General features: G+C 36.9%; 1 protein-coding gene and 2 long non-coding RNA genes across 4 annotated transcripts; all 3 read right to left on the bottom strand.

Moving 5' to 3' along the window:
- Window positions 1-33,503: 33,503 nt before the first annotated feature.
- Window positions 33,504-40,350, bottom strand: LOC142549151 (uncharacterized). 2 transcript variants are annotated; one of them, XR_012821105.1, is made up of 4 exons: window positions 40,280-40,350; window positions 34,542-34,605; window positions 34,348-34,446; window positions 33,504-33,788 (listed from the first exon to the last, which is right to left on the bottom strand). It is a non-coding gene; the product is annotated as an uncharacterized LOC142549151 (long non-coding RNA). The 2 variants fall into 2 exon arrangements; XR_012821104.1 differs by lacking the exons at window positions 34,542-34,605; window positions 40,280-40,350 and having other exon boundaries at window positions 34,348-34,535.
- LOC142548313 (uncharacterized) lies at window positions 34,729-36,823 on the bottom strand. Its single transcript, XM_075656622.1, has 6 exons — window positions 36,571-36,823; window positions 36,404-36,496; window positions 35,727-36,326; window positions 35,387-35,642; window positions 35,020-35,285; window positions 34,729-34,912 (listed from the first exon to the last, which is right to left on the bottom strand). Exons 4-6 carry the CDS (start codon window positions 35,558-35,560, stop codon window positions 34,729-34,731), a joined length of 624 nt encoding a protein of 207 aa, XP_075512737.1. The 5' UTR covers window positions 35,561-35,642; window positions 35,727-36,326; window positions 36,404-36,496; window positions 36,571-36,823.
- On the bottom strand, window positions 37,220-37,774 carry LOC142549152 (uncharacterized). The gene is made up of 3 exons (XR_012821106.1): window positions 37,734-37,774; window positions 37,538-37,643; window positions 37,220-37,443 (listed from the first exon to the last, which is right to left on the bottom strand). It is a non-coding gene; the product is annotated as an uncharacterized LOC142549152 (long non-coding RNA).
- Window positions 40,351-72,089: the final 31,739 nt, after the last annotated feature.

Genomic DNA, 72,089 nt, shown 5'->3' on the forward strand with positions numbered 1-72,089 from the left:
CTTTGGGCAGTCAGCAATGAAGTGCCCGACTTTTCCACAATTAAAACATGCCATGTCACCAGATGGTGAACCCTTCTTGAAGTTTCGATTGGGACCTTGGTATGCTCGATGATTCTTTTTCATGAATCTGGAGAATTTCTTCACAAACAAAGACATTGCATCACTGCTGATCTGTTCAGCAGTCTTTTCAGAAGTACTTTCAATGAAGGTAGCAGGTACTGCTTGTGGGATGACTACAGCAGGAGCTGCAGTAGATGTAGTAGCAGCAGTAGCAGCAAGAGCCTTGGATGACAGATTTTTTGAGGGCTTTTCTCCTCTTCTCAGTTCTAACTCGAACTCATAGGCTTTTAAATCGGCGAACAAGTCATGTAGCTCCAACTTGTTTAGATCTTTAGATACTCTCATAGCCATGTTTTTCACGTCCCATTCTCTGGGTAAGGCTTTCATTACTTTGAGCGCTATTTCTCGGTTGCCGTGCTCTTTACCCAGAGCTGCTAGCTCATTAACTAAGCTGCTGAATCGTTCATCAAACTCATTTAGAGTTTCACTAGCCTTCATATTTAGATTTTCAAACTTCTGCATAGCTACATACAGTTTATTTTCTTTTGTCTGCTCATTTCTTTCACATATCTGAATGAGCTTTTCCCAGATTTCTTTCGCAGAAGAACACATCTTGATTTTGCTGAAGGTGTTCTTATCAAGGGTTTTATAAAGAATGTCCTTTAGCGACATTATCAAGATTTGCTTTCTTCTTATCTTCGCCAGTCCATTCATTTCTTGGTTTTTCAACCATTTGTGGTGCACCCTCAGTAACAACAATAGCTGTATTTGGCTTTAAGATCTTTAATGGGCCGTCTGTGATGACATACCACATGTCATCATCTTGGGCTACAAGATGAGCTTGCATCGGATCTTCCAGTCATCAAAATTTTTTTTCGAGAACATGGGAACCTTGCTAAAATGTGCCATAACTGTTGCAAATTTTCAGAACAAGAGAAATATGCTCTAATACCACTTGTTGGGGATCGATGTGGAGTTTAGAGGGGGGGTGAATAAACTCTACTCCTTTGACGATAGTTTTTGCAAATGGTGCTAGAATCCTGTTAGAGATTGTAGCTGTTCTTATTCGAGTGTAAGTCCAGCAGATCACAATAATAAGTGCGGAAACGATCCGATGGAGTAAGGTGAAAACAGTAATAACAGTAGGCAATAAAACAGTAATTGTTTCTGGAAGTTCGAAGATAAAATCTTCTACGTCTCCCTTTCTCCTGTTTCCACAAGGTATCACTAAAAGACTTTGGATTTTACAGTACACCCTTGTACACATCCACTTCAGCAGGGCTTATCTTTTTTCCTACTGAAACTCTTAGTAACTCAACACAAAAGTTAAATACAACAAGGTTCTGGAAAAGACTCTTTTCCAGTTTACAAACTCTTGTTCGAAATATAGTAAAATGTTTTGCTTGAAGAGATGAAGAAATAGCAGTACAAAATGATCTCCAAATATCAGATGTATAATATGAAGTGTGTACTGTTTTTCTGTAAGTTTGAGCTTAGAAGATGATGATTGGTTCGCGGTTGCTCAATGTAGCGTTGGATAGATAAAATGATCAGCGTTGTTCTCTAAATGGTTTTGATCCATATATATAGATAACTTGATTCCAACGTCTATAATAAAAAATGGATTCTTTGATTTATGATAGAAACAGCTTTATTTCCTAAAGAGGATCCTGCAAAAAACTTTCAACATAGTCAGTCTTGTTTTATACCAAAACTGATAAAGCGAATTAAATGACTTCGTACAACATTAATGGTGCAATTAATGCTAGTACTCGATAAAGTAACAGTAACATTTAAGACTTAAACAATAGAGTGGAATGCTGTTAAGTACTGATCCAGTAGGACTAAGTGCTGCTTCTGTTATACTAAGACTACAGTACTGCTTCTGGTAAAGCGAGTCAAAAGCTACTGCTTTGCATTATCTTCTGGCTGGTGTTATTCCTACTGGTTTTGATTCTCATCACCACAATAAAATAGGTCTAACAATATGCTTGCCGCATTACTAAAAGCTATTGTAGAACCCGTAAATCAGTAGACGTATAAGCCATGCATAATTCTAGATTTTTAAATTTAATTGACTTCATTGCATAATTATTTTAAATGCATTTATTTGAAGTTAATTATTCATTATTTCAGTTCAGTAGTTTGATTTTTAGCATTTCAGTTATTTCAGTGAGGCCGGACTGGAGTTGGAGTTTTGAGATAGAATTTAAGATTTGAGAAATATTTCCAGAAGTTAATTTAGCTAGCAAGTAAGTTCATTTAAGTTAAAAAAGAAGTTTAAGGAATTATTTAAGTTAGTTGAGGATTTTAATTTAAATTATTGGAGGTGATTAAGAAATGAGCTCATTTAAGTTACTTAATTAAGGGGTTAGTTCACTAAATTAATTAAAGGATTAGTAAGGCTTTTAAGGGTTATTAAATTACTAGATAATCAATTTTCCCCCTACCATTTATCATGCATTTTCGGCCACACCCCTAGAAGAACAAACTAGGACTTGCCAACTCACCTTTGACCCATTCTTGGTTGATTAGCATGCTAATTCTTTTAGCTATTTTTCCACCTTAATTAATTAATACTAGACCACTATCCTAACCCTTGTTTGGCATGATAAAATCGGCCACTATAGTCTAGAACCACCCAAGAGATCATTTGATAGCAATTCAAAATTCAAAATTCAAATGCATGAAGACTTGGTCTTGATATGATCCTATTTTTGTGCACCCTTCTCCTCACCTTCATAACCATCACTCCCCCTCCACCTCCACCGAAAATAAGACCCCTTTTCAGTAGAAAAAACGTGAATAACAGCTAGGGAGAAAGGGAGAAAAATCGAGAGCCAAGATAGGTAGAGAAGCAAGCCACTCCGTCTCCTCCGCGCCGTCTCGTCTCTTCTTTTCGTTTTCTTTCGAAACGAAACCAGGCATGTCTAGATTTCTTTCAAACCTCAATCAAGTCATATTATCATTTATTTTTTTAGTACATGATCATGTTTTAGCAAGCAAAAACCGAGATACATGTCAAAATAATTTGGAACACACATGCAGAATTTCGGCTCTTCATGGCAAGCTTCACGATTTCTTTTGGTTTGTGAGTTTCAGGTATTGGATCGACTCCAAGCTCCCAAGGCGGCTTGTATACATGTAGTAGGATGCATTAGGACCATGTTGGTCCATCCAAACCAGCCCCATGCTTGCTGGAAAACCGAAATGACAGCAAGTTCCCCATAAGTGCAGAAATGTGATTCGAAAATTCAGTTTGGATGTCAAGGAGGAAGGATCTGATCTTGGCTGCCCCAAGGGCCTTTAGCCATGGTTGGATCACTTCCCTAGCATGTCTAAGACGTGACTAAGTCGCCCTTTTGGTGGCTTGGTCCATGGCTCATCGGTTTTTAAATAATCAACAAGAACAGCCCCTTTCCCCATTCGGCCCTTCCATTTTTCAGCATATGGTTCGTTTCTTTTGTTGCTTGGTGTGGATCTTGGTTGGCCTATGGCCCTTAGCCACGGTTCATATCATGCCCCTAGTTGTCTAGATCGTGCCATGGTCAATCAAATGGCCACTGGAACGACGCAAGACATCGATCATAGCATAAACACTACACACGCACGCATGAGGGCCCTCGGTGAGAACTTTCGGGTGGTTGCTGGAATGAGGCGAATTGTGGCTGGCCTAGGGCCCTTAGCCATGGTTCAAATCATTCCTTGGGACGTTGTGGAGAGGCTTTGGTCGGTGGTTCAAGCCCCAATGGCCAAAAGTCTCGCAAACGACGCGATGCAAGCTAGGTCGCAGCTGCTGGAAATTACAGCAAGTTGCTGTGTCGGTTCAGAGGCTTGTTCGAGTTCTTGGTTGGCTTTTAGCCCATGGCCTTGGACTGGACAGTGCCTCATTGAGTTAGGAAGGTCATGTTTTTGACCGTTTGTCATTTGGATCATTTTTGAAGTCGTACGAGAATTTACGGTGCAATGTGCCAAATTGACTCTCGAAAGAGCGTTTCGTGTTTTGGCCTCCATTCCACCTAGATTTCAACCCTATCATTTTAGGAACATTATTTTATGATTTTTCAGCGTATTTTAATCATGACTATACGTCGGTTCAGTGTCGGTTCAGGTTGGCTCGGAGTCATGATTAAATGCGAAGTCATTAGGCGTCATAGTCGCATCTTTTGAACGTAAATTGCATAGTTGGTCATGTTTAAGCTATTGCATATTTTTCATGGCACAGTTAGGTTGCAGCGAGCCTGGGAACGATCCAATCCAATCCAGTTGGTAAAATTACAGGAATTTTCATTACGCCAGTTAATTATTTTACGTGCATTAAACAGAAAATGATTATTTTTGAGATTTATGCGATATGACTTGTGGTTCATTCACTATGTGGGAGTGTTATTTTATACGGTCGCCAGTGACCGATCAGTTCAGTATGGTACCACCCGGTCGCCAGTGACCGGCCAGCTCAGTTCAGTTTCAGCCTCCCCGGTAGCCAGTTACCGATCAGTTCAGCTTAGTGCAGTGGCCACAGGCGTAAAACATAATCTCAACAGAAAATTTTACCAGATATTTCAGTACAGGCTCCAAGGAGCAAATATTTTTATAGTGATTTCCAGTTCAGTTATGCACGTATTATAATTGCTCAGTACAGATTATTTTCAGTATGCCTCAGGACAGGATATGTTAACTCATGCATATTTTAATTCAGATTTTTACTCGTTACCTGCGATATATGCATGCTGAGTCTTTAGGCTCACTAGACTTGATTGTTGTAGGTACTGATGAGGCTAGGGCCGAGGGCGGGGACCAGTGAGCCAGCTTGGGTCGGCAGTAGTGGCACCCGAGGACCTCAGAGCAGCAGTTGTTATTTTCTTCGCAAACAATTTTATCAGTCGTTGGATATTTTTTTTAAATCGTTGTTGTTGGCAAAACTTTAATTTTCTTCCGCTGCAATATTTTGAAATATTGAACTTGATTCACCAGTGATTTTATGAATGAGGCCATTTAAGTTCTTTTAAAAAGAAAATTTTTAATTTTCCGCAAATTTTCAAGAAAGGAGTTTTAGGCCCTTCACAGCTATAGCTGGTGGTAATGGTGCAACTCAAATCTTTTAAACCGCACAGCAGCTAAAGCACCACGGTTCGATTGCTCTACCAAGCAAGGACAATTATTGCACCCAACAATCTCCCTCCCAATAATTGCACTCCTTGCAATCAATTGGAATCAAATCCGTGACCTTGGCTCTGATACCAATTGTAGGACCGATCGCTTGCCGCTTTACCAAAAGCTAGATTTTGGTAAAGGGGTAAGCGCTCGGTCCTACACTTCGGCCCTCTCATTATTTTCAAGAAAACGCCTTTCACGCCTCTCCGGTTTGTGAAGAGCCAAAATTTTGCAAAGAGACAAAGTACCAAGTTGATTTTAGTTTTGCATTGAAGATGAATTTTATCATGGAGGAGAATAAAATTACATTCAACATTTGGTATGAAGAGGGAAGGCCAAGAGTCACATTGGTGACATTTAAGCCCATAAACCATGCAACCTTTGGTATGAAGGGGGAAGGCCAATAGTCACATTGGGGACATTTAAGTCCATAAACCATGCAATCTTTGGTATGGAAGGAGAATCCCAAGAGTCACACTGGTGATTAATGCCATAAGCCATGCAACCTTTGGTATGGAGGAGGAAGGCATAAAGTCACATTGGTGCCTATAAATAGTGGTAAAGGAATGAGTGAAATCACACCAAAAAAACACCAAAAATTCTCTCCAAAAGTTGTAATTTTCGAGTACAAAAATTCTTCCCAATTTGAGAAAGTTTTGCACATTGTCTTACCCATCCAAATCTGATCTCCACCGTTTATAATATACTTAAACGTGTTTGGAGCAACATAGCCAAAATTCAGACCGATCCAACGATTTAACTAGGCATAAACATTTTTCCAAGTTGATTGGTTTTTCAGTGTCAAACGCCAACTTGTTCATTCCAAGATTTTTGGAACAATCTTTCATGTAAGTGGGTTTTCGTTACGTATTTGTTTGTAATTTTAAACTTGAATATATATATCATGACATGCAAGTGTGTGTGTCCTTATTTTCAAAAATTTCAGTCTTTATAAAAAATTTCGATCGATAATACATTCTTTCTGGTTTGTTCGTTCTGTTTTTCGACGTTCTTTGATTCCGCTGTATTCGTTCAAAATCTGATAAGCTCTGATTGATAAATATGAATTCTGTGATACACTGTTACAAATAGATTTGAAATGGAACGATAATTGTAATTCTGTTCTTGCCCCCATCGGTGGGTATAAAACCGTGTTCTGGCCTCATCCTTTAGTGGACTAACATATTGAGGACAATTTGACCATAGAAATGAGATGAGTAACAGTGTTGTGTTTGTTCTGAATTGTCCTGATTTGCTTCTGAAATGATCTGATTCGTCTGATAACCTTTTTCTCATATTTGATTCGGTTCAATTATGATAAGTTAAAAGTAATGAGTTTTATAAGTTTGTTAAAAATATGTTTTAAGAAAATTAAGTTCTATATGTATCTTTGGAAATCGATCGATCCCCACTTGCTGAGTGTTTCCCAAAACACTCACCCCTTACAACTTTCAGATAAGGATGAAGAGCAACTGAATGAGGAGGAACAAGAAGCTTTCTGGGGATGGTAATCGATGAACAATATCAAGAATCAAGATTTTTATCTTTTCTTTTGTTTAGTTTCCACAAACCTCCGATGTAATTGTTGTTCTATTGTCATTGTAAAGACAATGTTATATTTATGAAAAATACTGGTTTATTTGGCTTTTCGATACGAGGCTTATTGTTTTCAAGTAATTCTTAAACAATGTCGGATGTCGCTGATGCTTCGGTCTCGGGGGGTAACATTTTAGTGGTATCAGAGCCGTCAAGTTCATAATCCGGCTGAGAGTTCGATAGAAAAAAATTTGGCGAAGTCAAATTTTGGCAAATGCACATGCCTTTCTATCCAAATCATTCTGATACATCATACTCATCTCCGTTTGTTTAAATCTTCAAATTTAAGCTGTCACCATAATTGGATGGCTTATACTTTCGCATAGATTCTTGAAACTCAATCTTGTCAACTGCTTTCAATTTGTGCAAAATTACCCCTTCTTTCCACTTTTGGAAAATCCCATTCTGTTTGATCCAAATACCTTGCTTATTTGATAATGAAACTTTGATCCCTTTTTCATTCAATATGTATTGAAAATGGCCACCCCTTGTACTCGTGCTCAAGCCGCCCTTCGCATGCGTCAACTTACCATTGAAAACCAAGCATGAGAAATTGAAACCCTAAAGGCTCAACTCGCTAGAGGATAACAAGATAAACAAGAACTCTTGGAGATTAGGAACCTGCTTCAAATTAATGCACAATGTCTCACCATCATCTTAATCGAGCAGAGAGCCAGCTCGCTCTAACCCTACGTAACCTATCTCACGTGGTACGACTAGTTTCCCCTAACTGAAAGTTGATAGTAAGGATTGAAACTGAGAAGGATCTTGCAAACCGCTTTCGTCGTCAACAAGAAGACCTTGCTAGCAAGCAAGAACATTATATCCCCAAGATTAATGGCACTATGGATAGACTACAAGAACAAAATAACCATATGCACCTTGTCCTGGAAAACGTGAAAGAAGAAGAAGAAGTACCTATGGATGTAGTGAAAAAAGCAGTGATGATGGAGAGATGATAAGATAAGCTAGACTGGTATTATGGTTATATGATACGAAAAGAAAGAAGTGTAACATTTCTTTGGGAATGTACAAAGATAAGTTGAATTATACTTGGAATGTACCTACCAGATATAAATTGACTCATATTTTTGGGAATACACCTATCTGATATAAGTTGACTTACATTTTTGGGAATTGACCTATCGAAGATAAGCTTCTGGCTTAAGATGAAATGTTTGACTCGGTGATAATAATTTATTTATGAAAATATGATATAAGAATTATATAAGCTTTGATATTCAGATGTAAAAGTTATTTTTTGTGTCAATAATTAACGGTATGTACATTAAATTTGGGATGCCTAGTGCTAAATTTAAATATGTAGGATTTTGTAATATCTTATGAAGGTAAGAAATAATATCTATTAAGAAATTTATATTATTTTTAGGTCATTTCTTTATGAAAATAAAGTAAGATACTGATGGACATCGAGGAAGTATAGCATACATAATAAGTTCTGACTCTTCTTATAGTACAAAACAAAAGACATCCAATGAAACTTGTTTGTGTTAAAGCATGCTAGGCTCATAGTCTTTATTAAAGGAAGATTTAGTGAAAGAAGAATTGTTTGAGGAATTAGTTTCTTCCGTGTAAGGTTGAAAGAAATTTTAACTAGGTTATAATTATTGGGACATAAGTCAATAGGCTGATGAGGAGTTATGTTCTGAGATTCTATATTGGTTTAAGTTTTGAGATAGTAATCGTGATAATTTTAAGATAGAATAAAATAAGTATGGATATACATATATTCAATGCCGATTGTATTCATTGTACTATGGGAATTGATTGATTTAAAAAGAATCATGCAATGGTAGATTGTTGGGGTAAGAATGCCAAACTCCAATCCAAGTTTAAATCGTATTTCATGTCAAGGATGAGGAACAAAAATCCTTCTTTTCTACTTCTCAGACCTAGAAAGCCATGGAGTATGGCGAAGAAGTCTAACTAGCAATGATCAGCGAGGTAAATGACGAAGTTACTCTGAAGGTAGAGGATATTCCAGTTATTCAGGAATTTCCGGACGTCTTCCCTGAAGAATTGCCTAGAACGATTCCTGACCGTGAAGTGAAGTTTGAGATCAACTTGATCCCTGGGGCTACACCAATCTCAAAAGCACCATACAAAATGGCCCCAGCATAGTTAAAGGAACTAAAGGATCAACTCCAAGAGTTGTTGGAAAAAAAACAGATCCAACCCAGTGCATCTCCGTGGGGATCCCCTGTACTATTTGTGAAAAAGAAAGACGGGAGTATGAGATTATGTATCGATTATAGAGAGTTGAACAAGATTACAAATAAGAATAAATACCTTCTCCCGAGGATAGATGAACTTTTCGACCAATTAAAAGGAGCCAAGGTCTTTTCAAAACTCAATCTGAGGTCAGGACACCATCAACTGAAGGTCAAAGCAGAAGATATTCCTAAAACAGCTTTCAGGACGAGATACGACCATTACGAGTTTACGCTAATGCCGTTTGGACTGACCAATGCTCCAGTAGCATTCATAGACTTTATGAATAGAGTCTTCAAACCATACCTCGATAGGTTCGTGGTCATATTCATAGACGACATCCTTGTGTACTAACGAAGTAAGAAAGATCACGAGTAACATCTTCGTCTTACTCTACAGACACTCAGAGAAAAAGAATTGTATGCCAAATTTAAGAAATGTGTATTTTGGCTAACAAGTGTCGCCTTCTTGGGACACATAATCTCTGAACTAGGTATCTCAGTGGACCCAAAGAAAGTAGAGGCAATTGTGGACTGGCCTCGACCAAACTCTAGATTCATTTGGAGCGAAGAATGCGAGAAGAGTTTTCAGATTCTTAAAAGATAACTTGCATCTACACCAGTGCTAGTACTTCCCGAAGATGGCAATGACTTCACCATATATAGTGATGCATCAAAGGGAGGATTAGGGTGTGTACTTATGAAGGAAGGTCAGGTAATTGCCTACGCATCAAGGCAATTAAAATTTTATGAGCAAAATTACCCAACTCATGATCTTGAGTTAGCAGTCATTGTATTTGCACTAAAAATATGGAGACATTATCTATACGGTGCTAAATGCGAGATATTCACCGATCATCAAAGCATCAAATACTTATTCACTCAAAAGGAATTAAACATGAGGCAGAGACGGTTGATTGAATTCTTGAAGGATTATGATCTAACAATCAACTACCATCCGGGTAAAGCCAATAAGGTAGCAGATGCCTTGAGCCGAAGAGACGTAGGAAAATTAAATTTATCAGCTCTTTCAGCTCAACCATGCGTTCAAGAAACCATCAAGTTGAAGCAAATTCACGATCCTTCCATAGAAAAAATTAAGGAGCAACTTCAAGAAGGAAAATCTCAAGAATTCCAAATTGATGAGAAAGGCGTCCTGTGGATGAAAATATGTTTGTGTGTACCAGACCTCGATGAGATAAGACGAGAAGTAATGTATGAGGCACACAAGTCAAAGTTCTCAATTCACCCTGGGAGCACCAAAATATATCGAGACTCAAAACAGAATTACTGGTGGAATGGAATGAAGAAGGACGAGCTAAATTTGTCGCTAAATGCCAAATTTGTCAACAGGTCAAAGCCGAACATCAACGACCCATAGGACTCCTACAACCGCTAGAGATCCCAACATGGAAGTGGGAGCACATTTCCATTGACTTTGTGATAGGATTACCAAAGTCAAGACAAAACGATGATGGGATCTGGGTTATCATCGATCGACTGACCAAATCGGCACACTTTTTACCAGTGCGAATGAACTACAACCTAGATAAATTAGCCACCTTGTGCATGGACAACATAGTAAGATTACACGGAGTTCCAGCAAGTCTACTAGCTGATAGGAATCCAAGGTTTGTGTCCCGATTCTGGAAAAGTTTCCAAGAAGCCATGGGAACAAAAGTCACCCTCAGCACAACCTATCACCCGCAAACAGATGGCCAAACCGAAAGAACAATTCAAACCTCGGAGGAAATGTTGAGGGCGTGTGCTCTAGATTTCAAAGAAAATTGGAGTGAGCATCTACCTCTAATAGAATTCGCAAACAATAACAGCTACCGCATTAGCATAGAGATGGCCCTTATGAAGCACTCTATGGAAGAAAATGTAGATCGCCCCTCTATTGGGATGAAATCGGAGAGAAAGCCATCACCGGGCCTGAACTAGTACATATCACGGTTGAGAAGGTAGCTATCATTAGGAAGAAACTCAAAGCGGCTCAGGATCCACAAAAGAGCTGGGCTCACTTGAAGAGATGGCCGTTAGAGTTTGAAGTCGGAGAGAAGACCTATGTCAAGGTTTCACCTATGAAGGGAGTAGTCCGCTTCAAAAAAACGGGAAAATTGAACCCAAGATACGTCAGACCCTTCGAAATTCTGGAAAGAATCAGAAACCTAGCTTATCGGTTAGGCTTGCCGCCTGACATGTCAAGAATCCATAATAGCTTCCACGTTATGCAACAAAGAAGATACATTTCCGCCTCTAGTTATATTCTCGAGGTTGCACCACTGCTACTCGACGGCAACCTGAATGAAGAATTGAAATATGAAGAAGTCCATATCCGTATAGTGGACACCAAAGAACAAGTGCTACGTCCCCGCACCATTCGTACGTGAAAATACAATGGTCTAATCATACCGAAAGAGAAGCTACTTGGGAACTTGAAGAAAGAATGCGCAGAAATCGCCCCTACCTTTTTTAAAGACCAAGCTAATTCAAGTTTAGAGGACGAAACTTTAAACAAGGAGGGAGGATGTGAAGAGCCAAAATTTTGCAAAGAGACAAAGTACCAAGTTGATTTTAGTTTTGCATTGAAGATGAATTTTGTCATTGAGGAGAATAAAATTACATGCAACCTTTGGTATGAAGGGGGAAGGCCATGAGTCACATTGGTGACATTTAAGTCCATAAACCATGCAACTTTTGGTATGGAAGGGTAATGCCAAGAGTCACATTGGTATTAATGCCATAAACCATGCAAATTTTGGTATGGAGGAGGAAGGCATAAAGTCACATTGGTGCCTATAAATAGTGGCAAAGAAATGAGTGAAATCACACCAAAATAACATCAAAAGTTCTCTCCAAAAGTTGTAATTTTTGAGTACAAAAATTCTGCCCAATTTGAGAAAGTTTTGTTCATTGTTTTACAAATCCAAATTCGATCTCCACCGTTTATAATATACTTAAACGTGTTTGGAGCAACATATCCAAAATTCAGACCGATCCAACGGTTCAATTAAGTGAAAACATTTTTTCGAGGTGATTGGTTTTTCAGTGTCAAACGCCAATTTTTTCATTCCAAGATTTTTGGAACAACCTTACATGTAAGTGAGTTTTCGTTACGTATTTGTTTGTAATTTTAAACTTGAATATATATATACATATATATTTATCATAACATGCATGTGTGTGTGTCTTTATTTTCGAAAATTTCAGTCTTTCCTTTTAAAAAAATTTCGATCGATGATACATTCTTTCTGGTTTGTTTGTTCTGTTTTTCGACGTTCTTTGATTCCGTTGTATTCGTTCAAAATCTGATAAGCACAGATTGATAAATCTGAATTCTGTGATACACTGTTACAAATCGATTTGAAATGGAACGATAATTGTAATTCTGTTCTGGCCCCCATCGGTGGGTATAAAACCGTGTTCTCGCCCATATCGGTGGGTATAAAATCGTGTTATGTCTGGCCCCCATCGGTGGGTATAAAACCGTGTTCTGGCCCTCACCCCTTAGAGGACTAACATATTGGGGACAATTTGACCATAGAAATGAGATGAGTAACATTGTTGTGTTTGTTCTGAATTGTTTTGATTTGCTTCTGAACTGCTCTGATTCGTCTGATAACCTTTGTCTCATATTTGATTAGGTTCAGTTATAAAAAGTTAAAAGTAATAAGTTTTAAAAGTTTGTTAAAATTATGTTTTAAGAAAATAAGTTCTATATATATATTTGGAAATCGATCGATCCCCACTTGCTGAGTGTTTCCCAAAACACTCACCCCTTACAACTTTCAGATAAAAATGAAGAGCAACTGAATGAGGAGGAACAAGAAGCTTTCTGGGGATGGTAATCGATGGACAAGATCAAGAATCAAGATTTTTACCTTTTCTTTTGTGTAGTTTCCGCAAAAATCCGATGTAATTGTTGTTATATTGTCATTGTAAAGACAATGTTCTATTTATGAAAAAGATTGGTTTATTTGGCTTTTCGATACGAGGCTTATTGTTTTCAAGTAATTGTTAAACAATGTCGGATGTCACCGACGCTTTGGTCTCGGGGCGTGACATGGTTCACGTCCCGCGCATAGATATTCAAGCTTTTGATTGTTTAATCGCTAAGGCACGCATGTATCTTCTTTTTCTCTTCATTCACACCATATTATTGCTGATATATATGTAAATGCATGAGGTTTTCTTTCGGTTATCATGAAGGTTCGGCTTTATGTAAGTGTTTGGATTTTTTAATGAATACATGTGTTGTAACTCATGGCTTTTGTGATCTTTTTGCAAGGGGACTGTTGAGAGGGTTGTTGAGGGTCTGATAATGTCATGAACTAAGGTAGCAAGGGGCTGGAATTGGCTTAGTGTCGAAAGCATTGAGGGCCGATCAATGCTTAACGTTTTTTTGGCTCGGTTTTGGCGATTTCGAAGGCTATGGGTTGTGCAGCCATGCATGGTTCGATCTTGGCCAAGAAGCTTACCCTCTTGGGTCATGATGGCACTGGGAGAGATCCGTGAGCTGCTGGTCTTGGTTCAGAAGTTGATCAAAGGGGTAAGTTGAGGGGTGCTCGGTTGGTTTGTTGAGGGGTTTCGGGTGTAACGCATGGGGTTAGTTGTTTTTGCAGTAGGGTTATCTAAGATGGTTCAAGGAGGGTCTCTTGAGTTCGGTCTTGGTTCCAGAATAGCTGGTTATGTGCTGGACATGTCGGCTTTTGAATAGGATCGATAAACATGCGGCTTGGTGCTTTAGGGTTGGAGTTTGAGCAAGAGGGCCGAAATTCCAGCAGCTTGTTGCCTTGTTTTCGTGGGTTATTGCGAGGCCCAGGGCCGAAGAGGGCGGTGGGGGTGATCGTCGGTGCCATGAGATTGCACCGACAATGAGCGGCTCCTAGCAGACTTCTATGCGGAGGGATCATGAATGAACCGATCTTACAATGGAAAGAGAGGGATTCCGAACTGTTCAGGTATGAGACTGTGCAGTTTAGGAGGCCTTAAAAGATTTGATATGTACTACTCATATCAAGAAAGTGCATCTTATTTTCGGTAGCTCATCACATAAGAACTCCAAAGTTAAGCGTGCTTGACTTAGAGCAATTTTGGGATGGGTGACCCCCTGAGAAGTTTACTAGGTTGCGTGTGAGTGAGGACATAAGCACGTTGGAAAGACCTGTGTTGGTATTGTGAGGATAGTCGTCGAATCTGGGGCGTTACTGTTGGTATCAGAGCCGACCTCTCCTAGTACGGTGTGGTTCGGGGACGAACCAAGCGGAAGCTGATGGACATGTGAGGCCCGGGGCCGAAGAGGGCGGGGGTTGATCGCCAGTGCCATGAGATTGCACGGACAATGAGCGGCTCCTGGCAGGCTTCTAGGCAGAGGGAACATGAATGAATCGATCTTACATCAGAAAGAGAGGGATTCCGAAACTATTTAGGTATGGGACTGTGCAGTTGAGAAGGGCTTAAAAGATTTGATATGTACTACTCATATCAAGAAGGTGCATCTTCTTTTCGGTAGCTCATCATATAATAACTCCAATTTTAAGCGTGCTTGACTTAGAGCAATTTTGGGATGGGTGACCCCCTATGAAGTTTCCTAGAGTGCGTGTGAGTGAGAACATACGCATGCTGAAAAGACCTATCTTTATACAGTGAGGCTAGTCGTCGAATCTGGGACGCTATATTTATAGTGGGCTGGAACATATGGTTTAAGGGCTGGTTGGGTAAATTTAAGACATTATTTGAGTCATGAAAGTGTAACGACCCGAAAATCAGACTACGTATAAGCCATGCATAATTATTACTATTTAAATTTAAAAATGATTTTATATATATATATATATGAAGGGTCTAATTCATTTTGATATTTGACAAGTCATAACTATTTATTTTAAATGCAAAAGTTTAGTTTTATCTTTTCAGTTAAATACGCGAGGACAGACCGGAGTTTGAAGATTAGAGATAAGATTAATAATAAAAAAGACATTACTAAATTTAATTTAAGTCAAGGAATAATTTAATTTAAAGAAATAGAATGTTTTAGAATTTATTTAATTAATTAGAGCTAAGTTGGTAAATAAATTCTTTTAGGTTCAATATTTAATTAAAGCTTAAATTAAAATATGTAAACAAGAGAGAATGAATTAATCTAAGTATGAAGTATTCAAGAAATTAAACATAGTATTTAAATGCTAAAAGTTAAATCCATGCAATGCCATGCAAGAGGTCATTATAAATTAAGGTGTAAATTCATTAAAAAGTAGAATGAGTATTTAAAACCTTAAGCAATTAACATACAAGATGTAAACAATAAAACACCATGCAAATAAGTAATAATTTTGGGTCCAACATTTAAAATATTCATAGGTGGATAACTCTCCATTCCAACAATTCCTAATTACAATTCATGGGGTATTCATTTCTCATTTTAATTATCTAATGGGTAATAAATTTAAATGCAATAACATACCTCATTTCTACTCAACCTATTAGACAACAAAACCATGTAAATGCAGTAGGAAATAAGGAACAAACCAACGGCAATAAGGGGATTAAGAAACAATTCAAAACCCTTCACCTCCTTCACTTGTAACTCTCATTTTAATGTATATTATGGACCCTTTAACACCATTATTAACATTCCTCTTCCTTATCTACATGTCCTACATTCATATGCTCAAAAAATCAGTAGGAAACATCTGAGAAAAATCGTGAATTAGCAGCAAGGAGGAGAGGGTAGGAACAACAACACTAGAGGAGGAAAAACAATTCATATCCATTCAACTTCTTGACTTGTAACCTCCAACTAAATGCACTTCAAGACTCCTTTATCACCCCTTGTAACCTTCATACTCATTACCTAGCAACCCTTCATCCATAATTTCGAAATTTACAGAAGAGAACATCAGCTAAAAATCGAGAATAACAGCACAAGAACAAGAAGGAAAAGCCAACTCCGACTCCGTCGCTCGTATTGGTTTGTTTTCGTGTCAAAACAATTTCCAGGCATGTATATATTGTTTCTTTGCTCTTCAATCAAGTCCTATAAATATTTTTAAACATTATATGTTAAAGATTCATGAGGCAAAACGAAATTATGGCAGCAACATTTTCGAAAAATCTGCACAGCTCCTCGGAATTGGCTTATGTTTTTGTTTGAGATGTTTCTTGTGATTTCAGGAGTTGTTTCGGTTCCAGGCTCCCAAGGCTGATTATATGCATGATTTAGAGGATGTTAGGGGGTTTTTGGTTCATGTGTTTCAGTCCATACACTCAAGAACTAAAGAATGACAGCAACTTTCCCTTAGGTGCAATAATGAGTCAGGTTTTGGTCATTTGGGTGGTTAAGGTGTGTGTTCTAATCTTGGCCGTCCTAAGGACTGTAGCCATGGTTATAACCCTCACTTACCATGTCTAGGACGTGACCAAGGTGTCCTTTCAAGGTTTGGTTCATGGTTCTCTCAAAATTTTTAAACAACAACACAAGTGCATATTTCGGTCTTTCCATTTCCTATGTGAGTGTGTTTCGGTTTTGGGGTGTGGTTTGGTTTGTGGTTGGATTCTAGCCCTTAGCCATTGTCCAAGCCATGCCTTAGGATGTTGGTAAGAGTCTTTGGGTGGTGGTTCAAGCCCTTGGTCATTAAATTTCAGAATTTCCCCTCAAATACACAAGCTGCTCCTGCTGTAATTTGACAGCTACTTGTTGTTCGGTTCATGAGGTTGGTTTGAGTTCTTGGCTGGCTTTTAGCCCATGGCCTTGGACTTGACACTACCTTAATGAGTTAGGAAAGTCTCGGTTTTGGCCGTTCGTGATTTGGTCGAGTTTAGAGGTCGTACGAGAATTTACGGTGAAAGGTGTCAAAATGACTCTCGAAAGAGTGTTTTATGTTTTTGGATTCCTTTCACCTATTTTCGTGTTTTACAGTTATTATGCATATTTTTCAGTATGTTTGGGGTATTTTAATTATGGTTAAACGTCGGTTTAATGTTGGTTCGGGTTGGTACGAAGCCATGGTAAAAAATCAAGTTATTGGCTCTAATCGTCTCGTTTTTGGTTCTATTGTTAAGTTTTTTTTTTTGTCAATTTAAGATTTATTGCATGTGTCACATATTAGTAGTAAGTCGCAGCAAGCCTGGGAGCGATCCAACTCATCCGGTAAAAATAAGGTTATAATTATATTACGTGCATAAAAATATAAAATATTTATTTTTGAGATATATGCTATATGTCTTGTGGCCATCTTATGCTTATGGGTTTGGAAGTCGGTAGGCGCAACCGAGGACCTCTCCGCCCGGTGACTTATGAACGGTTTATGATTATGTATGGGTACGGACATCCAGTCCAAGGGCTGTGATTGATCTCTACCGCCCAGTATACTGTGGTTTAGTCTGATCAGGCGCTTACGTTATGTTATGGGCCACTTGCTTAGAAACATTATCTCTACCAGAAAATTATGATATGACATGACAGAGCTCTATTGAGCAAAGATTTTACGTATGATTTTCAGATATGCACGTAGTTATAATTATTCATGATGCTATTTTCACCGTACGCTTTACGATACTTTATTTTTACGTTGCATGCGATTTTATGATATATTTACTTGTTATTCACGATATATACATGTTGAGTCTTTAGACTCACTAGACTTGATTGTTGTAGGTATTGATGAGGTCGGGACCGCGGACGGAGACCAGTGAGCGATCTTGGGACAGCAGTAGTAATCCCGAGGACCTCATGATTTAATTTATGCACCTTTTATTATTCAAACTCAGTTTTTTAATACGTTGGATTATTTTTAAGTTGATGTTTACGTTGGATTATTTTTAAATTGTTGGTTGAAAACAATATTTGCTTCCGCTGTTATTTTAAAATTAAAATTATTTACATGTTTATTTTAACTAAATGAGATACGATAATTATTTATTTAGAAAAATTTTAATAACTCCGCAAAATTATGAATACGAAATACGGGCCTTTCCAGTTGGTATCAGAGCCTATGATCTTGTAAAGGGTTGTACTACTACTGCTCTCGAGAAGCTCATGAAGTCACCTCTTCGGTCCGTAAGTTTTATATTATACATTTTATTTAAAGCATGAATTATTTTAACAACATGTTTTCATGAAATGTTTTTACGTTCAGATTTTAATTGTTCAGTGTTTATTTAAATAAAAATAAATAAATTATGGAATTATGCATGTTGGGTACGTTTGGAATTGGACATGTCTAAGATTTCGAATATTGGGCTTTAGGAGATGTTGAAAATGATTTGACTATATTAATTTTTAGGTCAGTAGTGTTAATGTCCTCCTTATGGGTCATAAGATAATCTTGAAAATTATGAATGCTTTTGAGACTTGTAGAATTTCTAAGAAATTATTAATGGTTCTTGGTTGCTAGTCGAGTAAATTTTTGAGGATTTCATATAAGCAATAGCGATTCGAAGACTACGACAATCTTTAGGATTATAAATGTACAATTTGAGGATTTTAAGTACCTATGGAAATGTAAGATAAATTATGAGAATTTATTTAGGATACATGCTCTACCTAGTTAGATTTAAGGATGGAATTGCATGAATTGAGAATTTTAGGGCACCTAATTGTAATAACTAATAATTTGAGGACCTAAGTGCAAAAAAAAAATCTATGGGACTATTTTCGAATTTACAAAATTTTGGGGATTAAATTTCGAGTTTGAGAATCTAAAAGTTTAATGAGGTAAAAATGGAAAAATTTATGGGGTCAATAATGCAAATTTCGAAGAGTTATAGGACCAAAATGTAAATTTGGAGAACTGTAAGGGCCAGATTGCAATTTTCAAAATTTTTAAGGATTAAATGCGAACTTTTGAGGAACACTTGGGATTATAAGTATTTATAGAAATGTAAGACGTGTTATGAGAATTAATTTTGGGTTTAATAAACTTAAGACTATTGAACCTTATTATACGGAAAATCTATAAAATGAAATTGAAAATACTGAGTACTCATGGGTAATTGTGGAATTTTCGAGATTTAGAAAAAAAAAATTGGACGATATTCGAGGAAAGTAAGAATTATTTTTACAATTTTAAGAAATTTGAGAACTTATCTAGTAGTAAGTGAGAATTGAACGGTTTAAATGGTAGGAATTTTCGGTTATTTAGGCTCGAAGGAAATATAGAATATTTAGATATTTGGATTATAATGTTATAATGAATGGTAACCAAGGACATTTTAGGATGAATCAATCTTAGGCATGAAAATTTAAGCGTTAGTGAAATCATGTTGCGGCAAATTAAGGATTTAAAGTGATGCCGATTTAAGGTAAAATTTGATCGGTTAGTTAAGTTATAAGGATAAACATTGAGTTAGAAATTTTTTTGGGAATTTAAGTTTGATGTGTCGTAAGTTTTAACCAGGATCTTAACAGTTAGAATTATACCTTTGGGGGAATTTGATTTTTCTAGAAAGTTGAGTATGATGGATGGTTAGGTTACTCGATAGACGCATGTAAGAATTGAATTAGACACCTTATCTTGAGGAATTTTGAAAGTCATTAAGAAATTTGGGACTAAGCGGATATGTGGGCTGGAGTTATACTATCTAATATTATTTGGGTTGCATAAGCTTGAATTTCAAGATTTATAAGATAGGTGTTCATACATAAGTTTTGGGTGAAAAAAAAAAAAAGAATTAGAGGCGTTCAACATAGAGTACCAATGAACTAACATTAAGATTTTAATTGAGTAAGAAATCCGAAATCTTTATATGGGAATTTTAGAACTCTATGGGTGATATGAGCGAAGTTGAATTATTAGAGTAAGTTTATCGCTAACATGAGATAACTTATTAAGTTTTATACACTAGACTTAATTAAGCATTGATGATACTTAAGAATGCGACATTTGTTTCAATGAGGAAAGTCCAGAGTCTTAGGCCTCAACTATATTGTAATTGGAAAGAAAATGGTTTAAGCATAAAATTGAGACTTGAAGGGCTTTAAAATATTGGTAGAAGGTCGATGTTGTATAATTGGGTTTTATGGATTAACGTTATTTGAGGTTTAAGATTTGCAACAATTTTATATTTGGGGTATACTCGTAAATAGTTAAGTTATATAAGTTTGGGCTGTAAGATAAAGATTCGATTCAAGGATCTTAGACTAATTTTGTTATGGAGCTGAGATAAGATTTAACTTTTAAGTGTATCACCGAGGATAGAAGTTGATCAGTAACCTTTGGTGCTAAGAGTCTTTAAGTTGAACTGCGTAAATGCTAATGTAATAGGTCGTTGAACATTACGGGTATAGTATAAGGAAGGTAAGACATGATAAGTTTGAACCACCAATTCTAATATTGGGAACGATGAAAAAAGTCAGAATTCGAGGTCATAGTAAAGTAAAGCTAAGTTACCATAAGTCGTTTTAAGTTGTGATTCGCAAATGAGATTTTTGGTAGGCAATCTAATTAGGATTGAAGAAACGTAAGGACAGCCTATGACTTAATTTTTATCATAGTAGCGCAGCGGTAGCGTGGTTGTTGGGATAATAGAATTAAGAATTCTAAACTTTTGGATTATCGAGGATTAGCGACTTTCGGGGACGAAATTCAATTTAAGGGGGGAAGATTGTAACGACCCGAAAATCAGACTACGTATAAGCCATGCATAATTATTATTATTTAAATTTAAAAATGATTTTTATATATATATATATGAAGGGTCTAATTCATTTTGATATTTGACAAGTCATAACTATTTATTTTAAATGCAAAAGTTTAGTTTTATCTTTTCAGTTAAATACGCGAGGACGGACCGGAGTTTGAAGATTAGAGATAAGATTAATAATAAAAAAGACATTCCTAAATTTAATTTAAGTCAGGGAATAATTTAATTTAAAGAAATATAATGTTTTAGAATTTATTTAATTAATTAGAGCTAAGTTGGTAAATAAATTCTTTTAGGTTCAATATTTAATTAAAGCTTAAATTAAAATATGTAAACAAGAGAGAATGAATTAATCTAAGTATGAAGTATTCAAGAAATTAAACATAGTATTTAAATGCTAAAAGTTAAATCCATGCAATGCCATACAAGAGGTCATTATAAATTAAGGTGTAAATTCATTAAAATGTAGAATGAGTATTTAAAACCTTAAGCAATTAACATACAAGATGTAAACAATAAAGCACCATGCAAATAAGTAATAATTTTGGGTCCAACATTTAAAATATTCATAGGTGGATAACTCTCCATTCCAACAATTCCTAATTACAATTCATGGGGTATTCATTTCTCATTTTAATTATCTAATGGGTAATAAATTTAAATGCAATAACATACCTCATTTCTACTCAACCTATTAGACAACAAAACCGTGTAAATGCAGTAGGAAATAAGGAACAAACCAACGGCAATAAGGGGATTAAGAAACAATTCAAAACCATTCACCTCCTTCACTTGTAACTCTCATTTTAATGTATATTATGGACCCTTTAACACCATTATTAACATTCCTCTTCCTTATCTACATGTCCTACATTCATATGCTCAAAAAATCAGTAGGAAACATCTGAGAAAAATCGTGAATTAGCAGCAAGGAGGAGAGGGTAGGAACAACAACACTAGAGGAGGAAAAACAATTCATATCCATTCAACTTCTTGACTTGTAACCTCCAACTAAATGCACTTCAAGACTCCTTTATCACCCCTTGTAACCTTCATACTCATTACCTAGCAACCCTTCATCCATAATTTCGAAATTTACAGAAGAGAACAGCAGCTAAAAATCGAGAATAACAGCAAAAGAACAAGAAGGAAAAGCCAACTCCGACTCCGTCGCTCGTATTCGTCGTATTGGTTTGTTTTCGTGTCAAAACAATTTCCAGGCATGTATATATTGTTTCTTTGCTCTTCAATCAAGTCCTATAAATATTTTTAAACATTATATGTTAAAGATTCATGAGGCAAAACGAAATTATGGCAGCAACATTTTCGAAAAATCTGCACAGGTCCTCGGAATTGGCTTATGTTTTTGTTTGAGATGTTTCTTGTGATTTCAGGAGTTGTTTCGGTTCCAGGCTCCCAAGGCTGATTATATGCATGATTTAGAGTATGTTAGGGGGTTTTTGGTTCATGTGTTTCAGTCCATACACTCAAGAACGAAAGAATGACAGCAACTTTCCCTTAGGTGCAATAATGAGTCACGGTTTTGGTCATTTGGGTGGTTAAGGTGTGTGTTCTAATCTGGGCTGTCCTAAGGACTGTAGCCATGTTTATAACCCTCACTTACCATGTCTAGGACGTGACCAAGGTGTCCTTTCAAGGTTTGGTTCATGGTTCCCTCAAAATTTTTAAACAACAACACAAGTGCATATTTCGGTCTTTCCATTTCCTATGTGAGTGTGTTTCGGTTTTGGGGTGTGGTTTGGTTTGTGGTTGGATTCTAGCCCTTAGCCATTGTCCAAGCCATGCCTTAGGATGTTGGTAAGAGTCTTTGGGTGGTGGTTCAAGCCCTTGGTCACTAAATTTCAGAATTTCCCCTCAAATACACAAGCTGCTCCTGCTGTAATTTGACAGCAACTTGTTGTTCGGTTCATGAGGTTGGTTTGAGTTCTTGGCTGGCTTTTAGCCCATGGCCTTGGACTGGACACTACCTTAATGAGTTAGGAAAGTCGTGGTTTTGGCCGTTCATGATTTGGTCGAGTTTAGAGGTCGTACGAAAATTTACGGTGAAAGGTGCCAAAATGACTCTCGAAAGAGTGTTTTATGTTTTTGGATTCCTTTCACCCATTTTCGTGTTTTACAGTTATTATGCATATTTTTCAGTATGTTTGGGGTATTTTTAATCATGGTTAAATGTCGGTTTAATATTGGTTTGGGTTGGTACGAAGCCATTGTTAAAAATCAAGTTGTTGGTCCGAATCGTCTCGTTTGTGGTTCTATTGTTAAGATTTTGTCAAGTTAAGATTTATTTCATGTGTCACATATTAGTAGTAAGTCGCAGAAAGCCTGGGAATGATCCAACTCATCCGGTAAAAATAAAGTTATAATTATATTACGTGCATAAAAATATAAAATGTTTATTTTTGAGATATATGCGATATGTCTTGTGGCCACCTTATGCTTATGGGTTTGGAAGTCGGTAGGAACAACCGAGGACCTCTCCGCCCGGTGACTTACGACCGGTTTATGATTATGTATGGGTACGAACATCCAGCCCAAGGGCTGTGATTGATCTCTACCGCCCAGTATACTGTGGTTTAGTCTGATCAGGCGCTTACTCTATGTTATGGGCCACTTGCTTAGAAACATTATCTCTACCAGAAAATTATGATATGTTATGACAGAGCTCTATTGAGCAAAACTTTTACGTATGATTTTTAGATATGCACGTAGTTATAATTATTCACGATACGATTTTCACCATGCGCGTTACGATACGTTATTTTTACGTTGCATACGATGTTATGATATATTTACTTGTTATTCACGATATATACATGTTGAGTCTTTAGACTCACTAGACTTGATTGTTGTAGGTATTGACGAGGTCGAGACCGCGGGCGGAGACCAGTGAGTGATCTTGGGACAGCAGTAGTAAACCCGAGGACCTCATGATTTAATTTATGCACCTTCTATTATCCAAACTCAGTTTTAATACGTTGGACTATTCTTAAGTTGCTGTTTACGTTGGATTATTTTTAAATTATTGGTTGAAAACGTTATTTGCTTCCGCTGTTAATTTAAAGTTAAAAATTAGTTACATGTTTATTTTAATTAAATGAGATACGATAATTATTTATTTAGAAAAATTTTAATAACTCCGCAAAATTATGATTACGAAATACGGGCCTTTACAGAAAGATTTGGTGAAGTTTCGGATGGATTCGGGTTAAACGCGAGATTCTGGTCCAAGTTTTAAAACGAATCGTTTAAGTTTTGAAACATGCTCGATTTTACGTCTAAAAAATACTTTTAATTGTGTTTTGGGATGTTTTAAGGAGTTTGGTAAGTTTCGGGTCGAAATGTAGAAGTGTAGGGGTAAAATGGTCATTTTGGGTTTCGAGGGGCAAAATGGTCATTTCGCACTCGAGTCGAGATTTTGTCCCGGCAGCGCCCTGAGTACAAATTTATCATGTTTTTAAATTTTATGTAACACGTTTATGATTTTTATGAAATTATGAACAAAACATGTTGCATGCTTGGTTTTAAGGAAAATTACGTATGTGCATGATTTTTGTTAAGTGATGAAAGTGATGATATTTTTGAAGGATGAAATTTGGTTGTGACTGACGATAAATGTATACGATGATGATGAGGCTTAGGCTCAGTGGATGGGTAATACTGTAGCTGAGGTCCGACAGCAGTCGGGCACCACGGTTATACGTAGATGGATCCATCAAATAGAACTGATAAGATAGAGTTGATACGAAAGTCACAACTAAAGAACTGAATTCAACTAAATTAAATGTATAAGTATATGATGGTATGATGAGCTTTTTCGACACGCATGCTTTTACGATATGATTTTATGCGACACATTTACGTTTACGCTTTTTAGATCATGAAATGTATGTTGCTTACAGTATTTTTCACAGTTGCATGTTATGTATATGTATTTTCTATTAACGTTACAAGTCTGTTGAGTCTTTAGACTCACTATGTGTGAATAATGCAGGTGAGAACCTTGATGAGGAGATTGGAGGTGCCGAGGACTGAGTAGACGGAGTTGGATGTGTGCACGCGAACTCGAGGACCTTGTATTTTTCCGCAAATATATGATTTTATAGGAACACGTTTAAGCAACTTTTAATGGGTGACGATGTTATTGTGTTGAGGGTTTTGATTGATTTTAATACGCTTGATGTTTTATTTTCTAAACGGCAATTGTTTTGATTGGTTGTTATTTTCAGATTTTAACTTCAATTATTTTATTCGGCAGTGAGATGATTTTATAGTATACATGATTCAAATTTATTGGAATTGTGTAGGCATGGTTTCGACCATTGCAAAAAAAAATGTTTCCGTAGAATTTTAAAATGAGCAGACGTTTCATTTCGAGTACAAGACTCTATATCTGGAGTAGGGGATTCAAATACCACTAGCATAAGTGTTAAGTCTGGATCATCCCCAGATGAGTCGACTGAAACAAAAATTGAAACTCCAGATCCTTATCTCGAGTCTTCAAGTAAACCTTTCACCTCGAGAATTGAAGAGGTAATGATCAACCTTAAGCCTAATACATACAAGGGTAAATCTAAGGTTGATATTAATGAAAATGCAGTTTTCCTTATTTCAGGTGTATCAACATAACTGGAGAAATTTAAAACAAGAATAAGCATTAACCCAACTACCATCAGGGTTGATGTATCAGAAAAATATCTCATGGTATGGATGAAACGTCTGATACTTAAATACTACTAGAATTTTTTTAAAGCTATGAAAGAAAATACTCACACTCATATACATAAAAATAAGTCAACCATGCATTTTAAAATGTCATCCAACTACTGAATAAAAATAACTGCAGTTAATTAAATCTTAAAATGAAATCAATCTCTTAGTCTACTGTTTTAAAAGAACTCAACATCTGTCAATATCATCAACGTATAAAGAGATGCAAAAATATTTAAAATATTGTTTACATCCATGACTCATGATCATAATATGCGGAAGAATGCAAGGTCCTCGGGTTATCATGTGCACCCCCATCTCCGCCGACTCAGTCTTCAGCGCTTCCAGTCTCCACATTCTCATGATCACCTGTATCAATCACACCTAGTGAATCTAAAGACTCAACACACTTGAACCGTTATAACAAGTACATATACATATCATGCAACAGTGAAAATACTGTAAGCAAAATAACTTTCACGATCTTCAAAAACATGAACATAAACGTAAATATATCCATATCAAATCATGTCATATCATATCAACATATACGTGTTTGTTGTTTTTCTTATTGAATTCAGATCATTAGTTGTGACTTTCGAATCAGTTCTAAGTCGATGGATCCATTTAATTCTTAGAAAATTATCCAATTGGTCTTTAATTTTGAAAATTCTACAATTAACTAATAAATTCTTGGTATTCCTAGTTTCATTCTATAAGTTTTCCGTAGCATAAAGTTCAAAAAATTTACGCTTATTAAACCAAAAATCAATTCTCATAACCAATCTTACCTTTCCATCAAAACCTAAAATCCCAAATTATACTTTTTTATACTTCTAAAGACTGTCGCAGTCTTGAATCATTATTCCTTATATGTAATTCTCAAAAATTAACTCAATTAGTAACCATAAATCATCAGTATTTTTTAGAAAATCTACATATCACAAACACATTGATAATATTCATGATTAATTTATGACCAAAAAAATAGAACATCAGTACTAAAACCCAAAAATCAATATAGTCAAATCATTTTCAACCTTTCCTAACGCCCATTAACCAAATTCTTATTCATGTCCAATTCCACCGTAAAGCCAGCATGCATAAAAACCATATAATTTCTTATTTCATGTCGTAACATGCATAAAAATTCTAAAACATCTAAACTCAAAACATATAGACAGATAAACATGTACTGTAAATGTATATAATGTAACATGCAGGTGATAGCATTAAAAACATTTTAAACATTTAAACCTACAGACTTGAGGCTTGACGACTAAGTTTCTGAAGCTGGAGGTGACACAACCCTCTACAAGAAATCTCGCTCTGATACCAGCTAAAACGTCTGCTACTTAAATACTACTAGAATTTTATTTTTTAAAAAGGTATGACCGAAAATACTCACACTCATATACATAAAAATAAGTCAACCATACATTTTAAAAGATCATCCAACTACTGAATAAAAATAACTGCAATTAATTAAATCTTAAAAAGAAATCAATCTACGGGTCTACTGTTTTAAAAGAACTCAACATCTGTCAATATCATCAACGTATAAAGAGATGGAAAAACATTTAACATATTGTTTACATCCACGACTCATGATCATAATACGCGGAAGAATGCAAGGTCCTCGGGTTATCATGTGCACCTTATCTCCACCTACTCAGTCTTCAGCGCCTCCAGTCCCCACATCATCAATCACACCTTCATCAATCACACCTAGTGAGTTTAAAGACTCAACACATTTGAACCGTTATAACAAGTATATATACATAATATGAAACAATGAAAAATACTGTAAGCAAAATAACTTTCATGATCTTCAAAAGCATGAACATAAACATAATATATTCATATCAAATCATGTCATATCGTATCAATATATAAGTGTTCATTGTTTTCTTTATTGATTTCAGATCATTAGTTTTGACTTCCGTATCAGGCCTAAGTCGTTGGATCCATCTACGTATAACCACGGTACCTGGCGGCGGGGACATCAGTGACAGTTTTACCTATCCACCGAGCCTTGGCCTTACATGTTCGTGTTCATGTTCGTATTAGTCACAACCAACTCACCTCCTTCAAAAACATGTCATCGTATTCATCACTTTTAAAATTCATGCATTTACATACATTTTCTTAAAAACAATCATGCAACTGTATTTATCAGCATTTTCATATAAATACATATTCATAATTAACGTATACATTTTAAACATGCATTTTCAGTTAACAGGGCACTGCCATGACTGCTGACTCGACCCGTTCAACCTTATCAAACTCCTTAAACATACTTCTTATCATTTCCTTTAACGTATCCCGAGCCCCTGCATTAACCTCTATATTTCGTTTCAGGGTTTAAACCAGAGTCCCGTTTAACCCGAGGCTTGATCAAATTTAAACCATAGGTCAACGACTCCTAACCAAACCCCAGTATGACTCAAATTAAACCATTTATAACCACAGACATATAGGTATAAATTACTGGAAACCCCAAAATGAGCAATATCCACAAAAATCTTGACAATTCACGTACAGTACTAGCGAATAGGCACTGGCAGTGTAGCATTGCACCGCTGATAAGGGCCTTGGCACCATGTACCAGTGTTGCGGCGCTACAAGCAGCGAAGCGCCAGCGCTGCGGCGCCAACCCTGTGGGAAAAATCCCAAAATCGACTTTTGAAGCCAAACTCTATACCACGCCCAACAAGCCCCGACCACGCTTGAATCTACCTCTCCTAGACCACAACCAAACCTTCTAGCACTGCCCTAGCCATGACCTTCAGCCTCATGCTCACGAATACATGTGAACCACTGGTACGCCCCAAAACCGAGCCACAAACAAGAAATTTTGAGTGGCCTTGTACCGACCCAATACAACTCTGAATCTAGCGCTTAACATCATCAACCAGACGTGATTTGTGTCCTCTAACCCTCGATCCTTGCAGCCCCTTGAAAGACATGTCAAAAACGATATATACATGAAAGCAAAAATCATATACATGAAGAAAACATATAAATACCGAGCCGAATCATTCGATCCGACATGTATCATTTATATTCACTCCAAAACATGTATTATGGTGTGAAAGATGAGAAATAAGGGAATCGGACGTGTCTTGATATAAAACGCTCAAAAATTCTAACCGACGAAGCGAGGGACAAGCACCGGAGAGACGAGACAAGTTTCTACTGAACTTTTTCTTGCAAGGAGGGAAACCAAAGCTGCTAAAAATATTTCTTGAGGCGCGCGGCCGAGAGAGGGGAGGTGGGGGTAGGGTTTAGATAGTGAAATTTGCTTAATAATTTAATTAGGATAATGGGCATATGTTTTTAAAATATTAAAGTGTAGAGATCTGGGCCTAAAACCCAATAACAAGCCCATTAGGCCCAATGAGATGTACGTAAAATATTTCGTTAAGGTATGTTTTCAAAAATATTCCCCGAACCCTCTAAAAGTCCTCCGCTTAGCTAAAAATCGCCTACAGGTTTAAAATATGGCTTGATGAGTAAAAATACCTTAAAAATGCTCATTTTCGAAAAATTCATTTTAAATGCACCATAAATTAAATGATTGAAGGTAATTATTTAAATAAAACATTTTTATCAATTGTCCCCGGTCTCCGTTCCTCGTTCGCACGTAAAGTAATGCTAAAAGATCGTATAAATGAAATCTAGTAACTCATGAAATAAAATAATATAATCAAATAAACTTGAAATCATGACTTAAACATGCATTTAATGCAATTAAAATAAATTAATTAAAATACATAAGAAATTTTATAACTTGCATGCATATAGTTCACGTGGACCTTCAAATTTTCGGGACGTTACATCCTCCAACAGAAGAAACACCCCTTCTTGCTTCAATAACTGAAGATGACATCTCTACCAGAAAAGCAGGGGTCTATGGGTCTGTCTAACTGAGATGGACAAAGTCAAGTTTCCATTTAAGTTTTATAATAATTTTGTAAATGGACCGTTCTTGTTAAATACTTTGACAGCAAAAACAACAAGTTTTGCAGAAGACATATTTGAAAAGAAAGAAATCTTCTATGGAACAACAAGTTTCCAGGGAGCAAAGAAACTCGACGGAAAATTTGTAACATGGCTCATGTGGGAAGATGGTCAGAAAAATCTACCAGAATGCCCGAACTAAAATGAGCCGGAGTTTGGAAAGGTCTTTAGACCCATATCGGAATAGAAGCATCTTGCAAAAACATGACCAAGTGGTGAAGGACCACACAAGAAACAATTTCCTCGGGGACAATACAAAAGCAAAAGATCCCCCGACAAAGAAAGTAGACATGTGATCCAACCACTTCATTATTGAATGATGAACCACCATTAAAAGAATATTCCACTAACTAGTGGAAAGATGGACCACTCAACCACCGATTAAAGAAAAGCCACCAGCTAGTGCTTGAAGGGACCACCACTTACAAGATGTCGTCGGCTACAACTGACAAAAAGATTCACAAGCTTTGAAATCCAGATTTCAAATCCACCGAGACATCTATAAATATCAAGGCAGAAGGAAGATGAAGGCATCATTCAACCTCTTCATTTTCTCTCAAATAAATTGTAATATTATCTTACTAGTTTATGTGTGTTGTAACCCCGGCTAATATAGGTAGCTAAACAAGTTCCTCCTACTCTACAGGAGGTTACTATGTAATAATACTTTGTATGCTTGAATAAAAAGACCGAAGTCTTTTGTCCCTCTCATGTATTATTTTCAAATTGAACTACTTTACTATACACCCTGATGTAGAAAACGAAACAGGGTTGTACTAGGTGTTGTTGAAGGAATCTGTATCAGGAACCATCTGTTGCGACTGCGTGGTTAAGTTGTGAGGAACAGTCTATAAAACCTAGTGGATACAACCCGACGGTACTCTGATCAAATAGGTAAACTGTTCAATTTATTATACGGAAGCATGATGGGTCATTTATAAAAAAAAAAATCGATCATCTGAACATGATATATAGGTTGGAAACATTGCGTAGATGCATGTCTTTAGGCTATATGCCTTTAAGAATAGGCTCGATAGGTAAAACAATGTCATGTACTATAATTATGAGGTTTGAGAATATTTTTGGAAATTTTAACAATTGGGGAGCTCAAATAAAGATTTGAAGGGATGGGGAGTAAGGAGAAAGTTGAGTTCAAAGATGGGAAGTTATTGCAAGTTTGCCCTTAGAAGAATTATTAAAACACATGACATGAAAACAGAAATTACAAACCACACAGATACTAAAACACCTGACATAAAACATAAATTATAAACAACGTTAAATGTTCAATCTTTTTTTGAGATGCTTACATATCGCTCGATGGTTCTGAAGTTGTTCATCTGGCATGCCTCGTGTGAGGAGTTTATGTGCTTGGATGAGTTGATCAACTTCCTTATTGTTGTTACATTCCTCCAAATGTATTACTGGCTGTTGTATAGCCTGACTAATTTCATCAATTTGGGTCACTATTTCTTTGCCTTTCCTCTTTGCGGCCTTCAATCACATCGGACGAGATCGAGTTTTGTTATATCCACAACAACAATTGTGTTAGCATTAGATGAATCAATATGTGCCCTGATGATTTGGAGGTCCTTGCCTTCTATGCAAACTATTTCCATGAGGATTGAGAAGTGTACATCAGACTATTTTTCACAATCTTTCACACATGTTCATATTTGAAAGTAGATTTAAAGTTACCCTTGTATTCTTTATGAGCCAGCATCATCAAATCATCGTCGCTCTCTATTCAAGCCGATTAGTGTACCATTTATTGTAGATTCCATTATATCTATTCACAATCCTTTTCACTAAAGCCCGGTGTGTTTTCGCTTTGTCTACAGTTCTCTTTATAGCTACTTTGTCTCGATTGCTATTATAGTATGCTATCACATGTTTCCAAAAAAACTCTCTTTTGGGAATTACCAACTGTTGGTTCTTCTCTTATGATTGTGTATGCTGTTGCAAGGAGATTCTCATTTGCTATTGTCCAAGTTTTTCGCTTGCCATGATCTCCATCCGAGTCTTGGTTCGTCTCGCTTTTCTGATTGAGAGTAATATTTTCAAGTCCTTTTTGGGACTAGAATTGAGGAAATTGAGAATTTCGGACTTCATAAGTTGCTTCGATCCCTTTATAACTAACACTTGCATATACACTAGCCCTTCTCGATTCATTTGATTGAATTAAACAGATTAATTTCATGATATGGAGCTTGCATAAAATATTGGATACTCTGCCAATAGTCCAGGAGACATGTATTCTGTAACGTCCGATAATCAGTCCACGTAAATCGCATGCATGAGAATTATTTAAATTGCCTATTTATTTTATTTAATTGATTTAAAATGCTTAAATGATATGTTGTATTATGATTAAATATTTAATTGCCAAACTTTGCATGATTTCATGAAATTAAGGATTTTTGTCCGGATATTCCATATTAGACCGGAGAAAAGAGACTAGGACGACTAAGAAAAATATTTTTCGATAATTATTTTTAAGGCTCGATAATATGATTAAATAGAATTAAAATTTTCTAAAAATGCTAAGTCTAAATTTTTTTACGAGGCAAGTCTTATTTTATCCGATAAGCCGATTTTAGTTAAACGAATGACTTTATGGGCCCGAATGTTATTATTAAAATGCATTTATTAAACTTTTATTTTATGATTAAATGGGCTTTAATGGACCCAAATTAATTAGGATTAAAGGGCCTAATTGAGTCCTAAAATAAAAAGGCCTAAAACCCTAAACTTAAATACCTATTTTCGAAAATTATAAAGAACCAAACTAGGGTTTTTGGACAGTCATTCCAGCCGCACAACACACACGAGCACACACTCAATTTTCGAAACATTCAGAGCAAGAATTGGAAAGGCTAAATGTAATGGCCTGAAAATTTAAAGGATCCATGTAAATTACATGCATGCAAGCTATTAAATTCTCTTGTATTTTAATTAAATGTTTTAATTGCATGGATTAATTATGTTTTGCATATTGACATGTTTAAAATATTATGTCTACATGGTTGCATTAAAATGTATTTTTAAAGATTATTCGAGTTGCGATCGAGAAACGGAGACCGATGGCTGAAAAATATAAAATGTTTTTATTAAATAATTAATTTTAATTATTTAAAAGAGGGTTGATGCTTTTTCATATTTGGTGTAGGTTTTTCAACAAAAATGCAAACGTATTGGCAACCCGGCTAATATGTTCACAAACTTACATTAGTAGAATTTATTTGATTTACTTCGCATATTAAATGAAGTCATAGGTAGATAATTGTCGAAGTAGACGCACGTGAAGTAATAGGGTACCATTTTACTTCGCATTATCACTGAAGTCATATCCAAGAAATTGGCGAAGTCTTTGGCCGGTTAAATGAGGGAAAACCGGTCCGAAATCAGACCGATGCCGAAGTAAAACGTCTTTTACGTCATCGATTTCTTAAAGTGCAGAAGTAATAGCCTATATATAACTTCATAGTTTACATTGAATGACGAAGTAAATGTGTTGTTTAAATTCACCGATTTTATGTTTTGGTGAAGTAATTGATGCGAACGACTTCGATGTTATGGAACTATGATGAAATATATTCTATAACTTCACCATAACTTTTATTTGTTGAAGTATTTGATCTTCTGTTACTTCACAATTTGCATTTAATGTCGAATTAACAATTTTAAAGACTTCATTTTTTTGTATTGCAGTGAAGTAATTAATAGAGAACGACTTCACAATTATTGAGTTGTGGTGAAGTAAATTCTTTCTTTAACTTCGACACAATTTTAATATGACGAGTTATTTTGTATTTTATTACTTCATCATTTAATTTAGTGTTAAAGTAAATAATAATATTTTATTACAACACAATTTTAATTTAACGAATTAATTCTTGATCACTACCACACTAATTTAATAAAGTAGTGAAGTAAAAACATAATTTTCACTTTATCAAAATACTTTAATTAATATACAATATTACCACTATATACACACATACACACATATAACTTAAAATACAGTCATTTGGTTCTTAAATTATACATCTAAAAATAATGAAATTCCACGAATCAACAAGTATATATACCAATCCACAAGTATATATCCACAAATCCACAAGTATAACCCAAAAATATAACCACAAGTACGTATAACCCAAAAATATATCAGCAAGTATATCCACAAAACCAAAAGTGTATATCCACAAGTAATTCATAAAATGCACAATGATGCACATGATCCATTTAAGCACGTACATAAGAGTAGACGAATTCGCTCCATTCACTTCTAACTTCATCATATTGAGATTGGTTGTAATATTGGTTCTTGATTGATCCTGCAAACTGAAATGTAAAAAGTACAAGATGCATTAGATTAATAATATCATTCATCCAAAAAAAATGACAATATCCACAAATGAGAATGTATTATTCAGAGCCAGTTTCAGGATATATTTCAGCTTAATTTTTAGGAGATTCCACACTTCAAACTATACAATAATTCTACATTTTGAAATCAAGATACTGAAATCTATATATTAATTGTAGCTTATAAAGGCAAATCTTTGTAAAGTTTATAACAAGAAACTGATATCAACAAATAAACAATTGGTCATATATCATACACACCACTCTCAAAAATAAAGATCAAATCATATGCATATAAACAACAAAACTAACCATATCATAAACAACAAAATAAAGGGCAAAACAATATCTCAATTATCATAAAATGAATATTACCATATTCATATATATCCCAACGGAAACAAATTATCTCAACTATTAATTCTAATAGCACAAATTCTAGAATTAATAATTATATATACTTCATGTGCACATATCACAATGACAGCAGTTTATCTCGATAATAAACCAGAGATATCATAAAGAAGAAACTTACCATCTTTTCCAACTGTGGATTTTCAGATTCAACTATCTCTTTCATGTACCTCATCACACAATATCCACATTCAACAGAACCACTTTGTTTTAGATTACCCTATATATAATGAAATTGAAAAGTTAATGCAACAATCATAATCCAAATAATAAGAACTATCCATTCATATCTTCATACATAGGCACAATTCATACCGTCAATTATTTAAAACACGGTCTTTGATAAATACCCTTCGAGGCATTGTACATTTTGACCCCACTACAAATTAAAAAGTAAAAAATTATCTTTTTTTTTCATATTTATAAGTGAATGCATTCAAAATCAATATAATCTACTATTTACTTGATCACTATAGTTTTCCATGCATCGTCTCGGTTTCTGTTAGTCGTAGAGTCCAATAAATATATCATAGTTTCTGTCTCTACACACTGCTTCCAACTGGTCAGCAATATGTCGTGATAAATCACGACCATCTTTGCCAATTGGGCATGTAGGTATGCTTCCGGGATCCACAAATGAAATACAATCAGCCCTGTCTTCTTCTCTCAAATATTTGTAGAGGTGACTGCACTCAAATATTACATAACTTGGTTATAAATGTTTCAAAGTATGGACAAGTTCCACATAAAATATTAAATATGCAAAAAACATAGTAAGTTAGACATAATATACCCCATGTAAACCAAAATTTGTCTGGCGTCTATCTCTCTCATCTCCATAAACCGTAAGATATATTCTCTTAGCAACAGTATGTTTTTAGGACGTCCAAACATAGCGCCCTCAAACTCTATGTATATGGTCTCCGATTCATTCATCAATCTTACAGCATGCGAGTAGATATACTTGTATGTCATGGGCAATTTTTTTGCAATATCCTTGAACTTGTCGAGCTGACCAGGAACATCCGAAAGAGCAAATAGTTGAGGTTTCCCCTTCTTCTACAATTTAGAATATTCATACAAATATTCTAAATTAAACCATTGTCCAAGCAACATATATGACAATTGAAAACAAAAAATCAAGAGAAAACTTAAAGTACATGTGTCGTTGGAAAAATTATCAACTCTGTAGGCCAACCAACAATGGCTCCAACTGGATCTTTGACGATTCTTGGTCCAGATTTAATTGGGATTGGAAGTTCTGCTTCTTCATCTAAAACAACATCAATAGATACCTTGAAGTTTTGTTCCCCAAGTGGAACATGGTGGATCATGATATTTGGACCTCCTTATGATATTATTGGCCATACGCCACCACGTTTTCACGTTGTTTTACAGTCAGGTGGCATTTTTTCCCTTTTAAGAACAATAAGATATTATATATATAAATATATGATTGTAAAAAAAAGTCATTTAACTTGAAATCAAGAAACATAGAACCTTCATATTTGAAGTGTCGCATTCATAAACTTCTTCCACATCATCTGACAGTTTTGGATCTTTCATGTCTGAGCACTTGTTTGATGCTGCAGTCTCGGAAGTTCGATCATTGATGACAGGCATAACACTAGCAAGTTGAGCCTTCAATTTCTCCAATTCTGCCTTTAAACTCTTAGTCTCTTCCAATTGTTCTTTGAAGTTTTCGATGATAGCTTTGGGACTAATTCCCTCTTCTTTCTTGGAGTTTTAAAGAATACTTGAGGTTTTACAAACCCTCCCATGCCTCGAACCCTCCCATAGCGTTCTTTGCTTCCTAAGGCAGTGGTTAGCACATCATTCATTCCAGAAGATTTGAACTCTCCTTTGAGTTTTTTTTCCAACAAGTCATCATGCAATTAGAGACATAACAAATCAATCCAAAAACCACAGTTTTATTTATCTAGGAAATATGGAAATTGAATAAAACTAAACATTTACAATTTTTTCGACGACTTCTGATGTCTCCACATTTGTTATGTTGCCAGATTTGTCTTCCAGTGCTTTACACCAAAGCACCGATCTATCAACTTCTTCATCTTCAGCAATTATGTTTTTCTCTCTCTACAATTCCAAAATTTATCATCTTAAGAACATGAAGAACTTGATGAAAATGATAAATAGAATGCTTTATAGCTTACCAGTTCAGCCTCCAAGCCGATGTAACCTTTGCGAGACATTTTGTGGTGATATTTACAATGCATAGTCCGTTTTTTTTGTTTTTAGTGAGTAACCTACATCATTGTGTTCTTCAGTTAAGTATGGAAATTATTAATCCTTAAAGTAAACATGAAAATTCTTAAAGTACCTCCCATGATGGATCTAGTCTCGCATCCACAAATGCTTTCTAATATGCTATTGGGAGTTGATACTGACTTGGTGGAGAAATCAACTTTTCAGGATTTTTTCTATTCGACCAAACAAATCTACTAGTCAATTTGTTTTTGAAATCTCGCCACTTTTGTGCTGCTGAACTCATCACAGCAGACTCACTTTGTGGCGCTAGTTCGAAAACATTATGCTTTAAAAAGTATTAGTTGGTACTATTTCATATCGTATATACATTCATGTTCAAATTAATATGTACATATCAGCGTATTACTCTAATCAACCAAGTTCATCAAAATAGCATGAAGTATAGTAAAAAAATTGATCAAGGTAGCAAATTCTGAAATGACAAATTATTGTATATATAATCTATCCTTTTTTAACAAATTCAAATGAACACCAAAATTTAATCATGTACTTACCGAGATCTCTTCCCACACTTTTTGTTTTATGTTTTCTGGAACATCAGGCCAGGACTTTATATTGATTGGCACCATGGATCTAGCAACAGAGCCAATGTATGATTGTAAAGCCCTTCCATTTGCATTGTATGTTGGCCTCCCCATGTCATCATAATCAATCTTCGTTTTTTCCCCATCTCGCAGCTGCAGTTAGTTTACCTATCAGCGATTAGAGGATTCTTATCTTTGGCACTATAGACAAGCATGGTGCTGGAAACAAGAGAAACCCCACTGTTTTGGAAAACTCTCTCATCATCCCGCACCTTTGTTTGGTATAAATTACCATTTATCACATAACTACTATACTTAATGACGTGTGAACGTGGTCCATGAGCCAGCCATGTCAATGTAGATGTTGTTCCACCATTGCATCTGTCTATTTCACCAGCAACCTGACACGCATTCAATTTGATTAGGGTGATAAAAATAGTAGTTACAACTTGTTCAACGCAAAATGCATGAAAAATATTTTTGCATCCACCTAACCTTTGCACGAAACCAATCAATGAACCTCTTGTTGTGAGCATCTTGTATCCACCTTTCGTCTGTGTTTTTTTCCGGAAACATTGACTTCAAGAAGGTTTTATGTTCACTATGGAAATATTTATATATAAATTTGTGTCAGACAGTAGATATTGACAATAACAGTGTGAAAAATAATAAATTAACACAGTACACTTACATTATGTAGGGAGATACTTCTTCCGTATTTTCCAGCACAGTTGTTGCACTATAATTGGTAATTTGCATGCTAAGAATCTAGGAACGTTTGTTTTGGGGTCTCGATTTGATTGAGGGACCCCAACAGGATCAAGATCATTGAGGTATTCCGAACAAAACTCAACTGCTTCTTCGGCTGAATATCTCTGAACAATGCAACCTCCAGGATGTTTTTGACTGCCTACATAACTCTTAAGCACTTTCATGTATCTTTCGAATGGATACATATATCGGAAATAAACCGGTCCACATAATCGGACTTCTCGAACAATATGGATTGTTAAGTGAAGCATGACATCGAAGAAAGAAGGGGGAAAATACTGCTCCAATAAGCAGAGCGTAACAACCAAGTCAAATTGCAGCTTATCTAACTTGGCTACAGCTATAACCTTGCAACAAATATCTTTGAAGAAGAAGCATAATCTTATGATTGCATATCTAACATGTTTTGGTAGTGCATCACGCATAAGTATTGGTAGGAAATACTGCATTAAGACATGACAGTCATGAGATTTCAAGCTTATGAACTTCAGCTCAGACATGCACACAAGATTCTTCATGTTCGATGAGAAACCTTCAGGAACTTTTATATCCATTAACGACTGACAGACTTGTAAATTTTCTTTTTTTGTGAATGAGCATGCGGCAGGAGGAAGATATGTTCTTTTTTCACCAAATTTAGGGGCCAATTCAGGCCTAACTCTCATTTTAACCATATCCAACCTAGCTGCCACATTGTCCTTAGTTTTTCCTTTAACATTCATCAAATATTAATGAGGGATTCAAAGACATTTTTCTCAATATGCATCAAATCGAGACAATGCCTAACATGCAAGTGTTTCCAATACGGAAGATTGAAAAAAATTGACTTCTTTTTCCAACATTTTCTGAAATCTGTTGCTCTGAAATCTTTTTCTTCTTTACTGTCTTCCACATTATTCTCCTTTGCATTCATTTTCCTTTTACCATTCACACTAATCTTCTTTCCAAACTCACACCTAATGCCCGAAAGCTTTTCGGACAAGGTAACTCCAGATAATGGTGCAGATGCTTCTCCATGTTCTTCCATGCCATTGAACTCCTTGTTTTGCCTCCGATAAGGATGAAACCGTTGTAGGAATCGTCTATGACCAAAAAATGACATTTTCTTCCTATTTTCCAAATGCTTTGCATAAGTATCTTCTCCGCATACTGGACATGCATAATAACCATGTGTAGTACATCCACTAAAGTTACCGTAGGCAGGAAAGTCATTGATGGTCCATAATAAGACTGCTTTAAGAGTGAAAAATTGTCTTCGATAAGCATCATAGACGCCATCAACTCCTTCCCACAATCGTTGCAAATCTTCAATTAGCACCGCTAGATAGACATCTATATCGTTTCCTGGTTGTTTAGGCCCTGAAATGAGCATGGTTAGCATGATGAATTTCCTCTTCATACACATATTTGGAGGCAGATTATAGGTTGCCAACATGATTGGCCAGCAGCTGTACCGACTACTAAGGTTGCTATAAGGATTAATGCCATCAGCTGCAAGTGCTAGGCGAAGATTTCTTGGCTCACTTTCGAAGTCGGGCCACATATGAACCACCAACTTCCAAGATGGTGAATCAGATGGATGACGTAACTGACCAGCAACTCCTGTGTTTTCTGCATGCCATGTTATATTTTTTGAGGTCTCTAAAGATTTAAACATGCGCTTAAATCTTGGTATGGGAGGAAAATACCACACCACCTTAGCAGGAACACCTTTCTTCTCAACTTTATTCTTGGTTAGCTTCCACCTCGGGAATTTAGGGCAACTTACACAGTCTTTATATTGCTTCCTATAAAGGATGCAATCATTGGAACAAGCATGAATCTTTTCATGGGTAAACGCCAAACAACTCAATGTCTTTTTTACATCATACATTTTGGATGGTAGATTGTGATTATCTGGCAGCATATCCCCAAAATCCATTAGTATATCTGAAAATAGAGCATCACTCATCCCATGCCTTGCTTTGGTATTGTACAGTTTCACAAGTGCACTCAAATTTGTGTAACGTTTACATCCATTGTACAACGGTTTCTGTGCTTCCTCCAAAAATTTCATAAACGCTTCTGGATTTTCTATATAATTATCATATGCTGCCTCACACATATTAGCGGTTTCAAAGTCGTCATGATAATTATCAACTGGCTCTTGGTTGGTACTCAAATTTACTCTATCATTTTCAGTAGACTCACCATGCCAAATCCAATTCACATAATTTTGACTAAAACCATGGAAATAAAGATGCTCTCGAATGAACTTAACTGTTCCTTTTCTCAGATTTTTACATTTGCAACAAGGACAGTGAATTAAATTGGGGTCGATGTGGAGATTTTGTAAACAATCTTTAATGAACTGTTCCACACCCTCCTCATATTGTTTGGACCTTCTATCCGAGTGAATCCAGGATTTATCCATTTCAATATAGCAAAATCCCAAAAAATGTAAAGATAAATTTTTGTATTATCCACCGCTAGATGAAGGTTTTCTTCAAACTGGTTCAAGGACTCTAACTTTCTTCAATGTGGATTTAATCAAAACCTGAAAATATTACAATAAATAAGAAAAAGTTATACAATAAAACTGTGTAAATATCCATTTGCCCAACAATTTACAAGAAAACGAGCTCTCATAAAGAAAATATTCACAAGATAATGAGATATCATCTAAGACAAACTTAAACTGAAATCCTCATAATTATACTAGATGAAAACAGAGTAAAAATCCAAAAATGTGAAGCTAGCTGCCAGAATGTCAATTTTTTTCGAAATTGAAAAATCAATCCATTGAACAACTCATTCACGATAACCCGTTGTAAAGCTAGCTGTCAGAATAGTCCTCAGCAATAAACAAATACCACATACATTTTTTTTTTTAACAGGAGGTGAAATGGCAGATTGAGTAAGACTAACTCTAAGAAATGAGTATGACATTTGATCTCCCACCACAGAATGAAATCCTCATGACTTGAAAGGGTAGAATAAATAATAAAAATTTTATGTTTAAAATTTGTGATCAAAATAATGAGTTTTGGATTTATCCGAGATTTTATCACTGTACGAAATGATAATTAAAGAATTAATTGAAACGCCTAGATTTAAACTTTATAAAATTATGGAAAATTATATTTAAGCTCAAATAATTATTAAAAGTCTAAGTTTGTAATTTGGGAATTTTATATTAAGATTTGGTTTAATTCGGGATTAAAACGCAGTAATACGTCTTATTTAAATATTAAATTAAAAGACCTCGATTTATGCTAAATAAAAATATGAGAAAATTCATGTAAGCTTAAATAATTATTTGAGACATGTTAGAGTCAATGAAATTAATAAAATGTCAAAAATGTGAAATTTCAGTGCCCTTAATGCTGTTTTATGTGCTAATATTATTATTTTCAATGGTTATGGATGTTATGAAATTTTATATGTTAAAATGATTATTTTAAATGTTTATGAAATTTTATATGTTTAGGGATTTTTATGTCAAAATGTTTATTTTAAATGTTTATGATTTAACATGTCAAAATGTTATTTTAAAGGTTTATGATGTTAAAATTTTATTTTAAATGTTATGGATTTTTAATATGTTCAAATGTTTATTTTAAACGATTATCAATTTTTATGATAAAACGATAACGTTAAAAGATATGTTGCATGCTTGTTTTTAAAAGGAAAATGATATTAAATGCATGATTTTATAAAGTGATGAAAATGTAAAACGTTGAAAGAAGTGAAGTAATTGTGACTATTGAGGATCTGAGGATAAGAATGGGGATATCGTGAGGAAAAAGGCTCCAGAGGGAGCCCATTTATGGGAGAAGGTCCAGAGGAAGCTCGACGATCGTATTTCCAATTGATGAGGATAGGCCAAGGCTCAGTTGACGAGAGAGTACTCGCTGATATCCCCGCCGCCGAGTACTGTGGTTTCATGTAGATGGATCTATCGACTTTTGAGGATGAGAAAAGTCACAATTAACGATCTGAATTCAATAAAAAAGGAAATATGCATGTACTCATGATGAAAAGATTTATGTTATGAAATTAGGAAAAGGAAAATGTATATGCTCATGATAAAAGGATAAATGATAAAAAAGAAAATGTTGAGGTTTATGTTATGCATGTTCGTATGAATATGTTTATGAGGATATGAAAAAGTTTACGAAAATGTTTATGAAAATATTTATGTTTAAAATTGATGCATCATTATGAAAATATTTTCATTCAAAGTTTATGTTTAATGAAAATGTTTACGGAAATTTTTAAGTTTAAAGTTTATGAATCTTCATGAAAATGTTATTTTAAGTAAAAGTATTTTGAAGGTGCATGTGATATGTATATGTATTACTTGTTATCAAGATTATGGTGTGTTGAGTCTTTAGACTCACTAGGTGTGATTGATGTAGGTGATTATGATGATTATGTTCATGGAGGTCTTGATGGTTTGTCTGACTGGACTGAAGGTGCATATAACTCGAGGACCGACGCTAGTATTCCGCAAGTTATGATTTATGATTTTAAGTTATGTTAAAAATATTTTTACGATAATTTATTTATGTTTATGAGTGGTTTTGAGAGGTTATAGTATGAGCTATACTTTTCAAATAATGTTTTTAAGTTTGGCAAAATGTTTGACGATTTTATGATTTAAACTATTTTTCTTTGAATTTTCAAATGTTAGTTGGTTGTTTTATTTTAAAAATGGTGGCAAGGTATTTTAAAGTATATATATATATATATATATATATGTATGTATATTTTGAATTATGGAGATTAAAAAAAATAAATTCTAGTACGTTTTAAAGAAAACGAGTAGTTGACGTTTTACTAGACATCCCCCGGTCGCTCTACTTCGCCACCCCACGCCAATGATTTATTATTCGAGCGTTGTTAACGCAAAGGCAAGGTTCAAACCTTTATTTTCACATCATTCAAATCATAATAAGTTCGTTGTATGTTTGAAAGCATGAAAAATGTCATTGATCAAATTATTCAACGTTTAAATGATTATTTTCAAAGTTTTGATGTTTTATACTTGTTTGAGATGTGATATGAATTCCAAGGGACACGCTGCCGTTGGATTATGCTTAAGGGACGGGAAAAGTTTCGTTTAGTACTAAATGATCATTGGACAGAAACTAGGAGAGTCGTTTGGCGAAGGGGCAATAGAAACTAGGGTTTCTAGGGTTTGGGGCCCTTGGCTTGGGATGGTTCGGTCATGGCTGCACCATGGCTTTACCAGACTTGGTCAAGGCCCTGTGAAGGCTGTGTACAAGGGCTAGGTAGAGGGCTATCAGGGCTGGGATCATTGATGGACGAAGAAGAGGAGCCGCGGCCACCACGAAGAGAGTTGGGTTCGGTTTTTGGAAATGCTAGGCGAGAGAGGCTATGCACGGTTAGGGTTGGTCAGTGGCTGGTCCAGTAGGTTCTGGTAGGGTGGCTGGGAAAGGATGGCTTGGAGGAGATATGGCAGCTGCAAGCTTAAGGGTAGGCTAGGGCCTGGTCCAGCCGTGGTCCAAGGTGGCTCGACGGTGGTTCAGGGTTTGTCTCTGCATATGGGTTCTAGGAAGAAAGTAGGCATAATTATGGCTTAGAGGAAGGGAAAGGGTTCGAACCGGGTCCATGGGGGGTTGGTTCGTAGCTCACGGGGGTAGTTTAGGGATGAAAAGTCTATGTTTAAATTTTGAGAAGAAAATATTAAGTTATGAATTTATTCGGATTCAAAACGCTATACGGTTTAGCTATTAAGTAATTAAATGGAGAGGCTCGGGTTTATGTTTAAGAAAATTATTAGAAGTCCAAAAATAATTTTATATGATGGTTCGGAATAAGCTCAAGTCAAGAAAAGTAAGAAAAAGTCAAAAACAGGAAGTTCGGGGTCCAGGGGTAAAATGGTCATTTTACATCCTGGATAGTTCGAATGTCCTGGTAGTGTCCCAAGAAATCATAATACATGATAAAAAATGATATTTTAAAATTTTTATGATGAAAATATGATAATTTACAATATATGTTGATGCTAAACAATTTTCCTGAAAAATGTTATTTTAACGATTTTTGGAAGAAAATATATTTTAAATGAGAAAATAAAAATATTTTGAAGGAAGTGATTGACTGTGACATAAAGGATAGGTGGGAGATCCATTTTAAGAAGGAACGGTGAACTTACTGGTTTGTGACGAGAGTTGCTGATGCCCCGCACCGCCCCCAGGTACTTGGTGTATATAAACTGATCAGTCGACCAGAGGATGAATGATAAAGGATAAAGGATAGTCACTTTCAATTATCAAACTTTACTCAAAATGATATATGTTGATGAAATGATTTGTGATATTTCATGCTTAAATGATTTACGATTTTAATGCTTACGAGTTTTTATATCAGCCTATTATAGTCAATGATTTATTTTAAAGCTGCATGTGCTTGTATATATAATATTTGTTATTTATGGTTAGGACGCGTTGAGTCATTAGACTCACTAGGTTCGGATGATCGCAGGTGAGTATGATATTAAGAGAGGCACTGACATTTGAGTGGATCGGATCCTGCAATACACTCCCCAGGGATATTAGCATTTTCGCATTGAGTTTAAAGTTTTAAAAAAAGTTTGAGTATTTATTTTATAAAAATTTTATAATATGGTTTGAAGTTGGAGGTTGAATTTTTCTTTAAATTGATATTTGATTTTACAGTTGACGGTTTATGAGATTTTATGCATTTCGGAGTTTTTAATATGATTTATTTTGTATGTGTGAGTAATTTTAAAGTATATTTATGAAAAAAATAGTATATTTTGTAGAAATATGTGTAAGAGAAGTTTCATATTCCACGAAGCTAGAGGGTATTACTCGAGAAATTTAGATAACTTTGAAAATTAGGAGAATATGGTGATTTGTATTGAAAAGGTTGCAAACTATACGAGTATTATGTGAGAAATGGAAATGGAGATTGTCATAGATTCAGACGAACTCTTGAATTTTCTCCTCTTGAATTTTCGTCGATGTTTGAAAAATTCAAAAAATCTCTAAAAAATGACAGAAATTTTAATCTATTTCAAAAAAAATTTGGTATATAGTTTTTTTTTTCTGGGATAAAAAAGTTGCTGCGTTGTCTGCAATGCAACACGCACGTTACATTCTGTAACCTGAACCTCAAGTTGCAGCATCTCTTTTTAATTTTTATTTTTAAAAAAAACTTTTATACTGAACATAAATTTGGCACGTCATCCAATGATCCATGACGGTGGATATTTTAAATGTGGATAACATGACACTCCAAATATGGATGTTCTTATGTGTGTGTACAATTTTTTATTTAATCAACTTTTAAATTAATTTATATAATATAAATAGTTTTGAAATTTGTTATGAAATAAAATGATATAGACATCTAACTTCGTATATAGTTAAAATATCATATAATTAGAATTATTAATTTTCATTTAGATATATCAAGATACAATTGATCATGTTTTCATAATTATCAAGTTAATTTTTATAAATACATTGTACATGTGTAATTGCCATTCATAATATGGTATTAGGCAAAGAAATATCATAATGCATGGTATAAGTACATGTAATAGAATTTTGGGAATGAAATTGGGTTTCCTTACAAATATCATTGTGTTTTATATTGGTGATAATTAAAATATATTTATTAGAGATTAATATATTTAAAATCCAACCAAATTACAACTCATCCAAAAACTACGGTTAAATAACATTTTTATCATTATAAATTTCATAATAATTTTTTTTACCTGGGCAAAAACCCAATCCAATCCCATTTTTTTCAACTATCCCAAATTAATCTTTTATGTTTCAAAAAGTTTGCCCAAATTGGTCCTCAAATCATAAATATTTTCAAAAAAAAGTCCGAACTACCATTGATTCTATCTTATTAAAAAATTATTATACTAGACCATGAAATCATTTCCTTATAATGATATGTATTATTTGGAGCAACCTATGATAGAAACTTACCAAGGAATAATAAAAATCGATGAATTGGAAGTTCATATAAAAGGAATTCCAAGAAAAAAACCATATCAATTGGTTCTTGGATTGGAGTTTCTTGAAAAACACAAACCTTGGAAACGATTATAGAATGAAATGGAATTCATGTCAGAAGATCGAATATGGAAAATCAAGGAACACGAGTCCATTTTCGATATACATTCCAGTTTTTATGTTATATGAACAATATAAAGCAAAATAATTTACTGCTTATATCGATTCAAATGCTAAAATCTGTACATCTAGAAGATGAATTTTTCCAAAAGATTTTGAAGAAGAATTACTCAAATAACTGGATGAGATTTTTCTATACAAATCTTGATTTTATGTAAAGAAACTAAGAAGACCAAAATATTAATCAAATGTACTGTACAGACACCTTGGTTCAATGTGAAAATACCACCGATTTATTTTCATGATACAATAGCAGACATTTTGCTAAGAAATAACTTATTGAAAATGTTTAAATCCTACACACATGAAAATGAGATTAGACAATTAGTGTTCATAACATCATGTAATCATAAAGTCAGAATACAGAGACTAAGTCATTTTTCTGAAAATTGTCAATCCTGTTTTGCAGCAAGCATGATGATAAATGAAAACTACTAAACCCAAAAATTAAATATTCTAGACAGTTTGGAAAACAATGCTCAAATTAAGATAAGATCAAAACTCAATCCATTATAATTCCTCAAAATAGCTTTACACTAGAAGGATGTAGAGTTTGAATCAAAAGTATCCATAGAAGATGTAAAGATAATGATCAAAGATAACTACAATGAAGATCCATTGGCATGGTGGAAAAAGAACCAGCTCCAAGTCACCCTAAAAATTAAGGAAGTCAATGAATATGAGTTCGTTAGATCCAAGCCTATCCCGATGAATATAATTAATAAAAAAGATATGTAGATTATTATCAAGGAATATTTAAAGCTTGGTTCAATCAAAACAACAATATCACTATACAATAGTCCGGATTTCTTGGTAAGAATTCATGGTAAAATCAAAAGGAATAAACCCATATTAATTATCAATTATAAAAATATTAATAAAATTCTGGAATTTGATGGATATTTCATACCTATTAGAGATCATTTAATAAATTGTACAAGCAACAAAAAAATGTTCCCTTTATTTGATTGTAAGCATGGATTTTATTAGATCGAGATGAAGGGAGAAATCAAGAAATTCAGAGCTTTCTCCATATATTTGAAAAGATTTACCGATAAATTTGGCTAATATACCCTAAATATTTCAAAGAAAAATATATAATCTATTTAAAGATTATTTTAATCTATATTTGTTTATATTGATGATGTTTTAATAATATATAAAAATATGGACTAACATATTAAACATTTAGAGATTTTCTCTAAAGTTTGTAAAAAATAAGAACTAGTCTTATCTGAAAAGAAGACAGTCATTGCTACAAGGAAGATTGAATTCCTCGGATTAGAAATATATGAGTCGATAATAATTCTGCAAGAACACATAGTGGAAAAGATGTAGAATTTTCCAGATGAACTAAAAGAGAATAAACAACTTTAAAGTTTCTTAGGAGTTTTTAACTTTGCTCGAATGTTGATTAAGAACCTAGTAAAACATAGGAAATTTTTCAATATATTACTGAAAAATACAATATTTAATGGACAAAAGAACATACAAGTGGACTTAGCCAACTAAAATAGATTTGCAAAATCTTCCAAAAATTATTATTCCTCAAGATCAAGATGATCTTCTATTATATACAGATGTCGGTTATCATTGGTGGACAGCAGTTCTTACAAAGCTCACACCAGAAAGAGTTTTTGAAAAATGACCATTATTTTTACTTGCAAAGAAATTTACCTTAAAGTTGATAATACACTGGTGAAAGATTTCTTGAAAAATAGAATTGAATCTAAATTCGAGAATGTTATATTATTAAAATGACAGGCTTTATGTCAGAATGAAATTTTTGATATTTTCATTATTAAATCTCATGAAAATATTCATGCAAATTTCTTAACACGAGACATCACTAATGTCGATGACATCATGAAAATCCAGAGTAATTTGAGGTAACACCTTGAAATGCTTCAAACTGAATTTAACAAGCTTGCCCTAAATGCAGAATATTGGTGCAATAATTGCCCTTCTAGTAAAGAAATCGAAACGTAGTGCTTGTGCTGTTTTATAATTTAAAAGATTTGGGTTACACTATTACCACCAGCTATAACTTTTGGTAAAACGGCAAATGTTCAGTCCTATAAATGATAATTGGTATCGGAGACAAGGTCACGGGTTCGATTATCATTGATTGCAATGAGTGAAATTATTGAGAGAGAAATTGTTTGGTGCAATAATTGTCCCTGCTGATAAATAAATCGAAATGTGGTACTTATAATATTGTACAATTTAAAAAATTTGAGTTATACTATTACAACAATCTATAACTTTTGATAAAGCGAAAAGCGGTCGGTCTTACACAGAAGTTGCGGGTAGGATACAACAAGTTGATAAGAGCATTGTATCTGATCGAATAGCAGGTTGTTAACAGGCTTATACTCAACTATGATATGTGTTGCAAAAGGAGATTTTCGACTACATGGCTCATTACCTGTAGCAGGGGACTCAAGTATCTCTAGCCCAAGGGATAAGTTTGATATCATCTTTAGATGAGTCGACCAAGCAAAAAATGAAGATCTGGATTCTTATCTCGAGCCTTCAAGTCAATCCTTCACATCGAGGATAGAAGAAAGAGGGAGATCAAACTTAGACCTCAAACCGACAAGAGAAAATCCAAGGTTTGTACTAACGAGCTTATAGTTTCTCAATTTCAGACATATCAATACAACTGAGAGAAAATGAAAACAAGAATAAGTATCAACTCAGCAACAATCTGAGTTGATATAACAGGAAAGTATACTAGGATATGGATGAAACCAAATTCTTATCCTAAGGAAGTCAAAGTATGATATGAATTTGTGGATCTAGCCTCGATTTATACCACATCACTCAGCTTCCTAGATATTTCACCACTACCTAAGTAGATCCAAGAAGTTGTACACGAAACATTGGCAAACAATGATTATTTGTCCAATGGAGATATTTTGAAACTATATTTTTCAGTGCACCATCAGAACTAGCCAGAAAAGAATCACACGAAGCCTTTCATTTCATCAAGTTAAGGAGACCAGACATGAACATTTTGAAGGCCATTACGAATCTGCCAGAAAATGAAACACCTCTCGTTTCGTCACAATTAATATGACATCTCCACTCGACGAGCATGAGGATTATGGATATATCTCACAGAGATGGACAAATCAACTTTCTATTTAAGTTATATCAAAATTTTGTAAATGAATCTTTTCTGTTAAATATTATGACAAGAAAAACTACAAGTTTTGCAGAAAAAAAATTGAAAAAGAAAAAAATTTTATGTGCAACAACAAGCTATCTGTGAGTAAAGAAACTCGTCGAAAATTCCGCAACATGACTGGTGTGAGAAGATGGTCAGAAGAAAAATAGAAAACGTGAGTAATATGTGAATACTGACTTAATAAGGAAAAATTCTAAATAAATGGACTAAATTAAGAAATTGAAAAGAAAAAAAACTAAATTGAAAATTACCTAAACATTAAAGACCAAATCGAAAATTAATCATATTTTACCTACATAAATTTGATGGGTGTGCCTTTGGCTTTCAAAGAGTTGTACCTAATAAATGCCAACTACACACATTTGAAATTCACATTTTTAAAAAATATGGGTCCATAATATTATAGTATATATTATATACATGGATATTTTCGAGAGAACCGTTTCCCCAATTATTTTATATCAATGGATATGAAAGTAGCAATAGTTTATTATTAGTGAATATATATTTGTAAATATATATAGTGCAATAAATGATTTCGCAGCACAAAAATTTAAAAGCACGAGTCTTCACAAGTAGTCATTTGGCGTAAAGCGAAGGTAATTTGAACTGTTACGCCTGATTTTGGCCAAACTTTCTTTAAATTTGAATTCTTGTTCAATAACTATTGTCATTGTGGAGAAGATTCGGAGAAATTTTTAAGAAGAAATTTGATAACACAAAAGATTTTTTTATTTTTTTTGTTGATCTACACTGATGTGATCAGTCTGAAATGGATGAGCAAGGTAAGGAGCTCCAACGGATCAAATCAACAATTTATAGTGTTTGGGAATTTTGAGTGAAGATAATGGCTTGGACAGCACCTGCAAATAAGAAAGTAACTCGTGAATGTGCGCCGGAGGGGTGTCCGGCGTGGCCACTCCGATGCTTAAGTCAGCAGGCTTTTCAGGTAAACACAAGCAATATTTGAGAGAAAATATGTGTAATGCTTGAGAGTTGAAAGATTTCAGAATCGCTTAATGACATTAATACCTGCTATTTATAGTAAAAAATGGGGTAGGTACCTCGATTTTCGTGCCACCTACTAAGTATGGCAAGTCGGCTGCCCATACTTATAGCTTCTGATGGCTTCTAGGACACTCCAAGCCCAAGTTGTTCTGACAGATTAGACGGCCTGTATCAATCATACTCGAGTGTGGTTCAATTCTCGAGGTAGCTCGAGTAGTCGATTACCCGGGTATTTATATGAGATCCCGGGCTATGATGACGGCCCGGGCAGAAAAGAAAATGTCTGGGTGATTGCGCGAGGTTGCGGTCTCGGGCGCTCAACCCGGTAATTCGTGATATCCTAGTCTTGTTTTTAGAGTTTCGTACTTACTATTTGTGCTGAAATTTTTTCTTACTCTTGTGCAGATAACTCAAAAATGCAGGAGGCCTTCGCCAAAAAATGGGCGGCTGAAATGGCAGCCAAAGAGAAGAAAATGGCAGCCCGGAAAGCTGCCCTTGAGAAGAAACAGGCCGAGGAGCAGGCAGCCTGGCAAGCTGAGTTGAACCGGGCAGAGTCCCAGTAAGAAGGGGTGACCTGGGATTCATCCCAGGAAGACCCTGAAGACCACGTCCCTCTGACCCAGAGGAAGCGAAAGACTATCACAAGCCCCGAGCATAATTTGGCCGAGGATAGCCAGGAGGTGGGTCAAAGCTCCTCTCCTGTGACCCGGTCAACCACCCCTCCCCTCCAACGATCTGACCAACAGCCTCCTCTCCTCGAGTTCGAGCAACAAACCACTCAACAACCTCCTCTCCTCGAGCAGCCTCCCCGAATAAATATTCTCGAGGAGGGGCCTTCGGCACGGGAGATGAAGATTTTCAAACAGCTTCTCACTCCTGACGAGGAGGCTCGTTTGAAGAATGCTCGTGCTTCTGCCAAAATTTTTGAGGGCTCGAACAAGCTCTTGTCGGTAAGTTTTTGTTAGTCCCCATAATCCTTTTTTACTCCGATCACTGTTGATTCTTATTGACCTTGTTTTTAAACAGGTCGCTCACCTGCTGATCTCGGCTTTTGAGGAGGTTGCAGGGGCTGCTACTATCTCTGGCAAGCGAGCCCGATCTTTCCAAGATGCTCAGGAAAGGCTGCAAGAGGAGCTAGCCCGGGCTCGAGCCACCCATGAGGAAGAATTGGCTAAGCTGCGCTCAGCTCTGGACAAGGCCAAAGAGGATATTACTGAAGGCCTTGTTCAAGAGGAACGTCTGCAGGGCTCTCTATCTGTCTCGGAATCGAGTCTCCGTGCCGTTTCTGAACAGGCAGAGTTGCAATTGCATCGGGCTGAGGAGCTGAGAGTGCCCTGGCCCGGGCTGAATACAATAAGGACAAGTGGCAGACTTCCTTCCTCCAATCTCCTGAGTTCAAGAAGACCGTGGTGGACAAGGCCTACCCTCTTTTTCAGACCGATTTTGAAAAATGCCGAGAACAATTTGAGAAAGTCGGACTCCTGCCCCAAGATAAGGAAAATTTTCCTGATTTTGGTCTGGCCATTGCATCCCTTCCCAAGGATGGCGAGGAAGAGAAGGAGGCGACCCGAGAAGAGCAGCCCGGGCCTGAACATGTAGATATAGACTAGGATTTTTTTTTCATTTGTCTTTTCCTGTCTTGTAATCTTTCAGCCTTCGGGATTTCATTAATGAAAACTTTCATTTCCCCTTCTCTGCAATCATATCTTGATAAGTCTTTCAATAACTCGGGTGATATAACTGCTTGCATGTAAATAACCAGAAAATTTTCTAAGTGTTGCGAATTAACCGGTAAATTCAAATAAGTACCCGGGATCTTGATCCTCGTAATGCATAAAATGCCTCATACTCCGCAAGTGACCCAGATGTAAGCAACTTAAAACCCGGATATAAAACCTTGGCGCGTATACCAACTAGAAAAGTTGGGCAAGAGAGCATATTTCGGGGTTTAGACTGGTCGAGGTGCGGTGCCCTGAGCTAGGGTGTAGTGCCCTGGGTGTTTAAGAACCAAGGTACGGAGCCTTGGGCCGGGGATCATGTCCCGGGACTTGGGAATGGTCGAGGTGTGGTGCCCCAAGCCAGGGTGTAGTGCCCTGGGCTTTTAAGAACCAAGGTACGGAGCCTTGGGCCGGGGAACATGTCCCGGGACTTGGGAATGGTCGAGGTGTGGTGCCCCGAGCCAGGGTGTAGTGCCCTGGGCTTTTAAGAACCAAGGTACGGAGCCTTGGATCGGGGAACATGTCTCGGGACTTGGGAATGGTCGAGGTGTGGTGCCCCGAGCCAGGGTGTAGTGCCCTGGGCTTTTAAGAACCAAGGTACGGAGCCTTGGGCCGGGGAACATGTCCCGGGACTTGGGAATGGTCGAGGTGTGGTGCCCCGAGCCAGGGTGTAGTGCCCTGGGCTTTTCTTCAATAACCGGGGCCTAGTACCTCCCGTCATAAGATAACAGAAACATTCATAACATTCTTTGAGAAAATATATCTTTCATTTATTTCTTCCATCAAATAATTACATCGGTCATGCATAGTACTTCTTTAAATTAAATACATTCCAAGGCCTTTTGAGGAGATGTCCTTGAGCATCTTCTAAATAAAAGGATCCCGAGATGACTTTTCGGGTGATTTTATAAGGTCCTTCCCACCGAGCTTCCAGCTTCCCAACATCCCCAGCAGGGTTGACTTTTTTCATGACTAGATCCCCTACTTGGAAGTCTCGGATTCGGACCCTTTTGTTATATGATTTCATAACCCGGCTCCTGTATGCTTCCATGCGAATGAATGCCCGGCCTCTCCTTTCTTCTACCAAGTCCAATTCCATGGCCCGGCTTTGGTCATTGTCTTCCGGGTAAGATTCTACCCGGGGAGAAGTTTGCCCGATCTCAACTGGGAGGACTGCTTCAGAACCATATACCAAGTTGAAAGGAGTTTCTTGGGTAGGTGCCCGGGGAGTAGTTCTGTAAGCCCAGAGAACACTGGGTAATTCCTCCACCCAGTCCTTTCCTTTGCCCTGAAGCCGGGTTTTCAATGCTTGTACAATGATTCTGTTGACTACCTCTGTTTGGCCATTAGCTTGAGGATAGGCAACAGATGTGAAAGACTGAGTGATCTTCATCTCCCAGCACCATGATATAATTTCTTTGCCCCGAAATTGTCTCCCATTATCTGATATTAGTCTTCTGGGCACTCCAAATCGGCACACAATGTTCTTCCACAGAAATTTTAATACTTCCTGCTCAGTGATTTTTGCCAAGAGTTCGGCTTCTACCCATTTGGAGAAGTAGTCCACAGCTACTAACAAGAATTTTTTCTGAGCTCGGGCAATTGGGAAAGGACCCACGATGTCCATGCCCCATTGATCAAAGGGGCAAGATGCCCAGATAGGCTTCATGAGAGTAGTCGGGTTGTGCTTAAAATTTGAATGATGTTGACAGCCCTCACAAGTTTGGGACCACCACCCGCGCAGCATCTTGACTTAAAGTTGGCCACCAGAAACCAGCAAGCATTGTTTTCCGGGCCAAAGACATTCTTCCGAGGTGCTCGGCACAACATCCTTCATGAATCTCTCGGAGTACATAATTCACCTCTTTCTCAGATAAGCATTTCAAAAGAGGTCCCTGGAATGATCTCCTGTACAAAATATTATTTAAGAGAACAAACCTGAGAGCTTGTCTCTTAGTTTTCTGAGCTCGGGCTCTGTCCTCGGGCAACTCATTATTTACCATGAACTTGATCAGAGGTGTCATCCAGGAGTCCTCTGGTTCTGATAACATTTCTTCCTCAGTAGAAAGGATCAACCGGGAAACATGCAAGACCTCCCGGGTACTTACCTCTGACAAAGAAGCAGCCATTTTTGCCTAGAGTATCTGCCTCACTATTCTCTTCCCAGGGTATTTGTTCAATCCCCCAATCTACAAAAACTTCTGTTCGAGCTTTGATGAGCTGTAAATATTTTAGCATCCTGTCATCCTTAGCCTCATACACGTCCTTTATCTGTTGAGTGATGAGTTGTGAATCTGAATATAGAATAATCCGGGAAGCCCTGACTTCCCGGGCAGCTTGAATACCAGCCATAACAGCCTCATACTCGGCCTCATTGTTGGTTACCCGGGAGTCAATCCTCACTGCTAGTTTAATTTTTTCTCCCGGGGGAGATATTATCATGTAAGGCCCGAGAATTTGATTATCGCAATCTGAAATGATTTGGGGATAATAGAGCTGATTATAGACGGAAAGGATTAGACCGGAAAAGACGAAAGAAATACGAATTATGTGCGAGGGCAGAACACCTCGCGCATATGCGCGACGAGGATCCGCGCATATGCGCATGAGTGGCAGAAGACCTCGCGCATATGCGCGAGAAGTGTGCGCGCATATGCGCGAGCCATGCGAGAAGCCAAAGGGAAGTCCAGAGTAGTTGGCGCATATGCGCGACATGGATGGGCGGTCTCGCACATATGCGCGCCATATGCGCGGGGCTTGGGCGCGCATATGCGTGAGTCATGCGAAAGGAAAAATTGACACTTGGTCTCCACCGTGCGAATGATATATATATTCATATGTTTACTATAATTCATCAGAATATTGGGAAAGAAACGAGAAGCTTTGTCAAAATCCTTACGCCTTTATATTTCGATCCGTCCGTCTGAATTTGAATCCGAGTACAGTAACGAGTTCCTAGCGACGACAACTACAACATGACGTAAGTTTTATTGAATTCTGGTATCATTTGAAATTATGATATTAGGGGAATTTTGATTGACTGATATTATGTGTACTGGGTATACTGACAGTATATAACTGAAGTCAGATCGAAGAACAGACCGTTTATGTAATTGTTATGATTTTCGGAAGTGATATGATTGAGATTGCACAGATTTGATGTTATGACTTATTATTATTGAAGATTATGATTCGTATTGATATCGATTATGAGTTGTGGTATTATATCTGTGATGTTGAGATTGACGGGGCTATCAAGACTGTATTGTTATGCCGTCGAAATATCAATAAATTGATTTTGATCAGATTCAGTATGGATTGAGATTGTATCATGATATCGTTGATATGGATCAGATTATGTTTGATTTGAGTATTGATCAGAACATGTTTTGAATTGAGTTATACATTGATACATTGTATTCGATATTGTCATTTCAGATTGATATGCACAGGTTTGAATTCGAGACTTCGACTTCGTCAGACCGAGAAGAGAAATGTATAAATTGATGTTGATGCGGGATTGCACAACTCGAGTTGACTTGACTTGAGTTTCCCAAAATCACATACTTTACCTTATCGCATTGATATTTGCCAATTGAATGAAATTGATATCTTTGATCTATTGATTTATGTATTGAGTCATAGGTGGATACGCCTACGCGGAGACGATTGATCTCGTGACAGGGGTGCCTGATAGTGATGGAATCGTCACGGGCACATTGCACATTGTCACAAGATACTGAGTTGGCGAAAGTGCCAAAGTCTGTGAAGGATAGGTCAAGACACCGGATGTTGGCTATATCGAAGTGGATAGAATTGGAGTTTCTTCTATTACTGATGTTCGATATGGAAAGAGCCAAAGTCCGTGAATAAGAACGTGCCACCACCCCGATCGGGAGTGTAGGTGGGTGTATGTTCTTATTCAGATCGGGATCCCTAGATTAGGATGAGTCAAGTCAGAGTCCAAGAGACACTGAGTGTGATTCAGAGTTCGTGTTGATTCATGTGTCGGATTTGATACATGTTATATTCAGAGTTTGTATTGATTTACGTTTCTGATTTGATACATGTTATGAATATCTATTTCATGCTTTTATATCTGTTTATAAGAAATGCATGTATACATGATTTATACTGGGAATGTAATTCTCACCGGAGTTATCCGGCTGTTGTCTTGTTTGTATGTGTGCTTGACAACAGGTGGGACAGGATCAGGATCAGGAAGAGGATGAGAGATTATAGTTAGCGTGGAGATCCGGGCCCAGAAGCAGAATAGGATTCAGCACTGGATGTATAGATGTTGAACCTAGTTGAGATAGAGACATGTAGTACATGACTTGTACTTTTATATTGACATGTATATTAGATAGATTATTATTATGTTTCCGCATTTATATTTAAAAAGAAAAAAATTTAGTCCCACTTTTCTTAATTGTTATATTTGACATTAATAATGATTAAGACATGAATTAGCGTCCGGGTCCCCACAGCAGGTGGTATCAGAGCAATATGTCTATAACTGTAGGTTCTTGAGACTAAGACAGAAGCTAGTGAGCGGGGTAGAATGAGTTTCTTTCCTTGCATGTGATTGCTAGCATGTGATTTATTATAATGTTGAATTACATTGTATATGCTAATATTGCAATATGTGTTTACTGTTTTTAAAGATACATGTTACCTTAATATCTGAGTTGATTTGGTAATGTGTATTATTTGAGAATGAATCAGAACCAATTCTTGATCAGAGGTAAGCTGATCAGAAAGGGACTGAGACGGATTTGTCTAATGTGATTCCTAACTCTTGTGATCATCAGATATCCCTCCTTGAAGAATTCCAGAACGAGGAAATACTTTGACCGATCAGATTGATGTGTCAGAAACTTTGATGGAAGCACAGTTGATGAGGTTTCAGCCCTTGCAACCGCCGATTTTGAGGGGTATTGAGACGACGACTGATTGTGAGAGTTGGCTTGACGATATCGAGATGCTATTTGATTCACTCGATTACCCAGATGAACGGAGAGTTAAACTGATTGGGCACCAGTTACGGGAAGTCGCAAAAAGTTGGTGGATTGCAACCAAAGAAGCCCTAGAACAGCATGGTACAGTGATTACGTGGAAAGTCTTTAAAGTTGAATTCTATAAAAGGTTTTTCCCGGGTTCGTATCGAGAGGACAAGAGGGCAGAGTTTGAAAATTTGAAACAGGGTCAGCTAAACATTGAAGAATATGTTACTAAATTCTCTAATTTGCTACGTTTTGCACCTCACGTGGCTGGGAATGATGAAGTTGTAACTGACCGGTTTATCAATGGATTGAAGTCCTGGAATACTTGCATTGGTAAATGTGGAGCGACCCTATCCTTTTCTGACGTCACGGGCACATTGCACATTGTCACAAGATACTGAGTTGGCGAAAGTGCCAAAGTCTTTGACGGATAGGTCAAGACACCGGATGTTTGGCTATATCGAAGTGGATAGAATTGGAGTTTCTTCTATTACTGATGTTCGATATGGAAAGAGCCAAAGTCCGTGAATAAGAACGTGCCACCACCCCGATCGGGAGTGTAGGTGGGTGTATGTTCTTATTCAGATCGGGATCCCTAGATTAGGATGAGTCGAGTCAGAGTCCAAGAGTCACTGAGTGTGATTCAGAGTTTGTGTTGATTCATGTGTCGGATTTGATACATGTTATATTCAGAGTTTGTATTGATTTACGTTTCTGATTTCATACATGTTATGAATATCTATTTCATGCTTTTATATCTGTTTATAAGAAATGCATGTATAAATGATTTATACTGGGAATGTAATTCTCACCGGAGTTATCCGGCTGTTGTCTTGTTTGTATGTGTGCTTGACAACAGGTGGGACAGGATCAGGATCGGGAAGAGGATGAGAGATTATAGTTAGCATGGAGATCCGGGCCCAGAAGCAGAATAGGATTCAGCACTGGATGTATAGATGTTGAACCTAGTTGAGATAGAGACATGTAGTACATGACTTGTACTTTTATATTGACATGTATATTAGATAGATTATTATTACGTTTCCGCATTTATATTTAAAAAGAAAAAAATTTAGTCCCACTTTTCTTAATTGTTATATTTGACATTAATAATGATTAAGACATGAATTAGCGTCCGGGTCCCCACATATCACAACCCCTACTCCGCACCCGGCAAGGCTAGACGCCCCATCCACGAATACTCTCCATACTTCCTCTTCATTGGGTTGGACCATCTCGGATAAAAAATCTGACAGAGCTTGTGCTTTGGTGGCCATCCGAGGTTTGTATTCAATGTCATACTCCCCTAACTCTACTGTCCATTTGATCATACGCCCGGACACCTCAGAGTGAGTCATGATCCTGCCAAGAGGACTATTGGTAAGAACAACTATTTGATGTGACAGGAAGTAAGGCCGTAGGTTCCGGGCAGTCATGACCAAGGCAAGAGCAATCTTCTCTACTTCACTGTACCGGATCTCGGGTCCTTTTAGAGCATGACTGACATAATAAACAGGCTTTTGATCGGAGCCTTCTTCTTTTATTAAAACCGAGCTGACAGCATACTCCGTAGTAGACAAATAGACATATAATTTCTCCCCGGGCTCCGGCTTCACCAATACAGGGAGTTCTGCAAGATGAATCTTCAAGTCCTGGAAGGCCTGTTCGCATTTATCATCCCATCCAAACTGCTGGGCCTTCCTCAAGACTTGAAAGAAAGGATAACTTCTATGCGCTGACCGAGAAATAAATCGAGAGAAGGAAGCAATCCTCCCGGTCAACTTCTGTACTTCCTTGACAGATCGGGGAGATGGCATGCACAGCACAGACTTGACTTTCTCCTGATTCACCTCGATCCCCCGATCTGTCAATATGAATCCCAAGAATTTGCCACTCTTTATGCCAAAAATACACTTGGGAGGGTTAAGCTTGATCCCGTACTGCATGAGAGTGGCAAAAGTTTCTTCCAGATCAACAATAAAGCTTGCAACCTCCCGGGTTTTCCCAGAATATCATCCACATAGACTTCCACATTTCGCCCCAACTGCTTCTCGAAGAATTTGTTCATCAAACGCTGGTAAGTAGCCCCTGCATTCTTCAACCCGAAAGGCATTACAATATAACAAAATGTACCTCCCGAGGTGATGAAGCTGGCTTTATCTTGATCACTCTTGGCCAGGGGGATTTGATGATACCCCTGGTACGTGTCCATGAAGCTTAGCAATTCGAAGCCTGATGTGGAATCCACCAATTGATCAATGCGGGGCAGAGGATAATGATCCTTGGGACAAGCTTTATTAAGATCGCGAAAGTCTACACACATGCGCCACTTCCCGGTAGACTTGGGCACCAAGACCACATTCGAGAGCCATGAAGGGAATTGAGTTTCTCGAATGTGGCCAGCCTTCAAGAGTTCTTTTACTTGCTCATCAATAACTTTGTCCTTTTCAGGACCAAAGTGTCTCCTCTTTTGCTTTACCGGGTGAGATCCCGGGAGAATGTTCAGTTCGTGCTCCGATATTAAGGGAGAAATCCCTGTCAGCTCATGTTGGGACCAGGCAATTACATGGATATTAGCTTTTAAACAGTTGATTAAACTAACCCGGGTGGATGTACTGAGATCCCGAGCCACCCGGATTTGTTGGCCTGGTTCGACTTCTACTATCTCCTGCTACAAAATGCACTTCCCCTTTTTCCACCACTCTTCATCCTGCTACACCCACTCTGGCTTTCTTCTCTTCCCTCTTGGATTTACTCTGATCCGCCCGGACCGCTTCCATATAGCATTTCCGAGAAGATGGCTGATCTCCCCGGACTTCTCCCACCCTAGCTCCCACTGGAAACTTTATCTTTTGGTGTTACGTAGATGCCACAGCCCTCAGCTCATTCATGGCCGGCCTCCCTAGAATGATGTTATAAGATGATGGGGAGTCTACCACAGTGAAAGAAGTCATCACCGTTTTCTTGAGATCCTGGGAGCCCAGGGTTAGTGGTAAGATAATCTCCTCTTCCGGGTAGACTACATGGCCAGCAAAGCCAAAGAGGGCAGTTTCCACAGTTTCCAAGTGATAGCCCTGCAAATCCATCTGCACAAAGGCATCTTTAAAAATTACATTTACAGAGCTGCCCGAGTCAATAAAGACTCTCAGAATGTCATAATTTGCCACCCGGGCTTAGATCACCAAGGCATCATTGTGGGGTAGATTCACTCCCTTTAAATCCTCGGGGCAAAAACTGATGACCGCCTCGTTCCTCCTCATTCCTTCTACCTCCATACACTCCCTCCTAGTCCTCGACTTCCTCGCCCGGTTGGAGTCTCCGTCAGTAGAGCCTCCCGATATCATTTTTATCAACCCCGTAGCAGGGGGTGAATTCTTTTTTCTCTCAAGCTCGGGCTCTCTTCTTCTCCCGGGCTCTCCTCTCGGACTATTCCTCATACCTCCTCCCCGGGCGTTGGGCCCTGGCTGCCGAGATGTCCAAGGTGGCAATCTCGGATCTCTGTTGTTGTGACTGGGTCCGGGAATGGAAGATGAGACATAATTTCCTTTTAATGTTTTGCAATCTTCAGTGTTATGGTAACACTTTTTGTGGAAGGTGCAAAATCCTCTCTTTTCTGGCAAGGATAATTGATGGTCCGAGGCCAGGTCTCTACTGCATTCTTGTACTTCCCTTTCCCGGGCAATCTTCAAAGGCACGTGCTGAGAAAAATGCCCTGGATTACTCCTCTTTTGCCCCCTCTCCTCGGGCTTAGACACCCGATCTCCTCTCTCCTTCTTAACAGCCTCCCTCTTCTGTTTCTGAGCCTCTTCCATGTTAATATGCTTCTCTGCCCGGGACAATAAGTCCTCAAAATCCCCGGGCACCTTCTTAGTCAATGATTTAAAAAACTCACCCTCTCTCAGGCCCTGGGTGAATGCGGTAGTCTTTGTCTCAATGGCACAAGTTGGGAGATCCAGAGCCACTCTGTTGAATCTTCGTATATAAGCCCTCGGACTCTCCTCCGGGCTCTGCTTGACTTCTAAAAGACTAAAATCAGTCTTCTTGTACTTTTTGCTGCTACTGAAATGGTGTGAGAACATCTTTTGGGAGTCTCTGAAAGAACTAATACTTTGAGGGGCCAAACCTTCAAACCACCTTTGAGCCGAATCCACCAATGTTGTCAGGAACACTTTACACTTGATTCTATCAGTGTAACAGTGTAGCATGGCTATGTTCTCGAATCTGGCCAAATGTTCCTCTGGGTCTGCGTTGCCATCATAATCCTTTATTTTGGCTTATTTAAAGTTCCCGGGAAGAGGTTCCTGGACAATGATCTCAGCAAACGGGCATCCCCTAGGAACTGCCCGGGAAGTGCCCTGATTCTCCAACTGTCCATCCAGCACCTTTATCTTTTGTCTCAACTCCAACAACTCTTCTGCCACGGTAGGAGATTTGGACTCGGCGCTAGATTCCTCGTCTTCTCCTCCCATCTCATCCTCCCTCATCTCCTGCTCTTGCCCCTATCTATCCCCGGGCGGTGTAACATGATGAGAGACTTCTTTCCTGGCCATAGCTTGCTTTATGGCATCGGATACAATCTTTTGTAACTCCTCCGGGGTTAAAGTAATGAGATTTGGTCCAGTGTTATTAACACCGGCTTGTATTGAAGTCTGCCCTCCATCATCCTGGGCGCGAGAATTATCTTGGCTGGTTCTTCTTGTATGAGCCATATCAACGTCTTGAACTCAAATTTCTCACAGACGGCGCCAATGATTTGATCCGTTGGAGCTCCTTACCCGGCTCATCCATTTCAGATTGATCACATCATACACCAAATTTTTGTATGGATTACTTTAATTGACTAACTGATAAATAATACATGAAAATTGTTTTTAACAAATAGTTGATGAAAATGTATTTTTGCTTTTCTCATTTGAAATTGCTAGCATTAATGGGTCCACAATATTATATATATATATTAAGTTATATATAATATTTGACTATTACCCAATCATTCAAATTACCCAATCATTCAAATTACCTTTCGAGTTTGAAGATTCTATTTATTCAAGAACTATATGTTAAGATATTTCTAATTTTAAGTTAATATAATCATAATGAATAATTGAAACGAATAAACATAAAAATAGTGTCACTTAGGTGGATATTAATTAAAGTAGGTATACTGTGAAACTTTCACACAAATCTATATCCGTGAGACGGGTTGATTCGATCCATATTTGATGTTAAAATTAATACTTTTAACATACAAATAATAATTTTTGATTGATCAGACCGAGTAGGAGATCCGTCTCACAAAATTTACCTATTAGACAATTTCATAAGAGATTTTGTGTGTTATTTATTATGTACAATGAGATGGTAGACACAAGATCATAAGATGACTCTTAATTTTTTGGCCTTTCATCTAGGGACTGAATAAATATATGATCACGTATCCAATGTAAGATTACCTAATGCGGCATAACATATAAGCTCTCGCCTCTTTGTACACATACATACATACATGTTTACCTATCAATATTATGGTGGGAAAGACTCTAAAGACGACTCTCTCTTGTTTCCTGAAGATGAAACAACTCTATCGTCTTCTTATTAAACTAAAATAACACATGTTTCCAGGTAGAATTATTTGCGTGAGGAATGTCACAAAAGTTTGGGCTTCTAGTGTTGGTGCATCGTGTTCTCGCACCTAAGACGCAGCGGAAGTTTAAAAATTTTGTTCTTGGGACGTCGTGTGTTAAAAACCATTCATATGGCGTTTAGAATTATACATTTGCGTTTTTAACGCTTGGACTCCAAACTATTCCGGTGTTTAAGCGGAGATAGTCCTTCTTGTAAATTTTTACGAACGGCTCTTCAAATCTGATCGTCTAATTAGGTCTACGATCAGAAACTTTGTTCTTCGCTTGGATTGCACTTAGAAATCACAAACGATTTGTGCATTGAGACTGTAGCCTCCGAATTTCCAAAATCCGGAGACAGTGCAGCGACGGCGACGCGGCGATGGAAGACTCTTGATGGCCGAAATTGATTTTCACAAAAGACTTTTGTTGGCCGAGAATTCCATGATTTATAATCATGGATTTGTGCTAATTGATTATTAACCAATAATTAACAATTAATTATTGATTTTAATTAACAATTAAACAAATCACATTTGCTTTTGTGGCCAAAATTTTCCAACAATCAAAAGGGGATGGCTTTGGGTTTCAATTGTTATATGGAAAGAATTTTTGTGAATTTTATGAGGAAAAAAATTCTCATGAATTATGCCTTTGAGTAGGTTTCTTGTGAGACGGTCTCACGAATCTTTATCTGTGAGACGGGTCAATCCTACTGATATTCATAATAAAAAGTAATAAACCTACCCAAATAAGAGATCCGTATCACAAAATATGACTCGTGAAACCGTCTCATACAAGTTTTTGCCTATGCCCTTTTATGGTTTATTTATAGAGGGAGACTCCTAATTAGGAGTCTCTCTCCCACAAGAACTCTATACTTTCATTATAATTAAATTCTCATATAATTAATATATAATGTATTTATTAACCTTTAATAATAATGATATAATAATATTATATACACATATTTTATATCACCATATAAAATATACACATGTATATGTATATTAAATTAAATAACTATTATTTAATTTATAAATTAACTCCTTGGTTAATTTAATTCTAGACTCCTCTAAAATATTTATGAGAATTTGTGCATGTTAATAGTCACCACTACTAACACCACTTATTTAATTAGTATATTCCGAATTCACTAAATAAATGATTCCGAGCTAATTATAACCCCGATCGACGATCCAAGAGCGCCGATGTATCAAGGATACAAGTCTTGTTCATATAATGAAAATCAAAAATTTCGAAAATCAAAATTTTCACTTACCAAATTTAAAACTTACCATATATGGCAGTTACCATATTTGGCAACTGCCAGTTTTAGTGAACTCCTTCACAAAACAGGCAGTTCCACTCAACTTCCTTATTTAGCAATCATGCTAATTTCCATTTCTTCCATCCTATAGAATCAACTCATAAACTCCTTTATAAGCCTCCTGTTTGATCTCCATCAAACTATAGTCGCCAAATTCCAACTCCTCAGAATCTGATACTTGTGTGATCCTCAATGGTTCAAAAAAACAGCTAGCTGTGGGTTCACATCTCCATGTGATTCAGAATAAAATTTATTCATATTCGGGTTTACCCAAGTTAATCCCATTCTTTGCATCAACACCTTGATCAAGAATGTCAGAATTTATTTCTAATTGCACCCATCAGATCATGGTAAGAGCGCCTAGTAGCATCCCCCCATGATCCCCTAGGTATCATTGATAGTGCCTGCAAGAACCTTTAGTCATGGTTAGCGTACAGTAACCCATATATCCCGATCGAATCTGCAACTATTGTTATATCGAGAGTTGCATATGAATTCGATAACGATGCGATTTATCTTTGAGTACTAATAGTGGCATGGTATGTGTAACTAGGAAAACACCTTTTCCTAAAGCACATTTCTTGCTCCGGCCAGAGACTCCTTGCACTATTAACTCATCAGATCACATAGGATATCTTCACCCGTAGGCGAACGGTGAATCCCCGACTACAATACATTTGCTCCTACGTATTTCGAAACTACACACAACCTCGCCACCTGATGACCCTCGATGGAGTCGGTAAACGGATCAAAGTGCATGCTAGTACGTATAGCCCCTACATTGTCCCGGGTCAAAAGACTAATGGTGTACAACCACAACTGCGGAATATTCCACTCGATAAGTGAGAACCACTTGGATAGTCCGAGGGAGGGTTGTTCAGTGCATCATCACATGATCACCCATCTGTGTGAATGGACATCTCCATGCCCTTGGCAATAAACATGGTGTTTACACCACAGATGCTAGTCTCGAGCTCGAGCGACCTTTATCCTCGTTTTAGGCGGCAGAATCGACTAGGAACCTGTTTAGAATATACGGTACACTTTCTAATGAGTTTCATGATCTTACGTTGCGACGCAGACCTCATGGTACCTATTGTATATTCAAGAACTTTATCTATGCAGCTTGCATGGGTATACAGATAAAATATAATGCCATAATCGAATAAAGTCGGAAAATATTATTAAAATAAATTTTGTTTTACATTATAGATAATAAAACCCGAGCCATAAGTTGGCTTGCCGGACACCTACTCTAATATCTAGGGGATGAGGAAAGCTGGTCAAGCAACAGTTGCGGGCAGTTTGTTACAACTCATCCGGGAAGTCTTGAAGTTGCAAAACATAGCCTGATTGATGACTGGAACATGGTGAGAAATATAAAAGGGATTTGGTACTGGAAGAGCGGAGGAGGTTTTTTCACAAGAGAACTCTCTCAAAATTTCCTTCACGATCAACACAACACAATGCAGTTACACTACAATAGGCGCAGAGAAAGTGGGATCGAGGGAAAGTCTCGGTTGTATTATTTCTGGAGTGTAATTCATGTTAAAATGGGGTTGATTTAGACTATTGACTCTCACGTTACAAAATATAATTATTTTTATAATATTTTATATTTTATTCATTCTAACATTTACTTTATGTATATACGCATACAAGCTGCATAAATAAAGACCTTGAAAATACTATAATACAATAAATATGAGGTCGGTTATATGATGGCGATCATGAAACACATATCATAGTTACTGTCTATTATAAACGTGTTCCTAGTTGATTCAGCCACTTAAAATAAAGATAAGATTGTTCGAGCTCTAGAAGAATATCTGTGATGTTGTGTACCACATTTTATTGGTAGAGATATTGTAACGTACCGTACTTTTAAACTATTTAAATTTGCAGAAAAATAAAAATTTTCTTAAATAAATAATAACCTTTCAAAATGCGTTAATAATAATTTGCTCGACTAAAATATCTGAAATAAAAACAAATACCAACCAAGTTGCGAAAAGTAAACATTTAAACATTGTAAATACTTTCATGGAAATTCGAGTATTTGAACATGCATAAAGTCTTAAAAAAAACATTGACAGTCCTCGGGTTAGCCTCCTGCACTGTCCAAGCCGGCTCATTAGTCCTCACCCTCGTCTTCTCATACTCGTCCTCACATGCATCGATCAAGTCTAGTGAGTCTAAAGACACAACATGTATAAACTGGAGATAACAAGTAATACGTAATAAAACCACATGCATCTTTAAAGTAGAGCGTACATACTTAAACTTGAACGTAACAACATGAACATAGACGTGCCATCATCATAAAACTTTTAATAAGCGTACTTGCATCATACATACTTGAACATGCATAAACTTCATCATTTTGTGTAGAGATATGTTTCAAAGCAAGTGACTCATATATAATTGCGCCTGATCAGACTAAACCACAATACTGGGCTGGTAGGAAAAATCCACTACAGAATACATGAGATCCCCGGTCATGCTTTATCGGGTGGATTGGTCCCTGGTCATGCTTTACTGCTTTCCATTCCTGATCTAAACCGGTCATGCTTTACCAGGGTGGAGAGGTCCTCGGCCACGTTCACAGACTTCCAAACCCGTTCATAATTAGTCACAGGACATTTAACGTACCTCAAAAATAAAATATTTTCTCATTTTGCACGTCGAACATACTTACATGGCATTGAGGGATTCGTTAGATCTCGCTTGGGGCCACTGCTACACCTACTAACATGAGTTCAAACACTTATATTTCATAACTTAGACTTATTAGTCATGATCACACCCAAAAATGACAAATTTCTTATGACGTTCTAAATCTCTTGTACTCGACCTCGTTTAATCATCGTACTAAACCATAACATCGAATCCCAAAACAATCCCTTTATGAAGTGAAGACACGGACCCTGTGTACACATCCGGGTCTGGGTCCGTGTAGCCTGTGAGAACCCGGGATTTTCCGGTCCGAAGCAAATCATATTTCATCAACTTTAACTCGAGGAAGTGACTTAAAAGCTCGGGGATTAGCTCAACAGGAGGCCGAGCTACAAATAACCGCTTCAATCGAAGTATTGTCACGGGAGGAGTAAAACCCCAGCTCAAGGACTCGATCCTTCAGGTCGAAGAAGCTCAACCAAGCTTGTCCTATCAAGACCCAAAAGGGAGCTATAAGTTGAGATAAAAGTTTGGACAAATTAAGTATGCAAGAAATAACCTCTGAGTAAACCCATGGAGGAGCTAAGGGAGGAGCTAAAGGACTAGGACACATTAATAATGCAGGAAATGACCCTATAGAAGATCAAGGTGACTCTTGAAGAATGCATGGGATTTTGAACCACAATTATGGCTAATCTTGGACTTGAAGAATACATGGGATTTTGAACCACAATTATGGTTAATCTTGGACCCAAAGAAATCAGCCAAGGCTAGGTGAAAGGGACAAGATTTTTCTGTAAATACCACCTAAAACCACATGCAAGGGCACTTCAAATAATCCTTCAAAAGCATCCAAAATTTCGGTTTCCCCTCACCCTCACAAGTCATGGCCGAAGTAAAGGAAGAAGGAGGAAGGAATTTCGTGCAGTCCAGAGTTGCTTTTCCGTGTCAAGGTGCTGCCCGACCGAAGCCAATGTTGGTTAGAGTTGCGCCGAAGTGCTGCCGAAATTTCAAGAGAAAGCTTTGAACAAGAAATCAGTAAGTGGGCTTTTGTTAAATATTCTGTTGTATTTTTAAACTTTGATATAAATAATGTGACATGCATATTGGTGTGTCCCTTTTTCGAAAATATTAGTATGTTCAGTTTAAAAATTTTGATCGATTATGTGTTCTATTCTATACTTCGAAATCTTTGGTTCAGCAGTGTCTGTATGAAAACTCTGAAATCCGAAAGTCCGAAAAGTTCTGTCTATTACCTCTGAATTCTGTTTCACTGTTACGATTCGAATTGAAATGGGACGAGAATTGTGGTTCTGTTCTGACCCCCATTGGTGGGTATAAAACCATGTTGTGTTCTGGCCCCCATTGGTAGGTATAAAACCATGTTCTGGCCTCACCCCTTAGAGGACTAACATATTGGGGACAATTTGACCATGGAAATGAGATGAGTAACAATGTTGTGTTCGTTTGATTTGATCTATTTCTGAAGTGCTTTGAATCATCTGATAAATTCTGTCATTTATTCGATTCGCTTCTGTCATGATAAGTTAAGAATATTAAGTTTTGAAAGTTTGTTAAAAAAGACGTTTTAAGAAAACTAAGTTCTATATGTATCTTTGGAATCGATCGACCCCCCACTTGCTGAGTGTTTACCAAAACACTCACCCCTTACAAATTTCAGATAAAAGTGAAGAGCAAGTAAATGAAGAGGAGCAAGAAGCGTTCTGGGGATGGTGATCAGATTTCGAGATTGGAAAATCGAGAATTGTACTCCTTTTCTTTTGATTAGCTTCTGCAAACTCCGATGTAAAAGCTTATTCTTTTGTCATTATAAGACAATATTCTATTTATGAAAAAGACTGGTTTGATTTGATACGAGACTTTATTGTTTTCAATATAATTGCTAAACAATGCCGGATGTCACCAACGCTTCGAACACGGGGCGTGACATTTAAGTGGTATCAGAGCCGCCAGGTTCATAATCCCGCTGGGATTTTGATAGACAAAATGTGAGGAAGTCAAATTTTGGCAAAAGCCTAGTGCAATCCTATCTAAATCCAACATTCATTATTTCCGAAAACCGAAAATTTTCCTTGAGGAATTCGAAAATCTATCCCTTCAATCGTTCCGAAAATCCTTAGTATCGGAATTTTCCCACGACAACTTTATTATTTGTGCCTTTCTATCCTTTATACGATTCTGATGCCTTACTTCCATTTTATCCTAGGAAATGGCTGCTCCACGTACTCGCGCTCAGGCTGCTCTTCGTAAGCGTCAGCTTACCATAGATAATCAAGCTAGGGAGATTGCGACCCTGACGACGCAACTGGCTAGGGAGAAACTGGAAAAACAGGAGCTTAGTGAAATTAGGAACATATTGGAGACCGACGTGCAGCGACTTACTCACCATCTGGACTTGGCTGAGAGCCAACTTCTACATATACCGACTGATTCAGCTCGCATCGCACGCGTAGCTTCACTCAACAGGGAGTTACTGGAGAGAGTAGAGATAGAACGAGGACGTGCTACTCAGGCCCGTCAGCGCCAAGAGGAATTCAACGCCAAACAGGATCGGTACATTTCGAAGCTTCACGGCACTATGGACAGACTTCAAGACCAAAATAACTACCTACATCTGGTGATAGAGAACATGGAGGAAGAGGAGAAAGCACCGGTAGAGGTGGTCGGTGACGACAGCGACAACGACGGTGGAGATATTATAGATTAGATTAGCATCAGGATTGTAATAAAAATTTTATGATAAAAGAAAGTACTAAGTGTATCACCTTATTTTTTTAAATGAAAATTCTATTATCTTTAAATTATTGCATTTACATATCAAAATTGATAAAGTATTTTATAAATCTGTCTATAAGAAATTAATTTCTTTTAACTTTTATAGGAAAGCAAACATGGATCATCAAAGCATTATAACTGAACTTCAAAAATAGCTCCAGGAAAAAGAGGCGGAGATTAAAATATTGAAAGAAAAAAAATGAAAAACTCGAGAGAGATAACTACCAGTTGGATGTAAATAACGTATGCATGATGGAGGATCTTCGTGAGGCAAGAGTGGAAGAGAAAAGACTGCGCGACGACATTAGGCGCTATGCTGCTTACCACCTACAGTCTGAACGACAGCACGAAATCACCAAAAAGGAATTAAACATAGCTCAAGATAGGGTGGTGACGCTCCAAATTCGGAATGAGAGCCTTTTCAAAACTCAGCGCCGTCTTCAGGAACGGATCGATGAACAAGAAATCGATGAAAAAGTAAGCCAATCAACAATACAAGAACTACAGGATCAAGTAAACAACCTTGATCACCACAACACACAATTGCAGAATTACATCGAGCATTTACAAAATGAGATGATCAATATGGAAGAACTCATGGAACAACTAGAAGAAAACCCTGTGGAAGAAGAAATTAATGAAGCAGTAGGGGACGGAGAAGTAACAGACGAGTAGAGAAAGAGAGTTCTAGAATAGGCTTCGATTATATCTAGAAATATTTGATTAATCAGTTGTTTTGAAAGGATCGGTTGTATAAAAAAAAAAATCTTTATTATTCAATGAAATTATTTCTTTGATTAAATATTGTGGCAAACAAATTAATAAAATACATGTTTATAGGAAATGGCAGGCAGACCACCCTGAAACAACCGTAACCCTCGTGGCGCCAACCAAGATGAAAACCCACCACCACCACCGAGAGTAAATCTGAGTCAAGAAGATATGATGGCAATAGCTACTATTGTGGCTGCAACATTGCAAGGGTTCGTGAACCCATTGGCTAACGCCATCCAACCACCTCAAGAACCACAACCGCGTGGAATTAAATACTATTATGAATCCCTCAGAAGAAATCGAGTTCCAACGTTCGACGGGAACCCAGACCCGGAAGTCACTCATAATTGGCTCAAACATGACAAATCGCAATTACACCTACTTGAAGTGCCTGAAGAATTGAGAGTAGAGGTTGTAGCACCGTTTCTTGAGGACAGAGCACGAAAATGGTGGGAAACCGTGTCACAATCTCTAGCCGAAGTGGAAGATATCGCATGGCATATTTTTAAGAGAGAGTTTCTGAAACAATACTATCCAGCCGAATTTCTTCTGCAGAAGCTGAATGAATTTGAAAATTTCAGGCAGACACCGGATATGACAGTAATGGAATATACCTCAAGGTTTAATGATCTATGAACCTATGTCCCAACAATTATGTCTGATGAAACCTTGAAGATGCATCGTTTTAAGAAAGGACTGAGCAGCCGGATTCAATCGGCTTTGGCGGTGTTCAAAACAAACAATTTTGCTGATTTGATGGGCGCAGCAATGAGCGCGGAAACAGATATTAAGCGCCGTGAAGATGAAAAAAAGAATAAGAGACCGTTGGTCAACCAAACTACTCAAAATGGTCCCAAATTTAAGAAGCCGAATCATTCAAGCGGACCTCCAAGAGGAAATTTTAACAGTGCTGGCAACACCGAAGGAAAATGGTGCGATACATGTCGACAGAAGCATGTTGGAGAATGTTATCGGAAGACAGACGCTTGTTTTAAGTGCGGAAAGGTGGGTCATAGAATTAAAGATTGTCCAGACAACAAGGACAAAGGGTCGGGGTCCAATAAACAACATGAAAACAAGACTAATGCTCGGGTTTATGAAATAACCCAAGAGGAAGCTGATAACACCAACGAAGTGGTGGCATGTACCATCTTACTCAATAAAATGCCTGCATATGCTTTGTTTGATTGTGGTGCCACACATTCAATTTTGTCTAGAAGATTTGCTAAGAAGCTTAAACTTGAGCATGATATATTTAGTGAACCGTTAAGAGTAGCAACACCTACCAGTAAAATAATTGAAACCCGCAAAGTGTATCGAAATTGTCAAATTTGCATCAGTAAACAGGATTTTGAGGCAGAACTAATCCAACTCAACATGATTGAGTTTGACGTCATTCTTGGAATGGACTGGTTAGCTAAAAACCATGCAATAGTAGATTGCCAGAGGAAAGACATCAGACTTCAGACTCCAACTATGGAGGAAGTCATATACCACGAGAAATCCAAAGAACGAAAATCTGTACTATCTGCCTCACAAGCTTGGAAGGCCATAAAAGGAGGTGAAGAGATTTATCTGGCGGTAATCAATGAAGTCAAACGGGAAGAAATCCCAAAGTTGGAAGATATTTCAATTGTTCAGGAATTTCCAGATGTTTTCCCCGAGGAATTACCAGGAGAGATACCCGATAAGAAAGTAGAATTTGAAATCAATTTGGTCCCTGGTGCTGCACCAATCTCAAAGGCACCATACCGAATGGCTCCAGCTGAATTAAAGGAGCAACTTCAGGAATTATTGGATAAGAAGCAGGTTCTCCCTAGTGCATCCCCGTGGGGTGCACCAGTGCTCTTTGTAAAGAAAAAGGACAGAAGCATGAGGCTATGTATTGATTACCGGGAGTTAAACAAGATAACCATAAAGAATAAGTATCCATTCCCAAGAATTGACGATCCTTTTGACCAGTTA

Source organism: Primulina tabacum, chromosome 6 (assembly GCF_025594145.1).
Source record: "Primulina tabacum isolate GXHZ01 chromosome 6, ASM2559414v2, whole genome shotgun sequence".
In the NCBI taxonomy this organism is placed as follows: Eukaryota; Viridiplantae; Streptophyta; class Magnoliopsida; order Lamiales; family Gesneriaceae; genus Primulina; species Primulina tabacum.

Excerpts from the sequence above, each read along its gene's own strand:
- LOC142548313 (XM_075656622.1), bottom strand. The coding sequence starts at position 35,560 with ATGATCCACCATGTTCCACTTGGGGAACAAAACTTCAAGGTATCTATT. Across the intron at positions 35,286-35,386 it reads TAATTTTTCCAACGACACAT|AAGAAGGGGAAACCTCAACT; the intron begins GTACTTTAAGTT and ends TCTAAATTGTAG. Across the intron at positions 34,913-35,019 it reads CAAATTTTGGTTTACATGGG|TCACCTCTACAAATATTTGA; the intron begins GTATATTATGTC and ends ATTTGAGTGCAG.